Source organism: Gastrolobium bilobum, unplaced genomic scaffold (assembly GCF_033153095.1).
Source record: "Gastrolobium bilobum isolate Gb01-03AN ecotype WA unplaced genomic scaffold, APGP_CSIRO_Gbil_v1 utg3931, whole genome shotgun sequence".
Lineage (NCBI taxonomy): Eukaryota > Viridiplantae > Streptophyta > Magnoliopsida > Fabales > Fabaceae > Gastrolobium > Gastrolobium bilobum.
In genome coordinates, this window is record NW_026896354.1 from 126,776 (window position 1) to 197,094 (window position 70,319).

Sequence of the window (70,319 nt, forward strand, 5' to 3'; positions counted from 1 at the left end):
TCCTTTAGATGATAACAAGAAAAGAGAGAGAAATGTACCTTAGGGTTGGAAACTCAGACTCCGCTGAGGACTCAGCTGTGTCTTGCCTAGCACCAGAGTCTCTTATATTTTGAGGGTACGATGTCAGTGGTTGTGTTTGTAGTGGTGTAAAAACAGGTGCAGATTGCTCAGACCTCTGAGGGAACACTGCCCCAGCACGCTGACACAAACATATCCTTTATAGAATTAAAGAAATAGACAAAAAAAATTAAAAAGGTTTATGCAAGTATTCTGAGTGTAACCATTCGTACTCGAAACCCATACAAGCAATATCATGAGAGTATTATGTCCAAAAGAAAAGTGTGAAATACTTTTCTTATGAATTGCTTCCCTTCCTGCTCACAATAGTAAGTGGAGAGGAAATACTTGGTAAAAAACCTCAACGCAAATAACTTGGTAAACATACCAACAGTTCCTGGTATGCAGCATAATACTGTGGATATCTTGCCCTTGGTCCTCCGAAAGCTTCTTGCCAAGTATCTATAAGAATCAGTATCTTCTCTCTGACATGAGAATCAGGCTACAATTGGCATGAAAAATATTATAAACATATTCTACAAGATGAAAGCAGGTATAAAATTGGAAGGCTAAGAAAACATTTAAGAAATATGAATACCTTCTTCTTTACTATTTTCACCATCTCATGAAGAACATCTCTCTCTGCAACATGCAAGTGAACGATGTCCCCACAATTCTTTATGATTGTCTCCAGCAGCTAGAATATGGCAGACCAATAGAAAACCAAATGAGCTTTTCTAATTGTTCAAGATGAAATAGACACATTATATCCAGACAAGTGAGAATCCTTCCTATCTGAACAAACCTAATTTGAACAGCTATAAGGTATTCCCAAAAGAAACCCTAACTAGGGCAATCTGAACGAAGCACAACAACTGAATTATGGAACATTCAATTTCCATATATAACACACTGCTATTCGTTTGACACCAAACTAGTATAGTGAAAAGACTTTTATATCAAACATCAAAAGGAAATGACATACAAAAGAAACTATCTACAAAGCCTCTCGTAATGCATGTTACAACAAACAGTGACCAGCTGACATTAGGAGATTTTTAATTGATTGCCACTCAAATATAACAAAATGACTCAACTGCCCTACAACTAAACCACCTAGAGCCTGTGAATTGTAATGGAAGCCAATATTTCAGATGTTTTTTATAATGAAATCCACAAACACCATTTTGTATCCTTATGAAAATCCCCTATAAATCAATCCTTTAGAAACATTCACCTCAAAACAATTCCCAAACATCATAAAGCAATATAAGCAAACAATGACAGCAAAAATGCACATGCTACAAGAAATCCCCTCATGAAGGACAAAGGGAATTAATTATAATAAAATGTTGAGTTGATGTTTGGGCTGTTTTAGATTACTACTTTTCATGGCACTGTAGCATACTAGCAAGGTTGCTGTAGCAGGGTTATTTTGTATCTTATTTATGTCTTGTAAAGAAAAGAGGGCAAACCTGGAGTAGTGGTAAAACTTCTCCTTTTGTGACTGAAAGGTCACAAGTTCGAATCCGGGAAACGACCTCTTTGTAAATATGCAAAGGTAAAACTGTGTATAAGGATAGCCCTCACCCCAATCCTTGCTTGTCGGGGTTTAATGGGGAGTATTTTTTATGTTAGTCTTCCAGAAACAGGTTTTTCTAAGGGTTAGGATCCATTATTGTAGAATATGTAGAATATTCTAGATAGTATTTATTGATGTAGTTGGTATTTGTATATTTAGTTGGTAGTTGTATATTTATTGATGTAGTTGGTAGTTGTATATTTATTAAAGTAGTTGAGGTAGTTGGATGTACTCAATATAAAAAGGACCCATTAGGTCTCTCAATGAATCAAGAAAGTATTATTCAGATAAAACACTTCTTCCACTTTTTCTTTTCTTCATGGTATCAAGAGCTGGTTATATTCCAGTCTCTTCCCCGTTCTGATTTATTTTTAAGTCATTTTCCTATTCCTTTTTTTTTCGTTTTAGCCACTGCCCAAGCCAGAATCCTTACCTAGACACCTCCAACCACGAAACCAAGGCCACCATTAGGTTCAGAACAAGATTCTGAGCCAGCCCACAGAAGACCCGTAGCAGTACTGTTCATTACTGTAGCAGTACTGTTCATTACTGTAGCAATTACTGTTTCACTGTAGCCAAGATTGCTCTCATTCATTGATTTTTGCGAGCAACCCTCTTCCTGTTTTGAGGGTCAAAATCGTATTTGGAGGAACTTTTTTCTGGGTACCTGTTGTTAGAAAACCATGGACGTTGAAAATTTTGAAAATTCGTCTTTTCAGAAATTGATGTCTCAACCTGCTGAGGCAACTAGTCATGTTGCTCAAAAAGGTATGGCATTCCATGTTGAACGTAGTAATCGTTGGATCCTTGATTCAGGGGCCTCTGATCACATGACAGGTAATGCATCCTTATTTTTCTCCTATACCCCTTACTATCACCCGTCACGAATAAGAACAGCTGATGGGAATTTCTCCACTATTGCGGGAAAGGGATCCATTAAACTTTCTGAGCATATTATTTTGAACTCAGTACTTCATGTTCCCTCTCTTACTTGTAATCTCATCTCTATTAGCAAACTTACTGCTGAGTTGCATTGTGTTGCTAAGTTCTCTGCAAATGCTTGTATCTTTCAAGAACAGGACTCGGGGATGATAATTGGCAGTGCTAGAGAGGAAGAAGGGCTATACTATTTTACAGATGTTCATTGTGAAAAGAGGATTTTTTCGAACCACTCTCTATGTTTATCAGATGACTGTAATGATGTTTTGTTATGGCATCGTAGGTTGGGACACCCAAATTTTGTTTATCTCCAGAAGTTATTGCCGAACTTATTTATCAATAAAAAGTCAAGTTCCCTTCTTTGTGATATTTGTCAGCTTGCAAAGCAATCTCGTGTCACTTATTCTCCTAAGAAATATCATGAATCTTCTCCCTTTACATTGATTCATAGTGATATTTGGGGACCTGCTCGTGAAAAAAATGTCTCGGGTGCTCGTTGGTTTATTACTTTCATTGATGATCATTCTAGGGTATGTTGGGTATATCTCTTAAAAGATAAGTCTGAGGCAGCATCCACTTTTAAAAACTTTCATGCTATGATTCAAACTCAATTTCAGACTTCTATCAAAATTCTGCGAACAGACAATGGTACTGAATATTTTAATTCAGTTCTTGGAGATTATTAGATAAGTAGTGGTTTACTTTCTGCTATTGTACACATGCATGTATCTGATCCTCATCTCCCTTTCTGTTTTAGCTTTCTGTTATACGGTTTGTTTGTTAGAACTGACTCACTTGTTGAGTCAGCATTCTCACACTCTATATATTAATAGAGTGTAGCATTTTGTAAGGTGTGATCTTCATAATAAAGATTCAGATCCAAATACTCTCTCTCTCTCTCTCATCAATGGTGTCTCTCAAGAATTCTATTATGGTATCAGAGCTCTCATCTTGAGGGCCTGATCCATCATCGTTCTTCACTATGTCTTCCGCATCCAACTCTGAAGATAGTGCTACAGCTGGTAACAGTGCTCCAGCATCCTTGAAGTCGAACAGAGAAGCAACGTCAATGGAAAATTGTGCTCCTCTTCTCTTCAATCATCAAGTTACGGTGAAGCTTACAGATGACAATTATCTACTCTGGAATCAGATAGTTGAACCGATTATAACATCGCATCAACTTCATCGTCACCTTGTGAATCCAAAAATTCCTATTCAATATGAGTCTGAAGAAGATCGTTTGAATGAGATTCAGAATCCAGCGTATATTCAATGGCTCACACAAGACTCTATGCTTTTATCTTGGCTCTTGTCCACTATCTCTGAATCTGTTTTGAACGAGATACTAGGAGTACAGTATGCTCACGAAGCTTGGGATAAGATCCACAAGCTTTTTCATGGAGTCATGAAGTCCAGATCTCGTCATTTACGTTCAGAACTCAGATCTATAAAGAAAGGAACTAGAACTGCCAAAGAGTACTTGTCTCGCATCAAAAGCCTCTGTGATTCTCTCAAAGCCATAGGAAATCCAGTTACAAACGAAGATAGAACTGATTACATACTGGAAGGACTTCCAGTTGAATACAACGCGTTTGTGACTACTGTTCATGGAAGAGAAAATCCTTATTCGATTGAAGATCTAGCCATTGAGTTAATGACGCATGAACAGATGCTGTTAACGCAGAATGAGTCTCTTCTTGCTTCAGTCACTGTGAATGTTGCTCAAAAACAGAGTAACACGCCTGGTTCTACTCCTCTGTTTGCCCTTGTTTTTGCAACTCAGGAACAGAGCACTGGTCAGACCTCTGTACAGAGGGAAGGTGATGATTCTCTTCGTTCTAATGTTTCATATAGAGGACGCGGACGCTATAATAGCAGAGCTAACAGAGGTAGAGGGCGCGGAAGCAGACAAAACGTGTATTGTCAGTTGTGTCACAAGAATGGTCATGACGTGAAGAGTTGCTGGCATCGTTTTGATGAAGACTTTGTGCCCACTCTTCCTTCTCCAGAAACTCCATCAAATGGACCATACTTTGCTCAGAGACAGCCTCTACAGACTCAACAAAGGTCGTATCAGTATGTTAGGCCTTCTCCTCAGGTTATGATTGCTGCACAACCTGGTTTGCTTCCAACTCCGTCTTCTGCTCCAGCTCTTGAGTGGTTCCCAGATTCAGGTGCCTCTCATCATGTGACTTCGAGTCCTCTGAACTTACTACAGAGCCAACAATTGAGTGGTTCAGATCAGGTCATCATTGGGAATGGGCAAGGTTTGGCTATTCAAGCTGTTGGTTCCACAAAATTTATTTCACCTTATGATTCTCACAGATGCTTACATCTCAAAAATCTATTACTTGTTCCCTCTATCATGAAAAATCTTATGAGTGTTAGTCAATTTGCTAAAGATAACTCTGTCTTTTTTGAGTTTCATCCAAGTGTTTGCTTTGTAAAATCGCAGGACACTCATGACATTCTTCTTCGTGGAATACTTGGCAATGATGGTCTTTATCGTTTTTCAGACATTTCCCTTGCTTTGAGTCAAGCTCATTCTCTCAAGTCTTCTTCCAGTCCTTCAACTGAAAGCTTTAACCACTGTACTTTTGTTGAAAGTGATAATAAAGCTGTTGATCAGCCTTGTAGTGTTAGTCAAGCAAGTCCTTCAATTGCTAATACAGATAATATTCCTCACTGTAATTTTGTTGAGAGTGAAAATCGAGCTGTTGATCAGCCTTACACTGTTAGTCAAACTTGTGTACCTTCAAATTCTACATACTCTCTATGGCACTGTCGTTTGGGGCACCCCAATCATGTAACCTTGACAAAAGTGCTTAACTCTTGTAATATTTCAATTTCTAATAAAAATGTTAGTGATTTTTGCTCTTCATGCTGTATTGGAAAAGCACATAGGCTTCCTTCCTCCTCATCACAAACTGTGTATGACACACCTTTTGCTCTTGTCTATAGTGACTTATGGGGACCAGCTCCTTTTAAATCTACCTTGGGATACACTTACTATATTTCTTTTGTAGATGCTCACACCAGATACACTTGGATTTATCTGTTAAAACAAAAATCTGATGCTCTTTCCATTTTCAAACAGTTTCATTCCTTGATAACAACTCAATTTCAACTTCCCATTAAAGCCTTACAAACTGATTGGGGTGGGGAATTTAGACCTTTCACTGATTATCTCAAACACCATGGCATCATTCACAGACTTGCTTGCCCTCACACCCATCATCAAAATGGTGTTGTAGAGCGCAAACATCGTCATATTGTTGAGCTAGGTTTAACCTTGTTGTCTCATGCCTCCCTACCATTATCCTTGTGGGATTATGCCTTTCTTTCAGTTGTGTTTGTTATCAATAGGCTTCCAACAGCATCCTTAAATTTTGCTGTTCCTTATACCAAGTTGTATCATCATAATCCAGATTATCAGTTTCTTTAAGTGTTCGGATGTGCTTGTTTTCCATTTCTTAGACCTTATAATCGTCATAAACTTGAGTTTCGTTCACAAGAGTGTGTATTCCTGGGTTATTCCACAAGTCATAAAGGATATGTTTGTTTAAATAAAGATGGCCGAACCTATATTTCAAAGGATGTTCTTTTCAATGAATATAGGTTTCCTTATGCTCTTTGGACTAACACTACAGCTGATCCTTCCCCTACTATTCCAGTTTCTGCTCAAATACCTTTAATGTCTCCATTGATGTCAGAGTCTTTTTCTTCACCAGTTTCTTCTTCCCAGCAATCTCCCCAGCCATCTTCTAAGTCCAGTTCACATATTTCTTCTTCTCCCTGTACAGCTTCTGTATCATCATTGCCATCCTCTGTTCCTGCGTCACATAGTAGTGTTCCTGCAACTCCAATGCAGTCCTCTAATTCCTCTTCTACAGCATCTAACCCACTGTCATTATCTCCTACTTCTGAGTCTTCTCCCTCCTCAGGTTCTGAGTATTTCCCCTCTTCTTCTCTAAGGGAATCCTCTCCTCCTCATTCTATTATGACTAGATCCAAATCTCTAGCCAGATCTACTGCTCTTCTTGCTTATACAGAACCTTCTACTGTGAAGCAAGCTTTAGCCAGTCCACATTGGGTTGATGCCATGAAGGCTGAATACAATGCACTTATGAATAACAATACATGGACTCTTGTTTCTTTGCCCTCTAACAGGAAGTCAATTGGTTGCAAGTGGGTCTTTAAAGTTAAAGAAAATCCTGATGGCACAGTGAACAAGTATAAGGCAAGGTTAGTGGCAAAGGGGTTTCATCAACAAGAAGGTTTTGACTACAATGAAACCTTCTCACCAGTTGTCAAACCTGTTACCATTCGGATCATGCTTACTCTTGCACTTACTCACTCTTGGTCACTTAGGCAACTTGATATCAATAATGCCTTCCTCAATGGTGATTTGCTAGAGGATGTGTACATGAGTCAGCCCCCTGGTTTTGAGAATTCAGATAAGAACCTTGTGTGCAAGCTCAACAAGGCTTTGTATGGGCTTAAGCAAGCCCCTAGAGCATGGTTTGATAAATTGAAAGGTGCTTTGATGCTGTTTGGCTTCAAGTCCAGCTGCTGTGACCCTTCCTTATTCATCTCCAAGACTTCTTCTCGCTGCACTTATATCCTTGTGTATGTGGATGACATAATAGTCACTGGTACTGATGCTGCCTACATTCAATTTTTGATTACTCAGCTTCATTCTCAATTTGCTCTCAAAGACCTTGGCACCTTGGATTTCTTTCTTGGAATTGAAGTAAAGCCTCATGGTTCTGGTGGTTTGATTCTGTCACAAGGCAAATACATTCGAGATTTACTTACTCGAGCTGCCATGTTTGATGCAAAAGGCATCTCCTCTCCCATGCCCACTAGCTGTAAGCTCACACGATTTGGCTCTAATTATTTCTCTGATCCTCATCTCTACAGGTCGATTGTGGGTGCACTTCAATATGCCACCATAACCCGTCCAGAAATCAGCTATGCGGTCAATAAGGTCTGCCAATTCATGGGGCAGCCACTAGATGATCATTGGAAAATAGTTAAAAGAATTCTCAGATATTTAAAAGGAACTGTTACATATGGTCTTGTGCTTCAAAGGGCTGTTCCTCAACATCCTCTCTCTATTACAGCATTTTGTGATGCTGACTGGGCTAGTGACCCTGATGATAGGAGGTCTACATCTGGTGCTGCTCTCTTCTTGGGTCCTAACCTCATTTCTTGGTGGTCCAAGAAACAAACCTTGGTAGCACGCTCAACAACTGAAGCTGAGTATCGAAGTTTAGCTCTTACTTGTGCTTAAATTTTGTGGGTTCAATCCCTCCTTCGTGAGTTACAGGTTCCCTATGTTACTCCACGCATTTTCTGTGATAACTTGAGCACTGTTGCCCTCTCTCATAATCCTGTTTTGCATGCTCGAACTAAGCATATGGAATTGGATATCTTCTTTGTTCGAGAACGTGTGCTTGCTCGTGAGCTTGTTGTCTCGCACATTCCAGCTTCAGATCAACTGGCAGATACTCTGACTAAGGCTCTTTCCCCTGGACGTTTTGCTGAGTTAAGAACCAAACTCAGGGTTCTTGATTCCCTGCCTCAAGATCCCTGAGTTTGCGGGGGTGTATTAGATAAGTAGTGGTTTACTTTCTGCTATTGTACACATGCATATATCTGATCCTCATCTCCCTTTCTGTTTTAGCTTTCTGTTATACGGTTTGTTTGTTAGAACTGACTCACTTGCTGAGTCAGCATTCTCACACTCTATATATTAATAGAGTGTAGCATTTTGTAAGGTGTGATCTTCATAATAAAGATTCAGATCCAAATAATCTCTCTCTCTCTCTCATCAATGGTGTCTCTCAAGAATTCTATTAGAGATTACCTAAACCAGCATGGAATTATTCATCAAAGTTCTTGTCCTAACACCCCTCAACAAAATGGGGTGGCTGAAAGGAAAAATAGACATCTAATTGAAGTTGCTCGAGCTCTTTTATTCACGGTGCATGTCCCTAAATATCTGTGGTGGGAAGCCGTCTTGACAGCCTGTTATCTCATTAATCGGATGCCTTCTCGAGTACTAAATTTTCATTCTCCTTTATCCTGTCTTACTAAATCTTTTCCCTCTTTCAGTGCTCTTTCTTCTCTTCCTCCCAAAATATTTGGTTGTGTGGTTTTTGTGCATATTCCTCCACATCAAAGGTCCAAACTTGACCCTAAATCCATCAGATGTGTCTTCATAGGATATTCCCCTAATCAAAAAGGTTATAAGTGTTACTCACCTTCTCTCCGTAAGGTTTTTGTTTCCATGGATGTTACCTTTTATGAGACACAATCCTTTTTTTCCCCGACTTCTCTTCAGGAGGAGTCTATTGGTATTGGTATGGATGAAGATAAGCCTGGGAAACCAAATGATGTTGTTGTCTTACCTTGGCCTTTGGAAACAGGTGGAGTTATTGGGAAGGAAACAGGGGGAGCAACTATACCTGAATCTAATGATCCTCCTTGTGATCCTCCTGGTAAATGGGAAAAATTTTACAGCAGGCGCAAAACACATGAAGATACTCTAGACTGCCAAGATCCTGACTCGAGTCCTTGTTCCAGCAACCCACTTGAATGTACTAGTACACCCAACGTTGATATGCCTATTGCTCTTCGGAAAGGTACTAGATCTTGCACTGCTCATCCTATTTCCCATTATATCTCATATGAAAAGTTGTCTCCAGGTTTTCGTGCTTTCAACACTATGTTAGATAGTACCAGGATACCCAAAAATATCCAAGAAGCACTTGATGACCCAAAATGGAGGAATGCAGTATTAGAAGAAATGGATGCTCTTACAAAAAATGGAACATGGGAGTTTGTGACATTACCTAAAGGAAAGAAAACTGTTGGTTGCAAGTGGGTGTTCACAATAAAATTCAATGCAGACAATAGCATCAATAGGTATAAGGCCAGATTAGTTGCTAAGGGATTTACTCAGACTCATGGGATAGATTATCAGGAGACATTTGCTCCTGTTGCCAAACTTAACACTATCCGCGTTCTGCTATCTCTTGCCGCCAACCTTGATTGGCCATTGCAACAGTTAGATGTTAAGAATGCCTTCTTGAATGGTGATCTCCATGAGGAAGTTTACATGGATCCACCTCCTGGTTTTGAAAAAGGGGATGGTTCTGTGTGCAAGTTGCAGAAGTCTCTCTATGGACTTAAACAATCTCCCAGAGAATGGTTTGGGAAATTTACTCAAGCTGTTAAGGGAAGAGGGTTCACCCAAGCTCAGACTGATCACACTTTATTTTTTAAACACTCCGACAAAGGAAGAATTGCTATTCTGATCGTTTATGTTGATGACATAATTGTCACTGGTAATGATAGCGAGGAGATAACTTCTTTAAAAAAATATTTAGCTGACCAGTTTGAACTAAAAGATCTTGGATCTCTCAAATATTTCCTTGGCATGGAAATTGCTCGGAGTAAGGAAGGAATTTCTTTAACTCAGAAAAAATACATTCTAGACCTGTTGCAAGAAACAGGTATGCTTGGGTGCAAGCCGGCAGAGACTCCAATTGAAGCTAATATCAAGATGGGAGTTGAGGACGGGGAAGATGTTGATAGGGAGCAGTACCAGAGACTAGTGGGAAAATTAATCTATTTGTCTCACACTCGTCCTGATATTGCTTTTGTTGTGAGCATGGTTAGTCAATTCATGCATTCTCCTAAGGAAAAACACCTTAGTGCTGTTTATAGAATTCTCAAATACCACAAAAATACCCCTGGTCGAGGAATTTTCTTTAAAAAGGGGCACAAAAGGATGATTGAAATCTATACAGATGCAGACTGGGCTGGCTCTGCAATGGACCGAAGATCTACTTCAGGATATTGTACTTATGTATGGGGAAACCTTGTGACCTGGAGAAGTAAGAAACAAACTGTTGTTGCAAGAAGCAGTGCAGAAGCGGAATTTCGGGCTCTAGCCCATGGTATTTGTGAAGGAATTTGGTTACAAAGGCTTCTGGAGGAGTTGAAGATCTCTTATTCCCTACCTATCAGATTATATTGTGATAATAAGGTTGCTGTCAGCATTGCTCAAAATCCTGTTCATCATGACAGAACAAAACATGTGGAAGTTGATCGTCACTTTATCAAAGAGAAATTAGAAGACGGTAGTGTATGCTTGACATATATACCTACCAAGGAACAGACGGCGGATATCCTCACCAAAGGATTACTTAAGCCGACCTTTGAGAATTTGATCAGCAAGTTGGGAATGATCAATATATATCTCCCAACTTGAGGGGGAGTGTAGAATATGTAGAATATTCTAGATAGTATTTATTGATGTAGTTGGTAGTTGTATATTTAGTTGGTAGTTGTATATTTATTGATGTAGTTGGTGGTTGTATATTTATTAAAGTAGTTGAGGTAGTTGGATGTACTCAATATAAAAAGGACCCATTAGGTCTCTCAATGAATCAAGAAAGTATTATTCAGATAAAATACTTCTTCCACTTCTTCTTTTCTTCAATTATAAATTAGGGTTTTTATGCTATATGGGGTTAATGAAGGGGGATGTTCAGACTTTTCTTAATTTTTCTTCTACTTTCTCTGGTTTCTTACCAAAAGACATTCTTCCTTGGATGTGTTTCAAATCCTTTCCCATCCTTTTCTCTCCCTATTTTTCTCAAGTCCTACAAATTTAACCCTAGGGAATTATCATACATCATTAACCCATCATTAGAAAATGACAGTAAAAAGGACATTGGAGTTTGTGAGTGAAGAAGAATGTGTGACACAGAGAACTCGCCTATTAAGAGGATGCCTTTCAGATTAGTAAAATCCAATCCCATAAAGACATATCCTGAAGTTAATACTAACTCTTTCTTTCCAAGATGAAAACAACATACGTAAGATATAGAACAATGTTATTTGAACTTTGAGAATTCTTCATTCTATAAGTAAACATCAAAAGAGTGAACTACGTAAAATTCCATTGTATCATTCCCAATAGTCAATAGATAACAAAAGCTTCCACCAGTTATTTATCAATTCAACATGAAAAATGTGGATCCAAGGAATCCAACTAGTTGAAAGTTTCCTTCTATACTAAGTTTAACAGGGTTTTAATTGTCTGCTCTCTCTGCTTATGGTTGTTTTAAAAAAATGTCCATTTCAGACAAAGAGAGATAAACATCAAACGGATGAGTAGAAGAATGAGGTCAAAATGTAATCTGAAAAAGTAAATCAAGAAAAGATGCATAAATCCAAAAGCAGCTTGGACAGTGTTAAGATCTGAGTTGAAAAAGTATATAATAAAGTATCTGAGCTTACAGTTAGAGCAAGAAGTTGAACTTTTGAATTTTTACTTCCAATCCGCTTCTTTATACCTTTAACAACATCCTTTGCTTGCCTGATAAATCATAACCAAACTGAGTTCTTAAACCAAGAAGCAAACTAAAAAATTATACATAAAAATCCAGTTAAACATTGATATCCATAAAAAGAAAAAGAAAATTTCAGCTCCAAACTGTATAGACTCAGAAGTGTATAGAAACATAAATATGTATAAATTGAGATATGCTACCCTTTTAACCCATTAGCAGAAGATAAAAATAACTCATAATCAAAGTAAAAACATAATAAATATTATATTCAGATATACGATTTCCAAATTTTGAAACATAAACTTTTTCTTTCTTTTTATTTGGGTTCATTAACTGCGAACCCGAACTAATTTGGGATATAAATGATACTAATGTTGAAACGAATGGGAAGAAAGACGAAACTACTAGTTTTGTAGTTTCTAGAAGGTTTATAATGTCCTATAGGAGGGAACTGTCAACTGATTGACAAGAAGCAAATTAGACATCACGCAGCATATGCAGGAGCAAGTACATCACACAAATTTGCAGAATTCATAATAATTATCTATTTTCCCTTGATCAAATTAATCTATGGAACAATAGCACACAATCCTAAGAATAATTTTTGGATAAAAACAATCTCAATCACCAAGTCAAAAAGTAAATGCCCAGGTCCAACCTCTGGCTGGAATCCAAAATTTCTTATCCCAAGTTTTTGCTGTTCCATTGGTGTTTAGACAATGCAAAAGTGAAATCACAACCATCATGATCATGAAACAAATAAGTGCAAAAGAGAAATAGTAGGAAAGACCAAACTTCAACACTAATTCCACTCTATAACTCCACTCCATAACTAGGCTATCAGAGAAATAGTAGGAAAGAGCAATCTTCACTCATCGACACTAATTCCACACTATAATTTGACCATCAGAATTCATTCAAAACAGAAAATCAAAGTAATCTCAATCATTTTTGTTTATAATTCTGCCATAAAATATATATATATAAAAAAAAGTACTATTCGATCAAAACACAACGAAGAAGAATAAAATTGAGCATAAAAAACAGTGTTCTCAATAGGTAGGAAAAGGAAGCGAAAATCCGATTCTAGGCTTACCCAGGGTCACGATTGAGTATGTCACAGATCTCGAGGTTCAAGGCCCAATCAGGGCCTATGAGCATGTCGCTCGTGGCACGTTCCACCAAGGCGTTCACCATCGCTGCTCTCCGGCGACGAGAGGATCGATACTTTTCCGGTGCGATCGAAGAACAATTCCGGCGATACCACACGGATATAAGTAACCGCCCCTGTCTCTCTCTCTCTCTCTCTCTCCCTATTCCTCCAACGCTGCTGAATTCCGTTGAGGAAAGGTAGGGGCAGAATTGGAATTGAGAAAAAAATCGAAGACCAATAATAACAATGCACGTGTTGGTGTTGAGGTGTGCTTCGCCCTCATCCAGCGCCGCCGACCAAGTTTAATCAAAGGGGTGCATTTTCATGCTCCATATAATAATAGCTTCCTCCTTCAGACGTTCAGTAAAAATATATCAACTAATCTTTTCTTTTCTTTTTTAAATAATAATCAAACACTTGTTAAATTTTTTTATTTTTTTTTCAATTATCAATCAATGCATAATTAAAAATTATAAAATAAACCTATTACAAGACTTGGTTGCATATTATGGAAAAAAATATTTATCATTTTAAATGACACAAAGTTATGTTATTTAAAACGACAAACACTAAATCTTATGTTCCCAAGCTTAAATAAAAATTGATTTAAAATTTTGAGATATAAAATAAATCTAATTTACAAAAATGTTCTTACCTGGAATGGTCGGAGCTTGATTTGATCAACAATGGCTGAATCTTGAGACTAAGGTGAAGCAGAGATCACAATTTAAAAGATGTGAATGTGGAGAGTGGTTCCTCTATTTACGTAGACATCACAGAGATTACCATTATCATGATTGTAGGAGCTAATTTGAGAATCTTCCCATGATTTGAGGGATCTTATCAAGTTGTTATTCGTTCGAATGAAGTAAGACTCAATAAATTGGGTCAGATGTGGACTCAATAAGAGAATCTAAAAGGAATCAGACTGAGTATGTGATCTAAATTTTGATATTTATGAAAAAAAAATTATTCGGATAAATTTTGGTTTATTCCAAAAATTAATCTTTCAATGTTAGGAATAAAGTTTCTAAAAAAAGATAGCAATTCTAACGGCAATCAAAAAAAAATAAAAATATGACAATAGAGTTGTTTTTATTTAAATTAAAAGTTTAGAAGGGAGAAGATGGTGCTTTTCCAGAGCTAAAGAATCATCTAAGTACCACATCAATTATAGAAAAATAGAGTGATGATGAAATTTGCTTTTTTATAATCATGTAAATTATTGTTACCTACTACTCAATAATGCATCAGAAATATGCCTTGTCAGATTGAAATAACTGCTAAAATTGTTATTCAAAAAAAAACTGCTAAATTTGAAATAACAATAAAGGCTATATTAAAAAATAAATAATAAAACTTTATCAAAAAAAAAAATACTGTATGATTAAGCCAACAGTCAGGATTAAGAAGTGGGAAGAAAACAAATACTATCACCTTTTTCAAAGTAAAATGACATAGGTAATATCCATCGACCACAGCCAAGAGTATATTCTCTGCTTGTTTTGATTAAAATGAAGCAGGAAACTTTTGTACTGGTATGATTATATTAAAATTTTAACTCGTCAAAATTGTTTTATCCAATAAAATTTAATGCCTTTTGCATGTGGTAATTGTTATATGGGTTAAAGTTTTCTTATGTTGTAGGATAGTAGGAGAGAAAAAAAGTAGAAAGAAGTTAAATGTGGGTCTCATCTTTTATATTAAAAAAAAAAAAACTAATTGGCACAGAAAATAAATTTGTGTAGGAAAAGATGTTACTCTCACGTAGTATGAGAGTATTATTTCCCTTGTTATATACGCTAAACTGATCCCAAAAAAAAAAGAGCCACCAAAAAAACTGATCCACAGAAACTACACGAGAAATTCAGATCAAGTGCACAAAAAAAATAAGGTATATAAAAGTAAACATGTTATAATATATAATATTTCAATCTTATTATAATATTTTTTTAAATAATTTAGATAAATTTACCTTAGAGTGTGTAGATAACTTGTAATGATAAAAAATGCTTAAAATATCAATACTTCAAATATCAATACTTCATAAAACAATTGCCAAATTTATGACCCCGTCAATAAAAATTTCAGTCTCTGTAATAGTTGCATTGGAGGCTCCACCATGTCGCTATTGCCATCGTCATTTTGCCGTCCACGCATGAAGATAACCAGCCGGCAAAAGGAAAGGACGCCGCCACTTGAATTGTTAGGGATTTTTTTTTGTTGATTTACAAATTGCGCGCTTTGTCATATATAGTAACTGAATGAGACAACGGAAGGGCATTGGTTTGATAACCTCTTTGGAATTAAGATATTTCAATATTACTTGTAACCATAAAAATATATATATATTTCAATATTATTAACTGTACAACCAATGAGAAGCAGTTACTGGCACGGTCTTCAAAGATCATACCCATGCCCAAATTTATATGTTTGGAGCTCCATCATAAGATATATTGAAAGAAATTTTTCCTCAATAAGGAACAGGTATGCCAATAGTTGGAAGGGCGGATTTCATGTCCTCAACAATTAGATTCAAGAGAGCCTGGGTTATAGGTCCTTCATTGCCTACAAGAAATGAATAACAAAATCAAATCAACTCGTAGAAAGGGAAGAATATTCAATCTACTAATGTCTATACACCACAAGAAATGCACAATGAAAAAAAAAAAAAAAAAACTCAAATTATGAAAAGCATAAGCAACGTCAAATTTAACAATGATTAATATATGACATGTCTAAAGGCCACAACCAAACAATAAAACAAGAGTATTATTGGTAAAAGTTTTAGCCTCAAATGACTAAGAACCGCATGTATAAAATTTGTTGCAGATACAATACAACCTTTAATGACAGTAACCAAAATAACAACACTGCAAGAGGATTTTGTAGCATGATCAAACTATCAACACGACCCCAAATAAGGACAATTGACAGGTGGTCCCTTAAACTAGCAGGGAAAGGGTCCATGCTTCCTTGAAGTTATCACTTCCATAGAAAGCAAAATCCTGCACTTACCATTATTATCAGTAGCTAACAAAACCAGCAGTAAAAAGAAAAACATCTGGTTTAAAGATATTAACAGGCAAGTATATATGCTTTATTATGATAGTTTTTTAAGAACCACAACAACAAGCCACAGAAAGAACATCGTACATCCAAGCTTATTATAAGCTGCGCCTATTCATTTAGTCAAAACAAGTCTTATATATCACATATTGATCCACATATAACAAATTGAAATGCTTAGAATGTATATATTAATCTAAGTAAGTACTAACCATCTCCAATGATCTGCTCATCCCACTGCACTACAGGGCGAACAAGAATTCCACTGCCAAGAAGCATCATTTCATTTGCTTTCTTCCCTTCTTTCACGGTCACGTTTTTCATCCTTATCCCCTGAAGCTTACCCTCCCTCACCAAACACTCAGCAAGGGTTAAAACTCTCTTGGCTGTGCATCCACTTAGAATTTTGTCACATTGAGGCATTATAAGTTCATTCTCTTCACTGACAAAAGCCAAGTTCATACTAGGCCCTTCAGCAACAAACCCATCACTATCAAGCCAAATGCCTGCAAAAGCACCAACTTCTTCAGCTTCCATCTTTGAGAGCACATTTGGAAGGTAATTCACACTTTTAATGGCTGCAAACTGGGGAGGTTTAATGGGAACAGATGAAGTCACCACTTTAACTCCTCTGATATTAAGCAGTGACAGATCCTGTATTACAATTGCATAAAGAGCCGATTGGTGGCAGCTAGATAGCTCAAAATCTCCAGGTCCTGCTGAGAGCCAATATCTTAGCGATCCATTTCTACACTTGGAAGCACTTACAGTTTGTATGAGTATTCTTCGTATGCTTCCACGATCAAATGGAGGATTTATTTTAGCCATGGATGCTGACCTTAGAAAGCGATCAAGGTGTTGATCTAGATCGTAGAGGTATCTATAATGCATAAAATTCATCACTTGACTGCTTAAAAAGTAGACAGGAAAAGAACATAGATAAATAAGAGACTTTATAGTATGTCATAAATAAGCGTATTTCATAACTTTGATGAGTACACAAATCATTAATGACCCTTCATCTAACCAGTTCAACTTTTGAGTTAGATTTTCAATTTTTCATTGACATGGTGAGGGAGGGTAAGCTTAGGGGTGTCAAGGATAAAACTATCTTGACCACTTGGTAATTCTTTCCCACGCCCAAGGGATCCCCTGAAGCATTTGGGATAGTTGGGGGGTTTTATATGTAACATCTTTGTTAAGTAGTAATTCTTGGGGGTTTTATATCCAACACCTTGTTTATTTAGTAATAATTCTTCGTCCCTTCTCGGGGGCGTGGGGATGGATGTGCACAATGGAGTTAGTTTTTGTTAACTTGAAAAATTAACCAGTATGTGCTTAGGAGTTAGGACCTAAACCATATATTCTTATGTGCAAGATTGGATTCAAGAATATGTCATATTTCAGAACTAATTAATGGCATATATAGTAGATCAACAGACTCACTATGTGAAATCTACATAAAAAAAAAAAAAAATGAGAGATCCTCTTTTAACTTCAAAATGGGATCAAACTGAACTTCTCATGTTCACTCCAGAATAAAAAAATAGTCTTTGTTATGAGGAGGAAATCACTAACCCGTCCATTATTGCTGTAGTATCAAAGACACCATGGCCTCTATGGACCATGTGGTCATCCATGGGGATAACCATAGCAGCTGGGTCTGTTGTTATCCCACAAAAAATGCTAGAATACATGGCAAGATATTGCTGCTTCCCCTTTAGCTTTTCTCTGAATGATTTTAGCTTTTCAATGGCCTTATAAATGAAAAAAAAAATGAAAGAAACCATTAGCAACCTTGGACTATGGAGCTAATCAAAATTGTCAATGCGAAATGTAAAATGTTGAAGGCAAAAGAAAATATTAGACCTCGGAGCAAGACAGCAATGGAACATCAGATATTTCAGTTTTAGAATCTGCAACATCAAAGCATCCCATTAAAAGCATGTCAGTTGAATATTGAAGCATATCTGTTAGTACATAATGAAGCCAACAGCAGATACATGAGAAAACTTACAAACCAAGTGTCCAGAATGAGCGCAATTTGTCGCAGCCTTCATTTTTATCATGAAGCCACGTTGAAGAAAGCGGTGATCAAGTATCAGGAACGAAAGATTTTGCAGACTTGCATTTGGAGCTAGAGGGTGATTTTAATCGACCACATTTTCGGGTGACGCTGGTTTTGTTACGCGGGTTGGGAAATAATATTAAAGCGTTTAATAATAGAAGAGTAAGGTGACGGTTTTTGTTTTTAATTATGGGATTATATTTTATCTTGCAACAATAGATATTTATCTCATGTTCCACTCATAATTTCATGTGGGTCCCATTGCATAGAAAAAAAGAAAAAAAAATTAAAATGAAACTCGTATCTTTTTTAGTGTGTAAAAGAGATTTGTTGTCTTATGTGACATGACATTAATATTTCCCTACGGATAAGAGTGAAGGCATGTCCTTTCAGACCACAATTCGAAGGCTATGGTTTCGGGAGCCGTGGAGTGGTATGTTGACTTGTTATCCTAGTAGTCTATGAACCACAATATTTCAAAATATTTTAAGTATCGTGTCTTATATTTTTTGACACTCTGACACTTCTTGATACTCTAATACTCGTTGTAAATATTAAAAAAAGGTTCAAAGATTACATTGTGTTTCATTTTGAATTCTAACTATTAGATTCGTTGAATTACAATTGAGTTTAATATAAACATTTGGAATATCTTATGTTCCTTTGCAAAATTGATGAGTATTATAAATTTAGCTTTATTTTTTTTTAAATTATTGAATATTAAATATAATAAATACTACATAAATTAAAAATAATATATAATATCAAAACGTATCCTAACTATCGAAAATTAATTTTTTTTAAAATTAACATGTGAAGTGTCATATCATATCGTATCGCGTGTCCCACAATGTTATTAAAACCGGCCCGGTCATTAACCCGGTCGAAGTACTGGGTCACTGGTTCAACCAGTGGGTTTCTGGTTCAACCGCAAGACCCGGTAATTATATGCAATTTTATAATTTATATTAAAAAATTATAACATACTCAAGTATCTAAAAAAATTAATAAATATTTCAAATATTTTAATACAAAAAATAATAAATCACATATTATTATCAAATAAAAAATCAAACAAAATTATAATGATCGTGATACTAGACTTTAGGTTCATAAAACGACATTTCTAACTATAAATTAATTCAAATTTTTATGCATAGTACATAATTGAGATAATATTAGTGTTGTAAGTACATAACATATGTAAGTCAATAAGAAAAAAATATTCAAATATATTATGATTTTTTTTGAAAAAAATAAAAATTTGGATTTATTTTTTTTTGGAACCGGGCCGGGTCACCAGTTAACCGACCAGGTCACCGATTTTATGAAAATCGGCCGAATCGGACCGGGTCGCACCGGTTCTGATGCATGGCCTGTCCGTTGCTTCAATCAAACCGATTATATGACCGATTTACTGGTTCCAGGGTTGACCCGGCCGCATCGTTCCGATTTTAATAAGTATGGTTTCCCATCTCAATGTCACATAGCTACTAATAAAGAACACTGGCAAGTGGCAAGTGTAGATTAAAATAAATGAATATAGATAATGATAGACGTTCGAAATTCAATTCTTAGTATCAAGCACATGAATTAACTTGTATAGGTTGTTATAGCTTTAATAAGTGGTGTGAGTTCAAGTTTATTTATAGTTGTATTAAAATTTTGGGTAAAGTGTTTATTTTTTAAAATGATATAATTTGTGTCATTTCACTCTCACAAATAAGTGAGACTTATACCTTTATTTTTATTTTTGTCCACTCTCTTTCTCTCATGATCTATCTTTTTTTCTCACTTAAAATGACACAACTTTATATTCTTTAAATGACAAATATTTTTCCCTAAAATTTTAATGAAAAGAGTTTTGTTGCTACTCCTTGAATAATTAATGAGCTGTTAGAGAACTTAAAAAAAGTATAAAGATAATTTCACATCAATTAGAAATGAGTTACATAAAATGTGTTTAGTTACTTAAAATTTTGGATTTAAATGTAGGAAAAAAGGTGTGTCATTTTAAATGATACACTTCACATCTTTAAAACTTTTTTCTCTCGCTCTCTCCCGTGATTTATCTTCTTCTCTCACTTAAAATGATATAATTTTATATCTTTTAGAATGATACATATTTTTTCCTAGTTGGAATTACTTAATCCGCCTTGTTCATAGTTGTTAAAATCTCGATTTATCACGACGATCTTACGTTTTTTAGATTTTTTTTCATCAAAACAATTTTACCAATATTCCAAACGTTTTTACGTTTTTATGATTTTTTACGATTTTTTGCGTTATGATTTTACGATTTACGATTTTTTAGTCCCCTTTTAATTTTACTTAAAATCTCAATTTTAACAACATTGACCTTATTGATAACCTCGGTGTTTAGGCCCCTATATGTGCTAACAATGGCTGTATTAAGTTCAAAAGATTTTGAAATGTTTTTATGCATGTTTCATGGACATTGATTCTTACTTTTTATCATTTTCCATTAAAATATGTATATTTTTTCAAATAAATTATTTAAATGTCACATTTAAAAAAAATTGTTAAAATGTTACGTTATAGATTCCACTGTTAGTTTTAAGAGGTCTAGTTTGGAACAATAACTAAAGTGTCATATTTTTTATAATTTTTTATTTAAATGCCACAGGAACAATATTTTTATCAGACTATCACGAGTCGAAGTTCGCTACGACTGGTAGCGAACTTGGTTAGGCCACGTGGCACGTTCCCATTAGCATATAGGGTACCAAGTTCACTCGCTACCGGTGGTAGCGAACTTGGTCCAGTCAATTTTTTCTGCGAAAATGTGTCACATGTCACGAAATCATAAGCTAACCAAGTTTACTACTAGAAAGAACTTCGATGCGTGGCAATTAAGTCAAAAAATACTATCTGCGTGGTGTTTGAATAAAAAATTATGGCACCTTGGTTACTATTCCATCAAGTTTACCATGCGTCGCGTGAGAACCTTCCATAAAAAATCAACAACTATTTTGGGTCAAAAAAATTAAAATATTATTATTTTAATAAATAATTACGAATATATAGCTATTTTGAAACTATTTATGAATCTATTGCACTCATTCACGTCCAAATTGGGCATAATCATACAAGCCTAAGGGGGTGTATTGGATTAGCATTTTAAAAGACTTTTTGAGATAAAAAAATTCTTATAGATTTTGAAATACTATTTAGAATTGGAGAGACTTTAAAGACTTTTTTTATAATCAAGATTTCATAAGATTTGATTTTAAAGGAGTTTAATAGAGTTTATAATATTTGAAAGGACAATATGATTTTATAAGATTTTAAATAATCATATGAATTTTTAACAAACGTTCAAAATTACAAGAGTCAATCCAAAAAAAAAGTAACAAAGAAATGCAATTAAATTAATAAAAAAAAGTAAAACCTAATATAATTTGTAACAAACATTCAAAATTACTAAACAACAGCTTTTCACATATCTAAAGTTATACTAGTCCTCCATGCATTAACATTTTCTCGTTTCTGCTCTTGAGTTTGACCAATAGATTAAAAATTATCTTCTTCATTTGTTATCAAAGTTATGAATATATGATTATAAGACTCAATTTTTTTTAATTATTAAAATAATTCTAAATTTGCATATAGAACCTAAAGTTCCTGATAAAATTTTGTTTGAAATTTTTTGCATTTGATCTTAAAAACCTTAGGGTTTTTGTTCTACGCTATGAGAGTTTTCTAACCATATATCATATGCATATTTTCATTGAATATTCTAAAAAAATTTCGAATCTGAATTATTGAATTTTATTACATGAAAGTTTAGAAAATTTCTCAAATTTTTTATACATTAAAACCTTAAATTTCTTTGGGGCTTATGAAAAACAAGTTTTAGTTATCTATGGACACAAAAATTGTTTGAAATCGTTTTCTATAGTGAAGAAATTTCATTCATGAATGTATTGTTACGAAATATATGGTTCATATTATGAAAGTTTTAATCTTTTTTTAAACTGATAGTGTTTCATTGATGTAAAATGGAAATTGGATTGAGAGTTTTGGTTTCCATACTATTTTTTCACTGTTTTAAGTTGTTTTTAATACATAAAACACACATTTTTGTTACAAGAAAAACTGTGACCCGTAGCTTGAAAAATCACTTTCTAAACTTCCAAAATTTCTTAAAAATGGCTTAAAAATATGTTATTTTTGAGATAGATTATTTTAAAATCTCGTTCATTTATTGTTTTGGGTTGTTTTGTGAAGAAAATCGCTCAAAAATATGCTTTTTTTAAGTTTTAACGAAGCTCCCCTGGCGGAAACCGATTTCGAGCGGGTCAACCTGTCAAAGGAAGAATAAAAAACTACAATAGAGAAATCTCAAGAAATCCTATGGTTATGATAAGATTGTGAGAGACGCATCCTATTTATATTTCTTATTAAAAAGTCTCAGGAAATCCACGCCAATAGAAAATCCATTAAAATCGTTAGATTTTTGAATACCACAAGATTATTTTTTCATTGTTTAAAATCTTGATTGAATACCAACGGGTTTGGACGGACTATAAAATAATCTTTTAAAATCTCAATTGAATACCACGTGACTTTTTTTCAATCAATTAAAATCCTAATCGAATACCAATGAATTTTTTTGTCCAAAAATAATCCATTAAAATCCTTTGAAATTCCAATCCAATACACCCCCTAAGTTAGGCGTGACTCATGAGGCATTACCGCCCAAATTAGGCGTGAGTCCTATAGTATTGACACGTGGCACAAAAAATTAATAATTTAATCATAAAATTTCGGAAGGTCATAACTTTTAACTCCAATATCTGAATCAGGTAAAAAAAATTGATTCCACATAACTTTTCAATATCTACGCAATGACATCTCATTTGGCATATTTTATCTCTCACAGACACACTTTGAATTTGCAACAATGATACTATAAGAGCGTTTAAATCGAGAAGCCTCATAGTTCTTTCTGAATCAACACCAAACGCAATCTCTTGCTTACTAGAACCTCTGTATCCCTATTCTATGGATTATATTCTTATCACTGTGAATTGAGACTTTATCTTGTAATTCGTGGTCTGAAATTAAAAATGGCACTAAAGTGGATTAGTCCATCTTTAAATAAGGATACTTAATGTCATAGTAAAATATATACTTTCTATCGAGTGTTTGAAAAAAAAAAGTGTATGATATTATGAGTAAAGCACAATATAAAAATGCAAGAGAGATTAGTGAGAATATAATGTTCTTTAAGTTGCATTAAAAAATGCTTCTTCTTTTTTTGGTAATCCTTGGACTCGCACCCGAACTCTGGATTAGTCATATAGGCGGCTCAAAGAGTCGAAACTCGTGGGAATACCGGGGGTTCTGATTCGCCTCAAAGAGGTAATCAGGATCAGTTTCCAAAAAAAAAAAAAATGCTTCTTCTTTTTTTGGTAATCTGCTTTAAAAAATGCTTTAATAAGAGGGTTTGAGGTGAATTATACTATTATAAACACCGAAGAATGCATTATTACAAATATATATAGCACCTCAAATCCCCTCTTATCATGTTTCAGAGCATAAAGTCCACCGGAAGAATTTAGGAGTCCCATGAAAAATCTGTAATTGGATGCCTTTTTGGCATATTTTATCTTTGTGAATAATGTTATTTAATTTTTTACTTATCAACATTAACAAATAATTCTTCGAAAATCTTTTAGTGCGTAGATATCAAAAAATTATGTGGAATAAAAAAAATTGATTTGGACTTCCGAGCCAAAAAAATCACATGTTAATTTTTGTTTAAATGGGATCACATTATATTATATTATTATTTTTTCAAAAACCTTTTTTAAAAACTGCATATCAATTTGGACACGAATGATTGCAATAAATTTTTAAATAATTTTAAAATAATTATATATTCATAATTATTTATTAAAACAGTAATATTCTTTTTTTATTTTTTGCCACTATAAGTTTTTTGCATGTGTGACAAACAGTCCGTATATACTATATACAGTTAGGTTACTTGATCATATTTGTTTGACCGTGTCGTGTGAGTAGATCCGCGATATTTTATTAATTTTTTAATAAACGTAACATTTAAATAATTTATTTGAAAAAACATAACAATTTCGTCTTTGTATTAAAAAAAAATTGGAACGGCCGGGTATGTTAGCTTTTGAGAAAAAATTTCAAATAGTCGCAATTGTAGAATTCAACGTTTAACGAAAAAGTCACGCGAACCTAAAAAAGGTAAGATAAAAACAGAAGCATTATGAGTATTATTAAATTGGTTTAATATTTTTCAAACAAATGAGATTTAAATGACTAAAGTATCATTGAATAATTTAAAAAAAAAAATGGCTTTAAGTCTTTCCTGTTATACAAAAAACTTTGGATATCCTGTTGATAGAAAAAAAAAATTGTGTTAAAAAAAAAACATTGACACAGTTTTTAATGTGTATGCATGAGGCAATTAGTTTCTTCCCCAACGACAAAAAGAAACTAATTGGCCTTAAAAAATATTATTAATATACTCTTAACACGGAATTTGTGCATAGGATTTTAATATAATAACATAAATATTATGGGTATGTTTTTTTACAGTAAATACAGATAAATTATTTAAATTCAACTCAAAATGATATTGTTTGAAGCGAAATTCAAGATATTTTTATAGTTTTAATTTATTTCAAGGTTAATATAATCTTTATCATTATAATTTTAATCTTTCAATAAAAAAAATATATCATTTTGAGAGTAAATACAGATAATTTATCTATAATTACTAGAGAAATATTTTTTCATCTTTATAAATTATAGTGCATGTAAATTCTTATACTTATTAAACTTCACTTATGAATGGCGACTGAATTGATTAGTTTTTTAGTTTTTTCTAATAACTACTAAAAGTTTTGTTTCAGGAATACTGAAAAATTATTACTTTAAACTTTTATCGACTCAAAATCCCTTCTTCTATTTAAGTTCATGAGTAACTCTCTTTAATATGCCATGCTGATAATGTTCATAACAAAGTTTAATAATAAAACTTTAGCAACAGGACAATAGTGGAAGGGTTTTAGCATATTGTAATAGGGATTTATATATTTTATTAAAAAACTCTTTAAAAATCATTCAAGGTTTCTCTTTGTTTTGTTATTGTCCTTTATTTTATTTTATTTTTGTAGGCCTTTTTCCCCTTTAATTTTTCTCCTCTTCAGCCTTCTCTTCCCCTAAATAATTTTCTTATTCTCTATGTTGTATGTGTTAGAAATATTATCTGTAAATATTTGTTTTCTTATTTCAATAGAATTTGATTTAGATTTTGGGTTCTCTTTTAAGTCCATTAGGGTTTCCATATATTATACATTTTTGTATCAGTTCAATACACAATACAATATTTATGTTTCCATATTCTCAAGTTAGTGCACAACTTGTGTTCTGGGAAACCTCGCTTCCGCAGAAAAATCTTGTCGTACGTCATTTTGGCAAGTCATACTTGTTGTGCATCGTATTAGAAACCCACTTTTAGTACCTAACCCTCATTTGGTCACTATCGCCTATCTTCAACCTCAGATTGTCGAAAAAACATTGTCAACCATTGTTCATCCTCGAAATCATCGTTCACCACTATTTGTCGCCGCCGAAGCACTATTCTGGCGAGTTTTGCGACAAATAGCTTCGCGACCAGGACTGGCTCGAGGAGGCTACCTCGTCTGTCCAAGTCGCGCAGTCACCGAGTAGCCATGCCTCACCATGCACTGGTGGAAGATTCCGGCAACAACACCACTTTTTCGGCACGTGAGCAGTCGTCTGGCCGCCATTTTGGGCCGGACCACCGCTATCTTGCTTGCCTTCTCATATTCTTTCCAAATATGGTCTCCATTCTTTTTGGTCCCATCCATTAGGAAGATTTCAGTGAAAAACTCATTTTTAGACACTTTTTGTGACGTTTACGCGCGATTTCTTGCTTCCTTGTTATTCTTTATTCGTCTCTTTTATTTTTGCAGGTTCTTACATCTAAGATGTGATAGAGGGCTTAAGTAATATGATCAAAAACACTTCTTGCTATCTCCGATACTATCCCATCCATTACAATGATGAAACTAAACAGATCTACTACTTACAAGACTTGGTCTACCTCTGTTAAGATCTGGTTTACTGGTCAGGGACACGGGAAACATCTCATGGCCAAGTTTGCTGATATTTCCAAGAATTAAAAATCTGATTGGGAAAAAGATTGATACTCAACTCTTGAGTATCATTTGACAATCCATTGATTATAGATATTGTTATCCCCTTTGAGACTTGCTATGACGTATGAGAGGAAGCCAAAAGCCTATACACCAACGACATTCAACAAATTTATTATTTCTCAGATAATGGAATTGCTGTAGAAAATTAGAATTCAAACATGTTTCCGTTTTTACTTCCTATTAATTAGGATTGATTAGGATTGATTATGATTGATTAGGATTGATTATGATTGATTAGAATTAATTGTGATTAGGATTGTGATAGGATTGATTAGTCATCGCTTAGTCATTCTTAGCGATTCTTTCTTGTATAAATACTCACTCATGTAATTTATTCAATATGAAATATACAAAAACTTCTTTTCAATATGGTATCAGAGCGGGTTCGTTCCTACCCTAATTCAAATCTGAAATAACCATCCAAACACTTCCATCACCGTCAAACACCTCCTAAACACCTCCTTGAATCTGTCCAACACAGAAACCTAGTTTACTGACCTCCGATCAAGAAAGTGAGGTGACCATTCGACTCAGAAGGATCCGACGAGTCGACCGCCGCTGGACCCATCGCCGTCAGCCGCTGCACGCGCCACCACGCGCCGTCACACGCGCGTCCAGTCTCCGGCGCGTGAGCTCCACGCGTCGCCTTCCAGACGTATTTTTCCATCGCGACTTGCACAGACCTTCTCCCCGGCTTCTCCCCTTCCTGTTCCAGAGGTCAGATCAAAAGTTTACAAAACTTGATTTTTCATCAACGGTCAACCCTTCTCTTTTTATTCATGGCTTCCTCAAAACACTCTTCCGCCTCCTCATCTGCCCCAAATTCTCAGTCCTCTGGAGACAACTTAGGTTTGCAGATCACCAATCACCGGTTGAACGGTAAGAATTTTCTGCAATGGTTTCAATCGGTTAAGTTGGTCATCCGGGCAAAGGGTAAGATGGGCTATCTTGAGGGAAAAATTAAGAAACCTACTGAGAATTCTCCTGATTATGACGATTGGGAGATTAATAATTCCTTGGTCATGGCTTGGCTGACTAATTCCATGGAACCACAGATTGGCCAAACCTATCTGTTCTTTGATACTGCCAAGGAAATTTGGGATGCTGTTCAACAAAATTACTCTGATCTGGAGAATACCTCTCAAGTTTTTGAACTGAGAAATAAGTTGAGAGACTTTCGTCAAAGGGGTATGACTGTTACTGAATATTTTACTGCACTAACGAATTTATGGCAGGAATTGGATCTTTATTATGCATCTGATCTTAAGGGATTGGAAGCTAATACCCAATTTAGAAAACACTTGGAGAAGAAAAGACTGTATGATTTCCTTGCCGGACTCAACCGAGATCTTGATGAGGTTCGTGGTCGAATATTGGGGCAGCGACCGTTACCTTCACTTGCTGACGCCTTTGCTGAAGTTCGTCGAGAAGCCAGTAGACGGAGAGTTATGCTGGGAGAAAAGGAGTCGCTTGATAAGTCTGATGATATGTCTGCATTAGCTGCCAACCGTACCATTGACCGTTCCTCCGGAGAATCAAAACGGGATGGTCGTCCATTGTGCACCCACTGCAATAAAATTGGTCATACCCGTGAGAAATGTTGGGAAATCCACGGGAAACCTGCAAATTGGAAGCCCAAAGGACAAAATAAAGGTCGTGCATATCAGGTCTCTACTGATGACAAGGTTGATGAGCCTCATGCATCCTCTGACTCTGATGGTGTCTTTCTTAGCAAGACTCAGTTTGAACAACTTCAGAGACTTTTGACTCAACCTCCTAAGGCCACTAGTCATGTGGTCCAGCAAGGTACAGCTTTCCATGTTGATAGTCAAAATCATTGGATCCTTGATTCTGGAGCCTCTGATCATATGACAGGTAATCTTGGCTTGTTTTGTTCATACACTCCATATTCTGAACCTTCTCGGGTCAAGATCGCCGATGGCAGTTTTTCCCAGATTGCAGGACACGGAACCATTAAACTTTCTGAGCTGGTTACTTTGACATCAGTTCTTTATGTTCCTTCTCTGACTTGTAATCTCATTTCCATTAGCAAGCTCACCTCTGAGTTGCATTGCTTTGCTAAATTCTTTCCACATGGTTGTGTTTTTCAGGAACAGGACTCGGAGAGGATGATTGGCAGTGCTAGAGAGGATGGTGGACTTTACTACTTTGAGGAGGATGTGACTCATGAAGCTGTTTTCGTAGAAAAAAACTCTATGTTTCCTTTTGATTCATGTAATGATGTTATGTTGTGGCATCGTAGGCTAGGCCATCCAAATTTTATTTATCTTCAGAAGTTGTTGCCAAACTTATTTATTAATAAAAGTCCAAGTTTGTTTTCTTGTGATATTTGTCAACTTGCCAAGCATACTCGTGCTCATTATCCTTCTAAAGTTCACCATGACTCTTCCCCATTTTCCTTAATTCATAGCGACATATGGGGTCCAGCCCGTGTTAAAAATATTTCAGGTACTCGATGGTTCATTACCTTCATTGATGACCATTCTCGAGTTTGTTGGGTGTATCTTCTAAAGGATAAGTCCGATGCTGCATCCGTGTTTAAAAAATTTCATGCCATGGTTCAAACCCAATTCCAAGTTGCTATACAAATTCTTCGTACAGATAATGGCAAAGAGTATTTTAACTCTATTCTTGGAGAATACCTTTCCCAACATGGCATCCTTCACCAAAGCTCGTGTCCTGACACACCCCAACAAAACGGAGTTGCGGAAAGAAAAAACCGACATCTCCTTGAAGTTGCTCGTGCTCTTATGTTTACCACGAGTGTTCCTAAATATCTTTGGGGAGAGGCAGTTCTCACTGCCTCGTATCTGATAAATCGAATGCCATCTCGCATTCTGAAATTTCAGTCTCCTCTTTCTAGTCTTGTTTGTATCTTCCCTTCCTTCCGAGGTGTCTCCTCCTTACCTCTCAAGTTATTTGGTTGTGTTGTATTTGTCCATATTCCCTCCCATCAACGGTCTAAGCTTGATCCTAAGTCTCTCCAGTGTGTCTTTATTGGTTATTCTCCTACTCAACGTGGCTATAAGTGTTATTCACCCTCTCTTCGTAAGGTCTTTGTCTCTATGGATGTCACTTTTTCTGAGAATGACCCTTTCTTCCCCTCGACTTCTCTTCAGGGGGAGTCTATAGGAGTAGATGAAGATCAGTCATGGGAACCTATTAATGCCACAGTATTACCTCTACTTTTGGAAACAGGGGGAGCTACAGAATCCTCACCATCAGAAGCCTCCTCAAAATGGGGACAAGTTTATAGCAAGCGAAAGCCTCCTCAAAGTGTGAATAACCCAGAGCCTCTACACTGCCAGGATTCTGAACCATGTTCTAGTTCCAGCACCCCAATACTTGAGTGTCATGGTGAAAATGATCTACACTTGCCCATTGCTCTCAGAAAAGGTACTCGATCTTGTACTACTCATCCTATTTCTAATCATATTTCATATGGAAAGTTGTCCCCAGGGTTTCGTGCTTTCAATACTATGTTGGATAGTACAAAGATACCGAGAAATATACATGAGGCTCTCAATGATAAAAAATGGAGGGATGCTGTCTTTGAAGAAATGAATGCTTTAGAAAGAAATGGAACTTGGGAGATAGTGACCCTACCCAAAGGAAAAAAAGCAGTAGGATGCAAATGGGTGTTTACAATAAAATTCAATGCAGATAATAGCATCAACAGATACAAGGCAAGATTGGTTGCAAAGGGTTTCACTCAGACTCACGGGATAGATTATCATGAGACTTTTGCTCCGGTTGCTAAAGTCAATACCATCCGAGTTCTCTTATCTCTTGCTGCCAATCTAGATTGGCCTCTGCAACAGTTAGATGTGAAGAATGCATTCCTAAATGGTGACTTACATGAAGAAGTCTATATGGATCCTCCACCTGGTTTTGAAAAGGGAAATGGATCAGTGTGTAAACTAAAAAAGTCTCTATATGGATTGAAACAGTCTCCCAGAGAATGGTTCGACAAATTCACACAAGCAGTCAAAAGAAGAGGCTTCATTCAAGCACAGACTGATCATACTCTCTTCCACAAACACTCTAAGGATGGTAAAATTGCTATTCTTATTGTATATGTAGATGATATAATTCTTACAGGTGATGACATTGAGGAATTGAACACCTTGAAGAAATTTCTAGCAGCTCAATTTGAACTCAAAGACCTTGGCACTCTCAAATATTTCCTTGGTATGGAAGTTGCTAGGAGCAAAACAGGCATCACTTTAACACAAAAGAAATATGTTCTAGATCTTTTGTTGGAAACAGGAATGTTAGGGTGTAAACCTGCTGAGACACCTGTGGAACCTAATACCAAGTTAGATATTGAAGATGGGAATGAGGTGGATAAAGAACAATATCAGCAATTGGTTGGTAAACTAATCTACTTATCTCATACGCGTCCTGACATTGCCTTTGCGGTGAGTATGATTAGTCAATTCATGCACTCACCCAAGGAGAAACATCTTAGTGCAGTCTATAGGGTGCTTAGATACCTCAAGAATACTCCAGGAAGAGGATTATTCTTTAAAAAGGGGTATAAAAGGACAATTGAAATCTACACTGATGCAGATTGGGCAGGCTCATCAGTAGACAGGAGATCTACCTCAGGCTATTGCACCTATGTGTGGGGAAATCTTGTTACTTGGAGAAGCAAAAAGCAAACAGTGGTTGCAAGAAGTAGTGCTGAAGCAGAATTTCGAGCTTTAGCTCATGGAGTTTGTAAAGGAATCTGGTTGAGAAGACTTCTTCAAGAGTTGAAGATTTCATATTCCTTACCAATAAAACTATATTGTGACAACAAGGTAGCTGTTAGCATTGCTCAAAATCCTGTGCATCATGATCGAACAAAGCACGTGGAAGTTGATCGTCACTTCATCAAAGAAAAATTAGATGATGGAAGTGTGCGTTTGATATATGTTCCAACCAAAGAGCAAACGGCAGATGTCCTTACCAAGGGCCTACACCGTCCAGCATTCGAAGACTTGATTGGCAAGTTGAGAATGATCAATATTTACCTCCCAACTTGAGGGGGAGTGTAGAAAATTAGAATTCAAACATGTTTCCGTTTTTATTTCCTATTAATTAGGATTGATTAGGATTGATTGTGATTGATTAGAATTAATTGTGATTAGGATTGTGATAGGATTGATTAGTCATCGCTTAGTCATTCTTAGCGATTCTTTCTTGTATAAATACTCACTCATGTAATTTATTCAATATGAAATATACAAAAACTTCTTTTCAATAATAATACATATTTGCTATGCATGAGTGGCTAGATCTCAATTTTGCTTTTGGTGACTAGGCAGGCTAAATAATGTTTACATCACCATAATTATGCTTCTATTTTGTAAGAGTCTACATTAGTTTAAAATAATGCATATTTTGTTATCAAAAAAAAAAAAATAATGCATATTTTGAGGATGCTTATATTTTTTCATGTGACATCTCATTAATTATTGATTCTAAAAAAATCAGTTGTCTTTTGAATTTCAGAATGAAAAAATAAATTATTGAGAGGAAATCACAAAACTAGATAAATGGGATATGAAATTTGGGACATTTTATGCCTGTTTGGGAGAAGGGGAAAGTAAGGTAATGGTGGGAAGGAAACCTGTTTATCATTAGTAAGCTTTTGCTTTGGTTTCTCTCCTTTGTCCCTTTTCTCTCTTTCCCTGTCTCCCTTAGGGAAGAACAGTGAGGAATATTTATTCTGTTGGAGTATCATAAAGTGTTGCGTGTATAATTTTTCTTGGCTTTTGCAGGCCATTGCTGTAGCTGCATGCATTCCGGACTCATGGCCTGTTCTCATCCTTGCACCATCTTCGTTACGCTTGCAGTGGGCTTCAGTAAGGGTTGTATTTCTACATTTTTCATCCTTTTATGGAACACATATGGTAACATATATGTTTTTTTTTTTTTTTTTTTTTTAATTTAGATGATTCAACAATGGCTGAATATTCCTTCATCAGATATTCTTGTATGTTATCCGTGATCCCTTTATTGAATTTTCTTTATTGTTGATTTGATTCCCTTTTGGTTTGTATAGAAAACTTTAGAAGATTCTATTGGTTGCTTTAGGTTTTCCTTCTTTGAAGTATGTCACTTATTTCATATTATGAATCCTCTTATAATAACTAATTATCTTGAGTAGATTGTCTTATCTCAAAGTGGTGGATCAAACCGAGGAGGTTTCAATATAGTATCTTCAAGTGCCAAAAGCAGCATTCACCTGGATGGACTATTCAACATCATCTCATATGATTTGGTGCCAAAGCTACAGAATATGCTTATAGCATCCAACTTTAAGGTTAGTGACATCCAGTTATTTAATTTTTCTGACTTTCATAGTGGTTCCTATTCCTGTGTCCTGATCTTAACCATATGTCAGTATTTGCTTTTGGTCATTCCTCAGAGGCACACTGAGCACAATGAATGAATTCATGTATATATTGTGATCAAAGTGTTGAAATACATGAAATTTAATAAAGTACTTCATGTTTGTAAATTGTAAGACTAAGGCTCATGATGATCAACAGTGCATTATGCTAGGCTGTTAAAAGGTGTGTTCCTTGAAAAATGAGTTGTATGCAACATTTGCTATTTCCCCCTTCTTTTGGGTCTTTTAGCAATGATGTCTATTAGTCTTTGATCATTAAATGAAAATGACTTTCCTTATCCACACAAATCAAAATTATCTGATAATGATTGCAATGCATGATATCATTAGTTTCAGGTTGCATGTGAATTTCTGAGTATCTAGCAGCTATCGAATCTATTATCTTCCAAAAATAAAAAGTATTATAGAAATTATTTTTTTCTTTTGGTTTCCATCATGGTCTCCAAAAATTGAAAACGGTTTGGGCAAGTGGCCAAGTAACATTCACTTTTGTCATTTTAATTACTGTATTATTATTGGGTTATGTAATGTACGATCAGTGCTTTTCCTGAAGCAATGACTGGGTCAGCATGTACCTGTGTCCATGGTAGATATGGTTCCAGTTATTGCTGATACATCATAGTCTTAGCTGTAAACCATTTTTATTCAGGTTGTGATTGCAGATGAATCACATTTTCTGAAAAATGCTCAGGCAAAGAGGACAACTGCTTCTCTTCCAGTTATAAAGGTATTCACTCTTGAAAGCCACAATCACATGCATGCTTCTGGTCTGGTATACTTACTTCTAAAGTAAGTTCATGTTTAATGAACATAGAAAGCTTATAAGGAAAAGATAAAATGTGAAGAGAGAGAATTAAAAATAAAAACATATTTAAACAAAAAAAAAGTAAGAAAAAATAAAGTCCGTGGCATGTACAAAGGATTTAGTTGAGTTTCCGTAGAGACTGCTAGCTGCAGAGCAATCTCTCTTTATCCAATAATGTCATGTTTTCTTTCACTCAAAAACTAAAAGTGTGTGGCAATGTCAGAAAGCTAAATATGCAATATTGCTTAGTGGAACTCCTGCTTTGTCCCGACCTATTGAACTATTCAAGCAGGTAACTTCTTTATGTCTATTTAAGTGTAATACCTCATTAACGTTTGACATTGTTGGAATCTACATTTTGATAATCTGTTTGAAATTGTGCTCTAGCTGGAAGCTTTGTATCCTGATGTATTTAGGAATGTACATGAATATGGTAACCGGTATTGCAAGGGTGTAAGTCATCTCTTCTTCCCTACAGATAGTATTCTTTTAATTAGCCAGTTTTCCTTTTGCTGTTAATGGATGAGTATTCCAGCCTTTCATTATTAGCTGGACCTTCCAGGGAATTTTCGGAGCTTATCAAGGTGCAAGTAACCATGAAGAATTGCACAATTTGATGAAGGCAACGGTGATGATTCGCAGACTTAAAAAGGATGTTCTTTCTGAACTTCCTGTAAAGCGTAGGCAACAAGTGTGTACATTTATAGTCATTTCTTCTCTACAATCTGTTTAATTGTGCACATTTTTTGACAGTGTTTGTTTCAATGTATGAATGTACACAGCTTGTTGATGGGACTTTATAATTAAAAATTATATTTGTTTTCTAATTGATTCTCAGGTCTTCCTAGAATTGGCTGACAAGGACATGAAGCAAATTAATGCTTTATTTCGTGAGGTAATTCAACATATATGTTGTACTTCTTGAGACATGGATAGTATCATTTAGTTTTGTTAAGTTTTAACTCAAGCTAGGTATGGAATGCAATTGCTACATGTCTTTGAAATATTCTTTAGCTTATTTTATGGGATATAACATTATTTTGATTCACGTTATATAGGATTATTGAATTTCAAACAAGTAAATTGACTTCCTTTGTCTGGACGGTTAGATGGCTGTTCATATTATGAGTATTTTATTTTTCTTTCTTTTACTTCTGAAATTGGTTGGAAATTTGCTCTGCAATTTTTATCTAGAACTGTGGTGGTAAATTTTTTACCAAATCTGTCACTTTACTTGGAAATGGTAATATTTGCATATTGCATATGCAGTTTGAGGTGGTAAAAGCCTACCAATATTGACTTTTGTTTTACAGTTGGAGATGGTAAAAGCCAAAATTAAGGCATCTAATTCAAAAGAGGAGGCTGAATCACTCAAATTTACTCAAAAGAATCTTATTAACAAGGTATGGATGGAAGGAGCTGTGCACAGAATTTTGGATTGCACAATTTGTTTGAGAAATTGTTAGTATTTCTAAGAACTAGAATAGGTTTATAGTTTACTGCAACGCCTGTTCATGCTCCTCTGTGTATGGGAAGTTTAAATTATCATGACTGTTATGTCATTGAACACTGAATCTTGATTCATTCAATTCCAGATATATACTGATTCTGCAGAAGCCAAGATTCCATCTGTTCTTGATTATGTTGGAACTGTCATTGAGGTACTCCTGTGATCTAACTCTTTAGAGTAATTGAAGATTAATACTTTCAACTGCTGCAACCATATGCACTAAAAGAATGTTAAGATCTGTCTTCAGCTTTTCACTCATCTCTTCTTTTTGATTGTGATTGCATGTATGCATGTTTATTTCATTGAATACTATTCAACATGTTTAATGTTGGTGAGAATTGCTTTTATTGAAAATGATGCCCCTTAATGCTGACTGTAAGTTGAATGAATTGATTGAATATTGTAGTAGAATTTCTGATAGTACACTGACCAAGTATTTATGTAGCTTCCATATCCAGTTAACTCATAGTTTTAACTTTTAACCTGATAGAACTGGCTCAGAATATAGGAAAAGAAATACAAATTTTATTGAAATGATCCCTCAATCCTAAATCTGTTACCCTTTTATTTGGAAATGCCTCTCCAATCTATTAACCCAACCATAGGCATCATCCCCTTGGAATTGGGAAATCTCCAACCTTCTCCATCATTCCGTACCTTGCCCATTCTTCGGTGCATCTACGGACCCACTTTCTCCACCTTTGTTTCCTGGAGTACCAGTGCATGCTCCTTATGCTGGAGCTCTCCTCGTGGCTCGTGTGATCCTCTCCAACAGTTCTTTGATCTTCTTGAGTCATGGCTTCTTTTAGGTCCTTGCGTGAGTCTTGCAGTTCCCTCCCTCTTGCAACTCATTGCCACTCCACTTTCATTTCCTGTCTCCCTGCTTTGAACCCTTTCTCCAAAGAGTCGAGTCTGGCTTCCATTCTCACAAACCAGCAAGAACTCCCTGGATTTTCGGGAGAGCTGATGCCATTTAATAATAATGGTTCAAAATATAGCAAAAGTAATACAAATTTTATTGAAATAATCTCTGAATCTCTAATCTGTATCAAAGAGTACTAAAGGTTGCTTTTGTCTAAAATATGTTTTCACACCATTGATTTTGGGTGTCAATTCTCAAATATAATGCTGCAGAAAATGGCAATTTATGGCGCTTTCTCGTGCCTGCCACAGTAGCTATTGATGTCATGGGTTGACTGATCAAATTGGTGACCATACCACACATTAATTATATAACAGATTAAAAGTGAACAGATGGTTGTTGAGTTGATTAGTTTATCTTGTGCTATCCCCCTAGTCACCTCAAATTAAATGGTACAGTAAATCGCTGTATATTCTTAATTAAAAAAGTATAGTTGCATCTTCAATTTTGTCATCTTGCTTCTTGTGATTTAATTTGGGCTGTTGTCCATCATCGCATGCGGTAACGCTAGATGTTTCATGATTGTTGCAGGCAGGTTGCAAGTTTCTTATATTCGCACATCATCAGCCAATGATAGATTCGATACATGAGTTTCTTCTTGTAAGGCCACTTAAATTTTACGCATCTTATCATGGAATGATAAACGCTTATAAGAACTGTTCAAAATTTCCAGAAGAAAAAAGTGGGTTGCATCCGGATTGATGGAAGTACACCCGCTGCCTCAAGGCAACAATTGGTTACAGAGTTTCAGGAAAAAGATGCTATTAAGGCAGCAGTGGTATGGTAATTTCATTCATGTATATTTCCTTGTATTTATTTTTCTGTTTTCTCTGTTGGGCTTTTTGTTAGTTTGGACTATGGTTCTGGTGTATGTGGTAATTGTTGTAGAACAATTCCATATCGGTTCCAGTTCAAATGCTGGTATTACAGGAAATATGGTTCAATTTTGAGATATGTTTTCCTGTTCACATGTTGTCTTACAGCTATCTATTAAAGCTGGAGGAGTTGGGTTAACTCTAACTGCTGCCAGCACAGTCATCTTTGCAGAATTATCTTGGACCCCAGGTGACCTAATTCAGGCTGAAGACCGTGTTCATAGAATTGGCCAGGTATTCTCAGACTTGGGTGCTAAGTGGAAAGAGAAAGAAAAAGAGAGATCTAAAATAGCTTTGTAGTTCAAAAGTTAGTGATAACTGTAAAAGAGTACTAGCATGGTAACATTATGAAATTGTTGCAATCTCCAAACAAATTGCGATATATTATCTCTGTAATGAAACGATGTGCCATTGCGAAGCTTATTTTGATTGAGTAACAAAGGACAATCTCTGCTCTTATTTTCAGGTGTCTTCAGTAAATATATACTACTTGCTGGCAAATGACACAGTTGATGACATCATATGGTAGGTTGTGTTTTTCTGCAATCCTCTGAGGCTTGGTAGTTGGTATTGACTTGATGTCTTTGATGCATTGATGATCTTCTAATTTTTCACTTCCTAGGGACGTAGTGCAAAGCAAACTGGAGAATTTGGGGCAGGTACATCTCTTTGATTTTCGGAAACTCTCATATGTAGTGCAAAATGAAAGGAATTGTAGATTCAGTTTTCATATGGTAAAATGAGATGGAGGTCCAATTCTGATTTATATTTCTGCCTTTTAGAGAAGATTTATACTCAAGGAGTTTTTATTAGTTTGGATTGATGTTTTTAAGAAGCATTCTAAATTTTTGTTGTTGAAAAATCAGATGTTAGATGGCCATGAGAACACCTTAGATGTCTCTGCTAGTCTGCCAAGGAATAGCCCTGCAAAGCAGAGAACTCTTGACCAGTTTGTTAGAAGATGTGATAACATGGATGGGTCGGAACAACAGTCCAACCCCAAACGTCCTCGGAAATGACCCTAAAGTTCTGTGAAATGGTAAGTAAATTCATTACTGCACATACATGCATGACTGCTGGCAGTGTAATTGGGATTGGGTCTTAAAATGCTGTGAGCATGTTGACCTCTACTTGGAGAAGATGTAGAATGTTGCAGCAATATCATTGTCCAAAAGTTTCCCTGTAATATTTCTTTGGAATTTTAACAGCAGGTGCGCAAAATGGAGAATAATTGCATGTTGCCACTCTTTTGCTCACTCCCACGACAAGTGCTTCTAAAGCAGGGGCTGTAGCTAAAATCTATTAACAGAAGATCATATAAAATAGGTTGTCAGCACTGCTGAGAACTCTAAACTATGCTGCTGGTGCCGGACCGGACGAGGTGACCGGTTCTTTGAAATATGCATGGGATGAAAATTTTGTGTTTCCTTTGCTCGTTCTCCCTTAACCTTTTGTCCCCTTCAGTTGTTTGAGGGACTTGTACAGAGTACATTATCGTATGAATGTAACTTGTATATTGCTTTACTCAATACAAATTTTAAGATTGCTGCCCGTGTACGCAATTTAATTATCTAGCTCTTTTAGAGAGGGACTGGTGTATTTCGCTTTTTAGGAATACAATTATTTTTGAAGGAATATAAGCCCTACTGAGCACATAACTGAAACTGGTATTCGGTAAAAACACTTGAGAATCTTACGAGTTTCATCACTTCGACGTAACATTATTCACTTAAAATAACCAGATTCGATTGTATACTAATCACATTAAAATTAATCACTTAAAAATTCAAGATAAGGAAGGTTTTGTTGTTCATTCCCAACGGTTATTTATAATAAAATTAGAGAGTCTCTGCCAACTTCGATCATCAATTCAAACTCAAATTATTCAGTTATTTAGAAACGAAACAGTGTAACTAAAATGCAGGTAATAATATGATCACAATAAAGGAATCTGAAAGAGGCTTAAAGCTAAATTGTCCCCGTAGACTTGGGGATACCTAATTGCCACCAGAGTATTGTATCATGTAAAACAAGTGGAATGACACTCCCAATAAACAAGGAAATGAAATTTCATAATAGCTAATGTTTATACAATATGAACAGCTTTAAAGAAGTATTTGACAATGATATTCCTCCGCTCTACTGGCTGACACATACAATTACAAATAGCACAGTAGCCCGTCAATTAGCTGCTGCTGCTGCTGCCGCTGCCACTGCCACCCCCATATCGTTCTGATTCTCCCCTAAAAACCTAGCCACAATAGCATCTACATCCTCCAAACCAACCCCAATGCAGAGAGGGTTAGCTGGAATCTTAACAGAATCATTAAGGCCCTCATCTAGGCTAGGATCAACAGAATTCTGAATTCTGACATTAGGAGCAGTTTTGCACTTGCCCATGCACTTACATCCAACAACAGCACCACCTTGAAATCCAACCACCCTCTCAAATTCTTGCAACAATGCAGCAGCTCCAGATCTTTTGCATTTGCCACCCATGCAGACCTCAATCCTCTTTTGAGTTGAAGTGGTAACCAAAGTACCCTCAATTTTAAAGCCAGCACTAACGCTCCCAACACAGGTATCATTTCTAGAACACAATTCCATGGCATGATCCTCAGCAGGAGTGGTCTGGGGCATGAAGGCCGGTGGGGAGAGCACGTTAACCTGCATAGCAGGTGGCTGCAATTCGGCAACACCAGCCCTGAAGCTGTTCATGTTAACCACCTCACCACACTCTCTGTCACTGTCACTTGATTCAGACGATGAAGATGAAGACGGTTCAGATTCACAAGTTTTCATCTTGGAGGCTTTCAGTTTGGCCTTTTTCTCTTGTTTCCTTTTCCTCTTCAATTCCTTCTCCTCTGCCCTTATTTTTTCTAGCTCTTTCATTTTCAGTAATACCTCGCCACCATCCTGCATCATGCAATTAAACAACAAACTTCAATTTCTTTGTGGCAAAAATACATCAATCATCATCATCAATATTAAGCATCCACACAAGCAGAAATTACAATATAACAAGTAACAAATCGCATAAATGAAATAGAAATTCAGTATAGTGAAAACACAATTGGCAGCAACCAAGATTACCGAAGTGAGGTTTCCCTGAAGATCATTCAATAGAGCGCGTTTGTCGGAATCCAAAGCAAACCCTAATTCAGGAAACAAGGTCAAGCCGTTAGACAAACCCTTCAGCAATTTCAACTTTTTCTTTGTGGTTATAACATCTGATCCCTTTTTCGTCCCCTGATAGTACCGCAAATGCCCCTCGTCACAGAAACCAGAATCCATCACCATTCTCACTCTGGGCCTCGCCAAAACTCCTCGCGGAACCGCGCCACAAGAGCGGGGGATATGGGTCCCAGCTCCGGTGACCTGACGGAGAACGGTGCCGGAAACCTCCATGGGTGACGACTGTGAAACTCTTTCGAAATCGTAAAGCGCTTTCTTTTTGTTTTGTTTTGTTTCCTTCTTCTGTTGGTAGGTTCCTATCTGAGAATTTCAATGTATCAATCATGTTTTTAAATTTGGATTTCGTGGCCGTTTCTGATTGGTCTTTAATGACGTGGCCTTTGGCGCGTGACCCTTTTTAGTTTTCCACGCTTTGCCTTCTTCCAACGCACGAATTAGCTTGATATCTGCCGTTCGATAAGTCATGGTTCATCCGACGATGAAAACGTAGGCCAAGTGGCTACACGTGTGGAGTCACGTGTTAAGGATTTTGTTGACGTGTGTCGTTTCAGAAAACACGTGTGAGGTTTGTTGGACTCAAAGGACACTAGTCCTGAGTCCTGACCAAACCTTTTTCCTCTTTGAAACCCACCGTTTTCTCTGTTGCTATTTTTTTTAATTTCTCCCCCCGATAATCCTATAGGTTTTTTTATGAACTAATTCGGAGTTCCGATCGATTTAGGATTTAATTATTTTTTTTTGGAAATATTCTAATCGGTTCATTGCTTTGTAACTAATCCAATTCGGGGCGGGTCCAGGATTAAAGCTTTAAACCCCTCCCAAAGGTGATATTGGAGAGATTCGAACACATGCTCTCACCCCACCTGCTTAGCTCTCATGCGCCAACTGAGCTACAATATTTGGTTAGGATTAAGATTTTAAACCCTTCCCAGAGATAATACGGAAAAGGATCGAACGCATACTCTCACACTCCACCTGTTCAACTCAAATATGTCAACTAAGCTATTATCATTTGATTCTCTATTACTAATTTTGTAATCATATTATCTCACCTAACTATCATTATTATTTTTTTTTTTTATCTTAATCATCAATGAACTATCGTTTATTATTTAAATTAGTGAGTCTCATATGATGTGAGACTAAGACCTTTCAAAAAATAAAATAAAAAAATGCAAAAGCCATAAACGAAAACTACTTAAATAATAAATAGTGCTGGATGAGTGTTTGCTGCATGAAAAATTATGTGTGTAAATATCGTTTCTCAAAAACATATACTATGTGCTTAGAAGCCAAGCATTATTTGAAGGGCAAACCATTAAGCCAAGCAAAGCAAAACACAATACTGATAATTAAAGTAATAACAAGCAAAAACATGTTGTATGAACCAGTTTTACTTGTAGAATTACATATCATAAATTTCAATTTTAATTTTTGAGAAAAATTTAAACAAGAAAGTTTTTACATTTATGGTATGTTTCATATGATATGGGGTTACAAATGAAGGTAAAACTTTTATGAACCAGTTTTACTTGTAGAATTGTATTAAAAAAAATCATCCATAAAATTTTCACTCACACCAACAGATCCTCGATAAAATTTAATATTTTAACAGCTGTATCTTAATATAAGAAAGATTATTTAAAAAAATATCAGACATGAGAGTTTTACTGGCACAAAACAAGATTAACTTCACCTTCTTGAGTAAAGAACCAAATTGCCTATATGACGTAGTAGAAAACGCTTCAGAATGTTTTTGACAAGCACTACACATTGAACATGAATGTTACATTATTAAAGTAACCTAGCAAACGTTAACTATATTCACCTACACACGGCAAAGCTGCTTCTTCATGTTCTTTGTTACAGCATTATAGAGAACTAACTAAAAAAAAAAATTCACTTTTGAAATTAAATAACTCTGAGCTGAAGATACTATTCCTAGGTTGTGAAAATTTGATAGCAGATTAGCCATTTGACTTATTTATGGAGTGTTCTTTCTTCAGAATCTCTTGATGTTCCTACAGATTCCTTCTGAGGGGTTCTAAATGTTCTTGCAAGCATTGACCATTGGAGATAAGAAAAAGAATAATGAATGTTTAATAGCCAGTTTTTTGTAACCATTAGCAGCAGCACAAGGAATGAGTGGCTTCTCATGATGATGGTATGCCAGCTAAAAGTTCTCGAGACCCTGGTAGGTGTCCTGGTACTCGTTGCCTTATCTCTTCAAAAGCACACAACGTTTCTGAGTCCAAACCTCCAGCAAACTACAACAAATAACACATACCAAAGTAAGACTGGCAGTGATAAATAATGAAATTTTGGCATATAGTTTAGGGCTTCAATTTATGATCTTTTCTAAACTCTTAATGAAATATATCTGAATATTTACAAGCTACAGATTTACAGCCTTTACAGTTGCAGGAAAAATCAAAACTGATGACAAAAAGTCTGCAGAAATTTGCTAAAAAAATTACCTGATGAGCCCGATATGCAAAATGCACGCCCTGAAGCAGAAGGGAATCTTGACTAGATTCTCTGTCTGAATTCCGAATGGATTCAAGCTCCATTGTCACTCTTTTCATATACATCTTGACAAGAGTCATGGAAGCCTGCTTTATCTGCATAGCATAGATGGTACATTACTCATCAACTCGAGTTCAAAAAACCACAAAGTTTACTATGTTTAGTCATTGTTCTGATTTCAGAGTAAAAGCATAAGAAATGAAACCTTGCTCATCATTCCTGAATCAAGCATCCAAGCAGTTGGAATGTTGTACATTTGATATGAGCGTATGACAGAATTTCGCAGCTTGATTAGCTTCTGTATGCTCCTCTCAGACCTATCACAATGAGATGAAGTGAGAGACAGAATTAGCATTCCCCCACCTGTAAACCTGCCATATCCGTAATGAATAAATAGGAACATTATCTCGGTATACAAATCTTACTTGTCTAATAGGCTAGCCATCTTTTTCAAAGCAGCTCCGCATGGAATGTCAGGGTCATCCTTGTAGGAGGAAATCTCTTGTTCTAACATTTTAAGCTCGCGATACTCAACTGCAGCCTCTCGCATTGCATCAGCTTTCTTCTCAGGCCACTTAAAATGCTTCAAGACAGCACGCTCATCAGCCTGCAGAATACAGGTTCGGAGCTAGTAAGAAACCAGGTATTATTTATGTTGTACCAGCTGACCACAACATCACATAACACCCAAATATTTTTATGAATCTTGTAGTAATGTCTCATATACTGAAGAAACTTCGTTACATGTACACTGTTAAAAACTATGCACTTTTATATAATATCATAAAATTCATTACCTACCAGCTTTTCTCGAAAGGGCATAGATCATTTACTAAGGTTAAACTAAATGCATTGGTAAAATTCAAATGAACAGAAAAGTATGGAAAGACATTACTAGTTTGGAGGGGTGGCATTAAATGCCAAATCAGTGACCCTAGCCAATCAACAAACTTACCAATGACGATAGTTCACCATCAAGCCAATCAACAAACTTTAGGACCTCTTCAATATCCATGTAGGCTGCATCTACCACCTTTTTTATAAGGTCATTAATGAAATCTCCTTTCGTTTCAATGTCTGCCCTTATCTGGAAAGGATGGTCAGTCATTACTCATTAATTAATAGAACATATTTTAAAGTTAAAAACACAACTGAATGACAAACACAATGCTTACTGCTAAAAGATGAGCTGAACGGTTTTGAATTTCTCCTACAATGCTACTGTGTGCACCAATAGCTAATGGTTTCTGATAATTCACAGATCCTTTTGAGTCTTTCTTTCCATCTAGATTCTTTAAGGAGTGAAATAGAAAGGCAATTGCAGGGGCCTTTTGGGTGTTAGATAATTTTGATAACGGCCGAGACGGTATTGGTGGCGGTGGAGGTGGCGGGGGAGGTGCCAGCAGGCACGGGTTGGGTGGAGATTTTCTTTCTATACTCGGAGTTCCAGGAATGGTATGACTTGGTGTTGGAGCTGGAATTGATGATTTAACAAAAATTACTTCTGAAATAGCTTCCTTTTTTGCTTTAGACCGTTCCAATTTGTCAGCAATGAGTTTCTGTATGTCTTTAAATTTGGGACTCTGGTGTTCTCCAATTGACTGCTTTAATCCAAGTAAAAAGTCAGATTCATTTCCAACGCAGCATAAAACAGATATTTGATCACATTTTTGTACCAACGTAAAATTTAACACCATGGAAAGTTCAATCAAATAGTGATTGATGACTCTAATAAATGAATTAGCTGCACTTGAAATTAAAAATAGAATAAGAAAAACAACAATTAATTGTAAGGACATATAAAGTTCAAATATAACAAACCCATTAAAATTCTCACCTTTCCACTGCTGCCAACGGCTGATGTCTTAGCTTCAGCAGCAGCAAGATCCTCAGAGAGCTTTCTGTTCTGAGACCCAAGTTCCACATTCAAGCTCTTAACTTTATCCAATTCAGCCTTCAATGTCAGCACCTCAGACTGCAAATTCTTGATCAAATTCTCACTCACCTCAAGCTTCTCCTGCAAATCCTTCTTCTTCTTCTTCCCATCAGGGTCATCTTCACTCCTCCTTAAACCAAAATCCCCAACCTTTCTCCCTGGCCGAGTAACAACAACCTTAGCCTCTTCAAATTCCCTACCCTTTTGAGACCCCACAACCTCTTCATTTGATTTAGGATTGTTCAGCACAAGACCCCTTTTGGCCTTTGAGATTTTCTTCAAGTCTGGGGGCACTGATTTAGCTCTTGATGATGATATGGATACCCTATTGAGAACCTCTGGTGGTGTCTTTGGAGACTCTATGGCCTTAGAAGAAGCTCTGAGGCGGCGTGGTGGTACACACGGCTTTAACACACTACTTGGTGGGGTTAGTGGTGGTGGTGGTGGACCTGGTGGTGGCGGTGGCGTTTTTTGCTTCATTGTTCCTATTTCAAAATGGGGTCTGAAAGAGGAGAAAAGATCAAAGAATAACAGAAGAAAAGTACGAAAAAGCAGAGACCTTTGTGTTTGTGAAATGTAAAATAGTGTTGTTTTTTAACATGAGGAGTAAGCAGAAAAAGACAGAAACTTTATGCGACACCCGTGTGTAGATGGATCAATGAGACAATCAAGGATAGTACGGGGTCGCCATAGATGAAAACATTGAACCTAAGTGACCCACAAGTAAAACCATGTAATAAAGGAAAGAGCTTTTGGTTCTTCATCAGATTTTCTCTAAAAGAAAGTGACACAAAGTGAATGGAGGACACCATGACCCATAATGTACAGTAAGATGCTGCTAGAAGAAAGGCCAGAAATTTCAACTTTTTCTTGTCTTGTTCTATGTGGCGCATGTTCCCAATCATAGTTTTAGTGTTCTTGTTACGTTATGTTTATGGGTTTTATAAGAGTTATGTTGTAAGAAAAGTGATTGTGTTATGTTATAGAGATTCGTTATGTCGAAGTTTTTTTTTTTTTTTGCTGCGGGTCCCACAAAATGTTGTGTGTGTAGGAAAATTTTTGTGGTCGTGTTAAATGATAGATGATAAACCTTATGTTTATTTATTTATTTGGACAGTTAATTGCAGTTCTTGCACTTGGATAGCATATTTGACTATTTTGTGTGTGTAGGATTAGTTTTCACTTTCATTAAATAGGAGCTTATTATTTTGGCAAAAGAAGGATTGTATTTCTTTTTCTCACTTCATAACAAGACCATAGATTTTGACATAAATTTCTTTCTCTCTCTGAAAAGTTATGACTTTCTTGTATATACCCACTAAAAAATCTAACTTGTACATTTTTATTTTATTTTATGGGATTATCCTTTCGTTTTAATATGTATCTCGTATTGTAGTACAGCAATTCGCAGTTGTATCAATGGTCCAATAGGCTGCATAGAGACAAAAAATATACTTATGATAATTGTAATATAAATTATATAATGACTAAAGTGGTCGTGCGTAAGAAGAGGCAGTGTCTTTTAGTGCAAATGGAGAGAGATTTTCAATTATTGGCCCCTCAACAGGCAATTCGATGTGAAATTCAGGATTACATCGTATTCATTTTTAAATCAAGGACCCACATATATTATTTTAAGAGTATGATAATTACGTATATACAATATTTTACAAATTTTATACAAAACCTATCACCACTTACCTTTTTCACTTTCTTACTTTTTTCCCCCTCACATCTATTTGTTCCTATTTCTCTCCTGTTAGGTTTATTTATTTCAAATATATATGAAGTTGTGTCTTCTAAGGTGAAATTGTTAGTGGTGTCATGTTTCAACAAATAGATGGTCTTCCAATGATAGATTGGTTTGGTGAGTTTTCTATGGCGGGTAACCGTTAAACAAAGTATGATTGTTTTCAAGACATGTTTGATTACAGTTCTTGTCTTATATTGTAGCTTAAAGAACAAGTATAAACAGCCTCATTGATTGGTGTCCCCTTCTATATATGTTGCTGAGAAAAACATGGTTCTTGCATCAGCAATACATTTTCCAAATGATTTCATTACTTAAGCAAGAACCAAATTCATTTTATCTTTAAAATATATGGGGGAAAAATGCTTTGATTAAGGCTGAAGACAACAGAATGTCTAGAAATGCCCTATTAGGATATGGATCCTTAGGCCTTAAACGTCAAAATCAAATTTATAGAGGTCAGTTTCTGTCGCATTCTTTTCCTTATCTTTGATGGATAATTACCATTTCTATGGAGCATGAACCACATATTGAAGCAAAGATCATTACAAAACAACAGAAATTTAAGATATTTTAAGAGATTTGTTGGTGGAAATTTAAGCACAAACTGACATATATTATGGTATATAGGTTGGATAAATTAAGGAAAATAATTATCTCATGTTGTGAGATAATTATCTCATGTAATAGAGATAAGATAACGAGGTTCACTATTTTTTTTTTCATTTTTTTAAAAGTAGTTGATCACATTATTTTATTTCTGTTACATGAAGTAATTATAAATAGATTCCATAAATTAATGTGAAAAATAGAGGACAAATGTGCATCCCAAAGGTTCATGGGTCCATATATATAAAGCTAGGCAATGCAAGCTAGCAAATCCATCCAAAAAAGCAGCCACGCAAATCTAAGTAATACCTAGGATCAAGTCTTTTCGAAGTGCAGCACTTTATAAAGAAAATCCACTCACAAAAAGATTCAATCTCCACTCTCATCGGCCCCATCAACTATTATTGAGTATATATATATTATTATTATTATGTTATTACTAATTAATTTTATTATTAGATTGATTATATTGATCTAACGGTTATAATTATTTTTATTTTTGTATGATCATAATTTTTCAAATTTAATATTTTATATTTATTTACATCCATCTTTGTATGATTATGATTTCTTATATTTAATACTTTTATTTTAAATATGGAAAATCATAACCATACAAAGTTGAAAATAAATATAATTGTTGGATCAACATAATCGATTTAACGGTGAGATTGATTGATAGTAACACAACTTGGTTGTTACCATATCATTTTCCACACACATATATATATATATATTTATATGGGGTTAAAATTTTGAGAAATTTTTTTCTTTCTTCTATTGACCCTTTAAACTTTGTGCCTTGTTTTTTTTCTTAAAACAGTGGGCCCTATCCCTCTTTTCTCTGCACAAAAATGAAAATCTCTCTTGTAAAACGAGAGATATAAATAAAGTCACACATACATATATGAGATTTAAGAGATTTAAAGGGTGTTTGATTGGGGAGTTTTAATTTTTTTGTTTGGAAAAATTCACGTAAGATTCAAAGAAGATTATGTTTAATAGGGATTTGTAAAAAAATTGCATAGGTTCTTATTTGCATAGGAATCCGATATTATATGTAAAATTGAGTTAAGATTACCACTTCAGAATATTATCCAGAGTGATATTTTGATTTAGAAAAACAAAATTTTGAGGAGCAAAAATTTAGATACAAATATTCTTAAAATAACGTGTCAAAGTTTGATAGGCAAGAGTTATTTTAGCAATTTCAATTTTTTTTTCAGTAATATTTTATCTTCGATCAAATATAGATTCAGAAAATTTAAATTAATTTTTTCAATAATATTTCAATCTATCAAATAATTTTTTTTTAATTTTTTCGAAAAAAAAAAAACTTACTTTCCTATCATGTTGTAATTATAATTGGCTCGTAATTTTTTTTTTCTTTTTTACGAAAAAGGTACCTAAAGAATCTCGTATCGTCAACATGTGAGATTTTTCTTTAATTGACGTACGAGATTCGTCGTGTACCGTAAACATCGGGGATTCACCATATGAGTATTGAGTAAGTATGCTTTGCTTAAAAAGAAAATGAAAGTCAGATAATCTCAATATTTTGCATAAAAAGACACAAAACAAAGTGGGTGTCAATGTCATGTGTCATAGTCACCAATTCCTTACTTAACGCTGTAAAAGCAGATAAAGAAGTATGTTTCTTCATTGGTTTAACAAAAAGGCTCATCATCAGGAATATATACTCAGATAAACATAGATGTGTTTTAGACTTCAGTGAAAGAGTTCATGAATTAAAAGTTGGACTTAAATACGTACTTTAAATATACGTGCCACGGTGCCAAAGCATCTAGAATTATCCTAATATGATGGAAATTTATGGGAAATTTGTTTTTTGAAAATATGATGGAATTTTTTTTTCCTGTACAAATTATTAAAAAGTATTTGATAGGCCAAATTTTTTTCGATAATATTAAATTAATTTTACTAATTTTGTGTTAATTTTCTAATCATATGAAAAAAAATAATTCCACCATTTCAATGGTAATTTTTTTCAACCATTTTATATAGAAAAGCAAACGACGGAAAAAAAATTTCTCAATCATATTTTTATTTCACCATCTTTCAAATATAGGCAAATAATTTTCTCTTCCTCAATTTTTTAGGAATTTTTTTTTTCACCTCTTACCAAATGTCTCCAAGCATAAAAAGCTGGGCTTGTACAGTGTACTTTGTACTGTTCTCTTGACAAGCAGACATTGATCCCATAACAAGAGCTCGGAAAAGGAGGGAGGAACAATAGAAAGGAGAATTAACAAATTACTTCTTACTTATGAAGTTAGACATGCATGTGAAGGTTCATATGTATAGTGGTATGAATGTCAAAATGGTTTGATTAATTTGTTATATTTGTAGCAGATAGGGACTACTCGGATGGGTTAGCAATGAAAGTTTGCCAAGCTTAATGTAAATGCCAAAGATCATTTTATATAGATTTTTTCATCAAATACTTCGCTTATAACCCGTGAACACTCATGAAGGAAATATGTCTGCATTTTGCAGCACCACATCTACATGTGACAGTACGTGACTGTGCATGAAGGTGAGAGAGAAAAGAGTAATAGCTACACCTGCTAGATTTTAGAGCCACCGCATATTACTCAAACTTCAATGCAGTCCCTTGGTTCCACGTAATCCATAAGGGCAAATGCAAACATCATCTTTACAGAATCACATGTTTGCCTCGCTTTGAGACATTAGGACCACCTTGAACTTATTTCTTTGTTTTAAGTTCCATAGTTGATCAATATTTTGTATTTTGTGCAGATTTCCCATCAGTTTTAGTTGATAGTATGTACTTAAGGCTAGATTACCTATTTGTTCATCAATTTTCAACTTTCAAAATGCTTCCTTAATTATAATGTCACCTCTTGTCAAGTTTGCTGATGGAAGTTGTCAACAAGAGTCAAAACACAACTATTTTTCTCTTAAAATCAAGATAACATAAATATAGCTTATTTATGAAGGGAATTTGAGACTGCAGCTTTCACTATTTGAGAGGGATCAAATTAAACTAGTCAACTAACCAAACCAAGTATATATATATATATATATATATATATATATATATATATATCACAAATAAATAAGTAATAAAGAAGTTAAAGATGTTTAAATTTAAGGGAAAAGTAATTTAGTTAATGCAGTGTTTAAATTATTTCTTGCAAAAGCTAAACAATTAACCAAGTACCTGCCAAAGAACTTCCTGTATATTTCACTGTAATATTGCTGTATTTAAGCCTTAATAGCCCTTCCCATGGTCCTGACAGCTAAATCTCCTTGATGTCATTATCTAGATAGAAATATGAAGATGTATCAGTTGAATTAATGTAGGAAATGAATAGCTGTATGCATGTGTTATGACAAAACTGTATCTGGTGAATGACTCAAACATGCACAAAAAGAGAAACCCGGTGGGGGAGGAAGGTACCTTGGTTTTCAGCAATTAGTCCCACCATTCACCAAGGAATTGAGGAGGGTACTTGTCTTATAATTGATCTTGATTATGAGAAAGAGCTGGAAATGTAAGAAAGAGAGAAAGGCTATGGGGGAGAATAAGGAGTGATAGGGGGGTTGGGTATGTATGTAGGTAATAGGTAACTCCCTTTGAAGGAATACTTAAAATATAAGAAAAAAAAACTCTATGCTTTCACTGGTTTGTTGTGACTTCACGTCACATGATGTGTCATTTGTTAATGAGGTTGGAACTTGATGAATATGAATGGTATTTTTAATCTTTGAAATCCCTTGTCTTTTCTAACTTAGCTCTTGAATACACGTGCTTATATTCTATCCCCTGTTGGAAATAGAGGTTTGAAACACAAAATTAACCCATTTTCTGGTTGGTATGTCGTACTAATTAGAAGTATCTTAAGATGGGAGACATCGTTGAGGTCTTTATCAAAAACTAGTTGTTAATTTCTTAACAAACTTTCAAGTATATCCCTTTTATTCCAAATTATCTGTCTCTTTCCAAATACATATATATAATGACACTTTGAACTATTTATCTTTAATGACCGTTAATGTAAGTATAATAACAACAACTACTTCTGCATTAATTATTGTATGCAATGTTTGTACTTTGTAGTGTATGTCTTGTTGGAAGCATGAAATGTTGGTGCAGCAGGCATATCTCAATCATATTGCTACACGATCCCGTGAATAATGCAAGTGTATAGCTAAAAATGGGTGTCCAATTTTTGTACTCAGTTTAGGAACTTAATGGTTCCTCACTCTGAAAGTTATTCACTTTTATAGTCTTTTTCACTCCACACTCTTCTTTTTAAATATACTTCTACCATGTTGGTACCTAAAGCAAAAGCTTAGGCCTTCAGCCTTTGATATGAGTTGTGCACAACCTAGAGGCATGGCAGGTGAACATTCGAAAATTTTCCAATTTTGTTGATTTCAATTGATGAAAATATACTTTATTTGCAAATAAAGCGAGCAAAGATGAACATGACATAAAGATAAAAGAGGTTACGGACCAGTGTTGGGCCTTGCATTTTCTCATGCAAATTGTAGAGTTTAAGCTAAGCAGTTGACCTAATTTAGTGAATCAAGCTTTTTTAGTTACACATTGATGCTACTAGTGGTTGATTTGACGATCAACATATGGACCCATGTCAATTTCTATATATGATAATTGTTGTGAACAAGTGAAAAAATTATCTTTATTTAAAAAAAAAAAATCACAGACCAAATATAAAGAAGTGTAATTATAGATTTAAAATGAAGATATGCAATTAGTATTTTTATTTGAAAAAATGGTCCACTAATGGATATTTATTTAATTTCACAATTTGTGGTTTAGGTAAATAATTGTTGTCTGCAGCTTTAAGGAAGAGATACTGATAAGTGGGTTTGAGGTGTGAATCATGAAAAGCCATCAGGTGCTTACACCACTAACCCACTATAATGATAAAAGGAGTAAAATACACTTGCAGGTTTCCTAATAACAACAAACATAATCTTATGGTGGGATCCTTAACACACATCCAAAAAGAGTGGTTGTGCAAGTTTGAGGTGGTGGGGTTGGGATGTGATCAAACAGTGACAAGGCCCACCCTTATTGCTTTGTGGCAATTCAGATTCTTTCTCCATTCTCTATTACTATTAGAGTCCATTCTTCCTTTATATATGCCATTTGGTTTTGTGGCCTCTGCATTTGCTTTTGCAAAGATTAAAAAAATAAAATGAAAATTGTAACAGAATTGAGTGTTATCTGATGACTTGGTATAATATATACAAAATAAAATATAAATAGCGTATGGATTATTTTGCAATTTTTTGTTGTTGAGATATATAAAATCCACATTTGTATGTGCAACCAATGTGGGATTATATATCTCAACACTTTTGTGTAGAGATGGATGGAAGTTATGTATCTGTTGAGGGGGACTTTCATATTCTAAGCCACCAACCATGTATATATTTTTAGTATTAAGTTGCAACTTGTGCGTCCCTCAATTAATTTACTTTTTGTCTACAATGCTGGATTAAAAAATTCATATACAAAATTTGACCTCAAATTTGACAATAATGTCATAATTATTATTCAAACTATATCCATGAGCCTATTATTCATACATTACATACGGAATTTGATTGCATGTGTACATTATAAAGAGCACAAACATGCGTTGATTCTTGTAGGCCTATCTGCCTAGCTGAAAACATGAATAGAAACTACAAAAGATGCAGATCTTTGGAGAGGAATTACCCATCAAATTTTCTAGATTGATAGAATATAGAAAATCCTGGAAAATTCCAAAAAAGGCACAAATGCTTACACAGTTATCAGAAAAACTTAAATATTGATTTTTTTTTATCAAAAAAATATTTCTGCAAATAAGTTATCTGCATTTACTTCCAAAACGAAGTCGTTTTGGAATCGAAAGTATAAAATTTTTAATTATAAATACTATAATAATCCTGAAATAAATTAAAATTACAAAAACACCATGATTTTCGTCCCAAAACGACGTCGTATTGGACTTACTGCAGATAACTTATCTGCAGTAACTACAGAAAAAGCGAACCTTTTTTTATTTATAAATCACAACTATCCTCCATGGAAGACAATTTTATTCGAGTTGGGATTATTCACATTATGATGAAGCTTGCTCTCCAAAAGGAGATTTTTTGCATATACAAGAAGTTAAATTCAAGATATTTTTCAAGTGGAATCAAGCATGTACCAATTGAACCAACCTCTTTATTATATATATATATATATTTTTTTTTAGTCGAATGAAATATCGATTCCATGCAGTCAATTTTGGGCTGGGCTGGGCTGGGCTGGCTGGGCCCGGATACTTTTATTTTCTTGTATTGGAATATTAGGTTCGTTTGAGATACTTAATTTCCTCACTGAATAGCATTATTAGATCTAAACATAGATTGGGCTTTGTGAGTTTCCCACCTTTGAATGAAAGCAAGCATCTGTTTGGGCCTAAGCCCGTTCGTTGTACCTGTTAAAAATTGATCCCAACGAAACGAAAATGATAGGGCTCGAGGCCCAACTTGTTTCTCTTTAATATCATGCATGAGCATGACTAATGGCTGATGGTAACACAGACATGCCATTGGATATGTACAAATGTAATTGGAAGCTGCTGTTACCTGTTAGTTCATCAGATTCAGAGGCAAGTGTTTCATTTGCTCAATCTCTCTATCCTTTAGTATAGCATCATATTAATGTTACATGCTGAGCTCATAATTTCCAATTTAATTAGCATTTTTTTGCTTACTGCAATTGTAATTTCATTTATCACGCTGGTTACAATCATAGGTTTAGGTATTTGTGGGTGTTATTTCTACCGTAGGAACTACGTTAATGGGAAAAAATTGTGTAACCTAGACACCCATTAAAAAAGAAAAAGACTTTTATAAGATGCACTTAATTTTAAAGAGAAACAAGTAAGAATGATTATAACTTAAGAATGATACATCCTTATTTTTTAAATAATGATACCTTAAAACGAGATTAAGAAACCATAAGAGGAAACGAGGTAAAAGGGACTAGGATTAAGAAGCACTTGTGTGCAGTGCTATTAAGGAAGCATATGTACCACCCTTATTGAGCAGAGTGTCATGCTTTCCTTTCTCTGCAATGACTCCATTTTTAACCACAGCTATTAAATCTGCACCCTTTATGGTGGATAACCTGTGGGCCACCACAATTGTGGTTCTGTCCACCCTTACATGGTCAAGTGCATCTTGAACCACTTTTTCAGACTCAGCATCAAGTGCACTTGTGGCTTCATCTAGTAGTAAAATCATTGGACTCTTCACTATTGCTCTTGCTATTGCCACTCGCTGTTTCTGACCTCCAGATAGTTGAATCCCTCTCTCCCCTACAACTGTATCATAGCCCTGCATATGTTTTTTATTTTATTTTATTTTTTTCTAGAATTCAGAACCTTATGCATATGGATATGTTGTTTCAATAACTTGTTAAGATACATTCTTGTTGCACAAGTCTTAAGAACAGATTCAGCTCATTGAATACTGTGTATAGTTTAGTTTACCTGCTGCAAACTGCTAATGAACTTGTGGGCATTTGCCAGTTCTGCTGAAGCTATAATTTCAGCTTCAGTTGCATCACCACCCTTTCCATATGCAATATTGGCTCGGATTGTGTCATTAAACAACACGGGCTCCTGGCTTACCAGGCCCATCTGCTGCCTAAACCATTTGAGTTGTAGCTTTTGGATTTTTGTTCCATCCAGTGTAATCTGACCTGAATCTGGATCATAAAATCTTTGCAACAATGAGATCACTGTTGACTTCCCACTTCCACTTTCTCCTACTAGGGCAACTGTCTGATTTTCATGAGGATAATCAAACTCTTAGATTCTCCCTTATTGGAATTAAGCATCAAAACAGTGTATCAGTTGGTCAGTTACCTTTCCTGAATGAATTGTCAAGGAAAGATCTCTGAATATGTGAACATTAGGCCTGGTTGGATACTTGAAAGTGACATGGTGGAACTCAATCTCTCCCTTCACATCTTGCAATGTCATTCCGGACTCATCACTGGGATCTATTTTTGATTTCTGATCAAGAATGGCAAATATAGAAGCTGCAGAACTTTTTGCTTTGTTCACGCCTGGGGCTGTGAAGGCAGATTGAGATATTGCTACAGCTGCCATTGTGAGAACAAAAAAGACCTGAAAATTAGGAAATGACATGTTTAATGGTAGAAGAATGTGAAGACGTTTTAAATTCTCTTTGTTGTTTTATCTTTTAAAAATCTTTGAAATCTATATGATAAATTTGCTTATGCTTTGTCAATAACAACTAAGATGAGTCAAAAAAGCTTTATATCTGACATGGTGATCAAGTTAGGACAATAACTTACACGGAAAACATCTGACACTGATGATTTGCCATCCTTAACAAGCCTGGCTCCGGCATAAAAACTGCACGCATAGACAGAGAACAGAAAGAACAGTGATAACCCGAAACCAGTTCCGCTGACTAAACCTTGCCTTATACCTGTCTGGATTGGTCCTAAACATTTCTTCTGGTATAATTCCATCACCTTCTCTTCAGCACAGAAAGCCGCAACTGTTCTGATATTCCCTACTGCATCATTTGCTACTTCACTTGCTTCCTCATATAGTTTCTGTGGAACATATAGAGGCATAGAGCACAGTAACATTGGTCAAAGGGATATTAGTACTACTTGAATATAGAAGCAAAGATGTACTAACTAATTAAATACAGAGACAAAGATGTAGTTTATCCTCTTTGAGTATATGCAGAAAAAGTAATGTCACATAAACAACCTTAATATATACAAAAATCCATCCCTTCCCCTAGATTTAACTTTGGATCTGACCACAGTCAGACCAAAACTTTTCTGCAAAATCCACAAGCAATCAAATTGCACAGTGATTGTCCTTTCTTGTCTCTCTAAATGTTATTCATGTAGCATTTTTCAAACAGAAAAGGGCATAGATATTGATATGATTACTTCCATTCAGTTTATATTTACATCCAAAGTTTCCCCTCACCCTTTTCTCACTATGCCTGAAATTTAGATATTTTCATGTAGTTTCAAACTAGTAATCGATGGTTTGATGTCAGTAAAGCACAAACCTTTGCATCTGTGCTGAATCCTTGCATGGACCTGACTTGCACATGTCCATTAACTAGTAGTAGAGGTAGCAAAACAAGAACGATGAGAGAAAGCTGCCAGTTTGCCTCAAAGGAAATTACCAAGGCTGTAATTGCTGTAGCCATATCTTGAACCAGCAAACCAAGTGCATCCCCAACCAAAGCTCGAATTGAAGCAGCATCAGTTGACAACCTTGCTCCGAGTGCTCCACTTGAATGCTCGGCTTGATCAAACCAGCCTACTTCCATGTGAATTATTTTCTCAAAACACATTAGCCGGATCCTTTTTATCAACTTAGAACCAGCTACAGCAAAAAAGTAGGACCTCAATGGATGAAATAAGAAGGCAGCCACGCTAAGGACAAAAAATATTAATGCCCAAAACTTTGAGTCTTTACGGAGTTCATCTGCAGGCTCAAAGAAAGTATTTATCATGCTGGAGACTAGAAGCCCCAGAATGGGTAGTATTGCCCCAGATACCGCTGCTGCTAGAGTCCCTATGAGTAACACTGGGATTTCAGGCTTGTTAAGACAAGCAATGCGGAGAAATGGGACTTCTGAAGGTGTATGGGATGCTGCTGAAGGAAGAACTTCAGGACCTCCCTCTGATGTCTCCAAGAGACCAAGTGTGGTAGGCATAGCAGCACTTGATACTCTGAATGATTGGCGACTGCTGTTTCCAGATCCAGATGAGTCCCGGCTTAAAGACCGAGGGAAAGAAAACTGTTGGCTTGATTGTCTTCCTGAATCTACCAAGTTTTCTAGCCTGCCTGAGTCATTTGCAACGTGCTGTTCTGATTCCCTTTTGATCTCTTGCAATCTAATGAGCTGGCTAAAAACTCCATCAGGGTCTTTAGTGAGCTCAGCATGTGTACCTAATCAGTTAAAGAGATAAGAATGCAGCAATGCATATGTCAAGGAAAAATGAAGATGTGTGTGTGAATGTGTTTCCATACTGAGTCTCATTTCTGTGCCAACATAGTATGTCTACCTTTTTCTACTACTTTTCCTTGCTGAATAACGGCAATGATATCAGCATTCCTTATTGTGCTTAGCCGGTGGGCTACAACCACAGTTGTTCGGTTTGTCATAATTCTGTCTAGTGTCTCTTGTACAACTCTTTCAGATTCTGCATCAAGGGCACTTGTAGCTTCATCAAGGAGGAGAATTCTTGGGTCTTTCAGAATTGCCCTTGCTATAGCAATTCTTTGCTTTTGACCCCCAGAAAGTTGAGTTCCATGCTCGCCAACCATCGTGTCAAGTCCCTAAATTCATAATTTTACAAAACTAATGAGGTAAAAGGGCCATTTAGTGAACACATACATACATGTAAAATAGTCTTCCGCATTGTGGAATTTGAAACTGATATTGTTGAAAAAGCTAAAGAACACTTCAAGTTTCAAAATATGATTGAAGAATTGAGATAGAGCTCACATGGGGAAATTTATCTATGAATTTAACAGCATTAGCAAGTTCTGCTGCAGCTCTGATTTCTTCATCTGTTGCCGCATCCTTACCATAGCCAATATTCTCTTTAATGCTACAAGTAAAGAGAACCGGTTCCTGGCTGACAAGGCCTATTTTCTGTCTGATCCATTTCAGTTGAAATTCTCTGAGGTTGATACCATCAATGAGAACTTCACCAGCCTGTGGATCATAAAACCTCTCTATCAAACTAACAATTGTGGATTTCCCACTCCCACTTTGCCCAACCAAAGCTACAGTACTGCCACTTAATATTGAAAGAGAAAATCCATTGAATATCAGTTCATCTGGTCTTGAAGGATAACTAAAGCAAACCTCCCTAAGTTCTATATCTCCAGAAATATCATCAAACTGCCTACCAGCAGTGTCATAGGCATCAATATCTGGCTGCCTTTTTATTGTTTCAAACATTTTAAAAGAAGCAGCTTGTCCCGCAGCAAATGCGGTTAAGCTTGGAGTTGCCTGCCCCAGAGACCTGCATATAAAATTAGTCCAGAAATGTGACATGTATCTAATTTTCTTCCAAAGCTTGGGAGGGAGGGTTGTAAGATATGGACTGATGCAACTAAAATATATATAGATGGTAAAGCAGGAACTAACTTACATGGAGCCAGTCAGTACTGCAAAAAATATACTCATGACTTCACCTCCTGTATAACCTTTCTCTAGTACCATCTTCCCTCCAAACCATACAGCCAAAGCATAACTGCTGTAAGCAATTAAACGAAATGAACCAAGGCCTAAACCAACAGCCAAGCCCTCTTGCACTCCAGCCATGTAAGCTTTGGTCAAGGATTGATTATATTGAGCTATAGCTTGCTTCTCTCCGGTAAATGATGCAACCTGCATTGGATGAATGAATGTGTATCCTTTTTATGCTACTCAAGAGCAACATGAAAAGAAAAACAATGAAAAGTTGTTTAAGAAAATTGGCATACAGTTCGAATTGAACCAATTGTCCGCTCTACTATAGTTGCTGCTTCAGAATAAGCTGCTTGTCCACGGGATGCCATCTTTGCAAAAGCAAAGCTCATAATGGAACCGGAGAGGACAAGAAGCGGAAGAGAAGATAGAAGGACAAGGGATAGAAGCCAACCCTTGATGAATGCTATGACAAAACCTCCTAAAAAACATGCCACATGCTGTATGAATTTTCCTACCTGTAATATCACTCAAAAAGGAGAAAGAACAAGTCAAGTTTAAATATCATAGCTTGATGAAATGGTGATGGTTTTTGGGACTTGTAAAGTGATCCATTATTACCTTCTCTCCCATGGCATCTTGAATTAGAACTGTATCACCTGACATCCTTCCAACAACCTCACCACTGTTCGTTTCCTTGTCAAAGAAGCTGACATCTTGCCTCAAAATTGCTTTGAGGTATAAGCCTCTTATTCTTGCAGATTGTCTTTCTCCGGTGATCACCCAGCAAGCCACCTCTGGAAGATTGCATGTATGAGTAACTCTTGTTATATTAATTAAGCTGAAGCTAAATTATATTTTTAGTTATGCAGTAAGCATAATCAGCAGAGAATTTGGTGTGCTTACGCAAAAAGGCTGCAATAAAGGCACCTGCACCCGTGATTGCAAACTTCAGAGACACCTGAGCATAAAATGAGCCATGATGATGCGTTATGACATTGAAACTTCGATTCTTAATGAAGGGGGTGTGCTAGTCGTTACCTTGGAAACTTCATGAACTACTTGTTTAGTGTTAACATTTCCTCCAAAAGCATCAATTGCATCTCCAATAATTATAGTCATTAAAGGCAAAGAAATTCCATTCCCAATAGCACTTATTGTCCCAACAAACATCAGTAGATAATCCCAAGAGTCTGCAAATGAGAAGAGCTTATAAAATGGTACTGTTTTTTTGCTTTCGTCCTTCACCTTGTTCTTCTTGGAACCAGCCATTTCTTGGGTATTTTCAGGACCAAGAACTGGTGGATGACTTGTTGATCCTGTCATCTCAGTTGAAGTAATATCTCCATCCAAGCTGGCTTCGGCCACCATTTTCCCTAAGGAAAATCTCTGTTGTAATTCTTTAGATGTCAAAAACTATGTGAATTGGAAACTAGTTGACTTAACCAAATTCAACAATAGAGAGGAATGGACATTGAAGACTAACAGAAAAAGCTAGATAGCATAAGGTAAACTGGCCAAACAAACATGAGTGATCAAATCACATTCAAAACCAAAACAGATATTAAAGAAAAGCAAAGGATTTCCTTGTTCATGAGTTCTTGTCATTGTTATTTCTAAAAAAAGGTAAAAGCCAAATACGAACCTTTGTGCAAACTTGAGGTAGAAGTGCTTACAGTTCCCGCCTTCTCAGAATGATGGCAAAGTAGCACTAAAAAGCAACAGGAGAATGAAGGAAAACTCTGATTGATGGAAACCAGTTGGCAGTAGCCTACTACTGCAAGCTAACTTGGGTTGTCTTTAAATCACAAGATAAAGCAAAAGAACAGAACAGAATTAGATGCCCATTACCAAAACAAACAATTTATGTACGGTTTAAATGCAACATGGAACAACAAGAGCTCTTTTATATGAAAAATTCTTATCTATGTGGAGAGTACTACACTCAATCCACCAAAAACATAACACTTATAGTCATATTTGAATTAAGTAGATGGCTGGATTCTTAAGCATGCTGACAAAGGTTTCATTCTTGGTTAAGTGTATGAAAAAAGCTTTGTTGGTAGAAACAAAATCTACTTTGGTGATCTTTACGCTTCGAAATAATTAGTCATCGGCCGGGGATAACTTGAGAAAACTCAAAATAATATATAGTTGTCCATTAAAAAAATATACTATATAATTTAAACAGTAGTATTATTCTATACTATCTAAGAAATTTTCCTCTCATTTGCACCTTATTGGTTATTGGTCTCGTGGGTTAGTGAAGCAGGTTTACTTCCCGGCACGATTCTCTTTTCAAGTACTTCAATATAGTTAAATAAGTGTAATGTTGAACGTGGAAGTTGAAGCTCTAAGTCCTTAATTCAAAAATCAGCTATTTAATTTTGATGTTTTCTAAATATTTTGAGTCTAAACAAATGAATATTTCAATCAATTTGAACTTATATATATATATATATATATATATATATATATATATATATGATTATTAATAAAAAAAATTACTTGCTTTATATCTCTATTATTAATAAAAAAAATTACTTGCTTTATATCTCTGCACCACTGACTATTTGAAATGCTTACTTTTACTTTTGATCTTCAAGACATATATCACAATGCTACATGAGTCTGCAGAAAAAATTTATTAAAACAAAGCTCATCAATCACAAAATTAGAACTCTATTACCATTAGGGTTTATTGTCTCTCAAGTTGTAGGAAATTAAATTATCTCCTACACATACATAAAAGTACGTGGGACTTATATTTTCTTTTTCTTCTCTTCATATGATGTTACATGAGTCCTACACACTTTTATATGTGTGTAGAGATAAAATTATCTCCTATAACATGAAAAACATCAAACATTTACCATTATTATAGCTGCTTAGGTTGAAGGTTGGTAACGTGAGAAACATTTTCTTTTTCTCTCTTCAACCGTAAATAAACTTTGCATAACATGTAAAATTCGATCTTGCAATGAAATCCAAAAGTCTTTGTTGACCTCTTTGCTAATATGTATTTTTTCCTGTGACTTTTTTTTCCCTTCTCTTTTTTAATTTCTCTAAATGTTACTAAGAAATCTACATAACTACATATGCAAATCTAAGAAGAAGACTTTTGAAGTTTAACCTCCATTGCCTCGATGCCCATTTGTTTATGATGAGGTCAATAATTGAATAACGTTCCATGGAATGGACAAACTCATTATTGGTTGAACTATATAGTTTTACTTCCGTTGTTTTTATTTTTGTTCTCTACTGAGTTGACTCTCAAGAAACTTGGGGACCGCATGATGTTTGCTACATAGAATAATCTCTATGATGTCTTTTTTCAAATAGCATTATGTAATAATAAGAGGATCACAATTTTCCAGATCGTACATGCATGCATATAAAAAAGAGGAGAAAAACTTTGGCAAACCAAAAGCACCGAGTTCGGTGCTCTCTTTTATAAAAAAGAAAAAAAAAAATTAAGACTTAAAAGAGAAATATAAAAAAAAATTGGGTTAAAAGCGCAAATTTTCTCATAAAAGAGATTTATAATCTTTGATCTGAACTAATATAATATTATTTTAAAGGGTACGACAGCTACGGCTAGCATATTTAAAGTAAGAAGCTCACAAATAAAAAACGCAAGAACTATGCAATAAAATTATACAATGTGACAACTAAGACTTCTATATTAGTCGAAATTATGATGGACGGAGGTGTGCTGCGCAAGCAGTGACGAAAGAGTTGTAGAGAGGAATAGATCCTCTCGTGTTAAAATTTCACATAATTTAGTTATATGAAATTTTTGTATTTATTTTTCTCTTCACGTACATTAAATAAGTAAGGTCTAATATTATTATTAATGAAGAAAGAGATAACATAAAAAATTTATATGATCAACTTATCTAAAATTTTAACATGAGATGATTCACTTCTGTTGTAAAGGTTGTCCTTTAACTTGGATACATAATAGTTTATGGAGAAAGTTATACGTAATTGATTGAAATAAAAGTTATTTTAGCATCTAGTGTATATATTCAAGAATAAAATCATTATATGGTTAGATATCTTAATTAGAAAATGAATATATCATTATAAACTGAATGTGGTCCCAAATGAAGCTAAATCAAATTTAATAAAATCATTATATGGTTTGATATCTTAATTAGAAAATGAATAGGTCGTTATTATAAACTGAATGTGGTCCCAAATGAAGCTAAATCAAATTTAAATTTAATCTATATATTAGTAGGATTCTCTCACAATTCAAGTAAAAAACAATCATCATCTCCTGTCCAATTTCACATTTTCTAAAAATTTAAGTATACATCTCTAATATTAACTACAGTCTACAGATTAATGAAAAGTATTAGCCACGTTTAGGTTTTGTTTAATACACCAGCAAGAATTTTTTTTAGGCCAATATTAATGCAAAACGGTAATTTAATTACACCTCTCTTGTTTTTTTTTTTTTTTTGGGTTTTCCTCATAATCTGATTTTCCGTTTTCCTTGATCAGCCAGGTATGTAATTGCGGAATTCGATATGGAATGAGATCGAAGGGAACACTCATTTAACCTATTTTTCATGAGTTCTTTTAGTGCATCTCACTTGGTTGTGATAATGTGTGGTCAATTATCATCTCCAACTCCAACCACTTTAGCATTGTCTCTGTTGTCTTCATCTATATGGTGCTTCCCAGTTACAGCTAAGGATTAAGATCTTTTTCAGTCTTTAAGAACAACACATTCGTGAAAATTTTGAGATTTAGAACCAATTCAGGAATCAATTTGAACAGGGGGGAATTGGTACGACTTGATATTTGCTTATATATATATATATATATATATATATATATATGTGTGTGTGAAATACATAATTATAAAGGATAGCTATAACCTTCAAAGCACGGACACGGCGTTTGAAAAAAAAATTGCGGTCAACTCTTGGACACGTTTTTTTTCTTTTTTAAATCTTAACTTTATTTTGTTAACTAAATATAAAAGAAATAATTTATAAATTAATTTTTTTCTATTATGAAATTTGACATGAAAATTTAAAAGTACGAAAAATTATTTATATTTATATTTATGTTATGAAATTTAAATATTTGATTGGTTATATGATTTATTATGGACTCTTATATGTATTAAATATAAATTATATTATATATATTAAAATTTTTATTTAATATCAAAACGTGTCCCCACGTGTCGAAATATGACATTTTTTAGAATTAACGTGTCGGCGTGTCGTGTCGTGTCCGTGCATCATTGGCTATAACCTTATCTAAAGTGGTATAAAAATATTTTTTCTTATATATATATATATATATATTTTGATACATGAGGAAGTACTAGAACACACGCTACCTAACACAACTACTCACACCTCTTCCCGGCGCTAGATTAATCCTAATGGCTTATATATAAGTAAAGAACCTTGGGATACACCACCCCAAAAGCTAGCTCAAAGGGTGGGAGTGCCCAAGGCCTTATAAAGGCCACATTAGTTGCACATACAACTAATGTGAGACTATATATCTCAACACGCCCCCTCACACAAGAGCCCTTTGGGCTTGAAGCGTGGATTATGCACAAGCCTAATTTTTGGTTTACCTTTTTGTGCTTTTTGTTTTAATTCCACTTTAAAGTAGGGGACGGTGAGGCTCTAATACCATGTAAAGAACCTTGGGATACACCACCCCAAAAGCTAGCTCCAAGGGTGGGAGTGCCCAAGATCTTATAAACTTCATATTAGTTGCACATACAGCCAATGTGGGACTATATATCTCAACATGCCCCCTCACACGAGAGTCCATTGGGCTTGAAGAGTGGACAATGCAACAGGCCCAACATACCTGTGCTAAGAAACGCCACAAGAGAAAGTGAGGGACTGCGAGGCTCTGATACCATGTTGAGATATATAATCCCACATTGGTTGTATGTGCAACTAATGTGAAGTTTATAAGGTCTTGGGCACTCCTACCCTTGGAGCTAGCTTTTGGAGTGGTGTATCAGAAGTTTCTTTACAATATATATTTTTTTTAATATCACTTTTACACTACTTCAGTTCCTACACAAGCTCTCTGCGCAAGATTTTGATGCAAAAAAGTGATGCAAATGATACTGATATATAAGAATCATTTCTTGAATCAAAAAGAGAAGCAAAAAAGGAAACATTTTTTTCTTTGAAGAAAGAACATTACATATTACATAGGAAACTAAAGAAACAAACTCACTACTACTACTACTTTCAAGAAAAAACATTACATATTACCCGCTACATAGAGGGAGTGGTATTTAAACTTGACCAATCATTGAGAAGGAAAAAAGAATCCTTAGCAACTGATTTTACTTGGACAAAAGGAGTCTAAGATGAAGAAGCACTCGTGTGCAATGCTACTAAGGAAGCGTAGTTACCTCCCTTATTAAGTAATGCTTCATGCTTTCCCTTCTCTGCTATGACCCCATTCTTAACTACTGCAATTAAATCTGCACCCTTAATAGTGGATAACCTATGTGCCACTACTATTGTGGTTCTATCAACCATAACTCGGTCAAGTGCATCCTGAACCACTTTTTCAGACTCAGCATCAAGTGCACTAGTGGCTTCATCTAGTAGTAATATCTTTGGATTCTTCACTATGGCTCGTGCAATTGCCACCCGCTGCTTCTGTCCCCCAGAGAGTTGAACTCCTCTCTCCCCTACTATTGTGTCATAACCCTGCATATATAATATAATGTTCTCAGCAATTCAGACCTATATATATATATATATATATATATATATATATATATATATATATATATATGTTCATAATGGTGTTTAAATGACTTGTACTAATTCAGAATTTTAAAGAAACAATAGTTACACCAGTTTTTTTAAGAGATATTGAGTTGATAGGACACTGTGCAATTTACCTTCTGCAAACTACTAATGAATTTGTGGGCATTTGCCAGTTCAGCTGCAGCTATAATTTCTGCCTCAGTTGCATCCCCTCCCTTTCCATAAGCAATATTGGCTCGGATGGTGTCATTAAACAGCACAGGCTCTTGGCTTACCAGGCCCATTTGTTGTCTTAACCATTTAACTTGTAGCATTTTGATTTCTTTTCCATCCAGTGTAATGTGACCTGAATCTGGGTCATAAAATCTTTGTAGTAATGAGATCACTGTTGATTTTCCACTTCCACTTTCTCCAACCAATGCAACTGTCTGATTTTTATCAGTATAATCAATCTGTTAGTTACTTGCTTTCGGCATAAAAATTTTGAGCAGTCTAATGGACTTGCAGATTAGAAAATTACCTTGCCACTATGAATGGTCAAGCAAAGATCTCTGAATATTTGAACATCAGGTCTGGTAGGATACTTGAAACTGACATGTTTCAACTCAATTTCTCCCTTGACTGCTTCCAATGTCATTCCAGAGTCATCACTGGGGTCTATTTGTGACTTCCTATCAAGAATAGCAAATATGGAAGCAGCAGCACTTTTTGCTTTAGTTGAATCAGGGACCAAAGAGCCAGATTGCGAGACTCCGATAGCTGCCATGCTGAGAGCAAAAAAGACCTGCAAATCAGGAAACAAAATCATCAATGCTATAAAAATTGGGCCACCCTATCTTGGTGATTAATAACTCAGCAATAACTGTAACAATAAGAAGAGAAAAGTGATAGAATGTGTGACATGGCACGGAGAACAAGTTAGGAGAGTAACTTACACGGAAAACATCTGAGAATGTTGATTTGCCATCCTCTACAAGTCGAGCTCCTGCATAAAAACTGCATGCATAAACAGCATACAGCGTGAAGAATGAAAACCCAAAACCAATTCCACTTATTATCCCTCGCCTTATGCCTGTTTTAATTGGTCCTTCACATTTTTCCTGGTATAATTCCATCACCTTCTGTTCAGCACAGAAAGAAGCAACTGTTCTTATACTCCCTACAGCATCATTCGCCACTTGACTTGCTTCCTCATACAATTTCTGTTAGGCAAATAGAATATCAGTCAGTATTCATATCATAACATATATTTAAGTCAAAAATGTGTTCAGAGCACATGCTTGTAACACTGTTGATCAATGCTCATAAAGTAATTTTTCATCTCTTCTATAAGTATGATGCCAAAAATGTACAAAGAAATGGATGTGATTACTGTTATCCAGATTAATCATTCCACATCCCCTCAAGTTGAAAACACAGATATTTTCATATTCATTCACAATATAATTTGTTGCTTAATGGAAATGAAGAACAAACCTTTGCATCTGCACTGAATCCTTTCAAGAACTTGAATTGCACATATCCATTTAGTCCTAATAGAGGCACCAAAGCAAGGATTATAAAAGCAAGCTGCCAACTCGCTTCAAAAGCAATTACCAAGCCAGCTATTGCTGTAGCACTATTTTGAACCAGCAAACCAAGTGCATCCCCAACCAAAGATCGAACAGAAGCTGCATCAGTTGAGAGCCTTGCTCCTAGTGCTCCACTTGAATGCTCAGCCTCATCAAACCAACTTACTTCCATGTGAACTACTTTCTCAAAACACATTTTCCTGATCCTTTTGATCAACTTACCACCAGCAACACCAAAAAAGTAGAATCTACATGGAAAAATGAGTAATGATACCACACCAAGAGCAACAAATACTAATGACCAAACTTTTGAATCTTTACGAAGTTTATCAGCTGGCTCATAGAAAATAGTTATCATTTTGGAAAGCAAGAGCCCAAAAGTGGGCATTATTACTCCATGTATCACTGCAGCTATAGTCCCTATCAGTAAGACTGGAATCTCAGGCTTGTTTAAATAAGCTAGGCGAGAAAGTGGCACTTCTGGTGGTGGTGGTAAAGAATCTGTTGAAGGAGGAGCTTCAAGTCCTCCACCCGCAGGTTCCAAGAGGCCTACTGATGTGGGTACACCAAATGATGCTGAGAATGAGTGATGACCACTGTTTCCAACTCCAGATGACCCTTGACTTAAAGATCGTAAGAAAGAATGTCTTTGACTTGATATTCTTCCGGAATGAACTATACTTTCTGGCTTGTCTTTGTCATATGCAACATTCTTTTCTGACCCCTTAATTTCTTGCAGTCTAATGAGCTGACTATAGGCTCCATCAGGATCCTTGGTGAGTTCAGCATGTGAACCTGATCAATTGAAAAATATAAGAATGCAACAAGGAATATAAACATTTGGGCTTCATGAAAGTTCTAAGAATTTTGAGTCATGGAGAAATTAGATTTCTATTACAACATAATATGTCTACCTCTTTCAACTATTTTTCCTTGATGAATAACAGCAATGGTATCAGCATTCCTTATAGTACTTAAGCGGTGGGCTACAATGACAGTTGTTCGGTTGATCATTATTCTGTCCAATGCCTCCTGTACAATTCTCTCAGATTCAGCATCAAGGGCGCTTGTAGCCTCATCAAGAAGTAGAATTCTTGGATCTTTCAAAATCGCTCTTGCTATTGCTATTCTCTGCTTTTGACCCCCAGAGAGCTGAGTTCCATGCTCACCAACCATTGTGTCTAGACCCTAAGTTCATAATTCATAATTAAACAAAATTATTGAGGTAAAAGGGCCATTCAATATAAAGATAGAAGTAAGAAAAAAAAAATTCTTTTGTCATATGCAGTATGCAGATAAAGATAATCCTGACAAAGGAAAAGAACATTCCAAAACTGCTAAGCACTATGCAGTTTCAACATTTAAATTAAGATTTGAGAGTTCACCTGAGGAAGTTTATCTATAAATTTGGCAGCATTAGCAAGTTCTGATGCAGCTCTGATTTCTTCATCGGTTGCACCATCCTTGCCATAGGCAATATTCTCTTTAATGCTACAAGTAAAGAGTACTGGTTCCTGGCTAACTAGGCCTATTTTCTGTCTGATCCATTTCAGTTGAAATTCTTGGAGGTTGATACCGTCAATGAGAACTTCACCAGCCTGTGGATCATAAAACCTCTCTATCAAACTAACAACTGTTGATTTCCCACTCCCACTTTGCCCTACCAAAGCTGCAGTAGTTCCACTTGGTATTGAAAGAGAAAATCCATTGAATATCATTTCATCTGGTCTTGTAGGATAACTAAAGCAAACCTCCCTAAGATCTATATCTCCACGAATGTCATCAAGTTGCCGACCAGTAGCATCATAAGAATCAATTTCTGGCTTCCTTTTAATTGTTTCAAACATCTTAAAGGCTGCAGCTTGTCCTGCAGCAAAAGCACTCAAGCTTGGAGATGCCTGCCCAAGAGACCTGGGATTGGAAATATAGTTAGCCATGACCAACCACACAATATATGTTCATATCTTCCTGAGTTACAGAATCATGTTTGGAAATTATAGGCTCATATTAAGAAAGAAAAAAAGAGACATGTTCACAACTTACATGGAGCCAGTCAAAACAGCAAAAATTACAGTCACAACCTCCCCTCCTGTATATCCTTTCTCTATTATCATTTTCCCACCAAACCATACAGCCAAACCATAAGTGGAGATAACAACAAAAAAGAGTGAACCAAACCCCAAACCAGAAGCTACTGCCTCTTGCACTCCAGTCTTGTAAGCTTGGATTAAGGACTGATCATATTTAGCTATAGCTTGCTTCTCCCCAGTGAATGATGCAACCTGCATTGGAGAAATAGAAGTCATTTATATATATTCAGCAATGACACAATAAAAAAAAAAAGAAAAAAGAGTCAGGAGTTGTTTTTAGCCAGTGTGCATACAGTTCGGATAGAACCTATTGTCTGCTCTACTATACTTGCTGCTTTAGAATAAGCTGTTTGTCCACTGGATGATGTTTTTGCAATAACCGTGCTCATCATAGCACCAGACAAGACAATAAGTGGAATACATGATAGCATGACAACTGTTAGAAGCCATCCCCTGAAGAATGCTATTACAAAACCTCCGAAGAAAGTTGCTATTAACTGTATGAACTGTCCCACCTGAAACGAAAATTGGAAGGAAACAAATATTTGGTTGTTAAGAGGAAAACAGAATGGTGATGACTTAATTTAAGAGTTGTATGGTGGTTCTAGTTCATTAATACCTTCTCACCCATGGCATCTTGAATAAGAACAGTATCACCTGACATTCTTCCAACAACCTCTCCAGTATTAGTTTCCTTATCAAAGAAACTAACATCTTGCCTTAGAATTGTTTGAAGGTATAAGCCTCTTATTCTTGCAGCCTGTCTCTCCCCAGTGATCATCCAGCAAGTCAACTCTAGTATATAGCAAACAGGGTTTCTTTTTGAGTCATAATGAGCCAAAATAATTAGTTAGATTGTAAGAACTAACACAGAATCCGATGTACTTACGCAAAAGTGAAGCAACAAAGGTACCCGCAGCCAAGTACACAAATTTCAGAGACACCTGAACACAGTAATTCATTATGAAGTGTTAGGTTGGAGAATTTTACGTTCTAAAAGTTCACTTCAAACTAATATTCGTGTGGCAAACAGGTGCCATGAAGGGTATTGCATACTAGAACAAAAGCTCCTCTCAAGCTTCACCAATTTCCACCTTAGATATTTCACAAATATGGATCTGTAGTAAAAGAGATTAGTTAGAAAAATACCTTGGAAACCTCATCCACAACTTCTTTTGAGTTTGTGGATCCTCCAAATGCATTGATCATATTTCCAAATATTAAAGTCATTAAGGGCATGGAGATTCCATTCCCAATAGCACCCACTGTCCCCACAGACATCAGCAAATAATCCAAAGGATCAGCAAATGAGAAAAGCTTGTGCAACGGTACTGTCTTTTTTGTTTCATCTTTGGACTTGCTCTTCTTTGAATCTTTCTGGCTATCAAGATCTACAACTGGTTCAAGACTTGCTATATCTTCATTTATAACAATATCCCCAGCCATTTCCTTTGAGGAAAACTTCTTAACCTCACAAACCCCTTTACCAATCACTGCAAATTTCGTAAACAGCTGCAGGAAAAGCATTAAAGGTTCAAGTAAGTAACAGGTAACAAGATAGTGCT

At 35.5% G+C, this 70,319-nt stretch overlaps 7 protein-coding genes across 10 annotated transcripts in view; 1 reads left to right on the forward strand and 6 right to left on the reverse strand.

The window, feature by feature from the left end:
- LOC133299274 (TOM1-like protein 9) overlaps positions 1 to 13,896 on the reverse strand; it is a 17,581-nt gene extending 3,685 nt beyond the window's left edge. For both annotated transcript variants that reach the window (XM_061498713.1, XM_061498714.1), the window contains exons 1-6: positions 13,758 to 13,896; positions 13,046 to 13,452; positions 11,897 to 11,975; positions 656 to 754; positions 446 to 559; positions 39 to 199 (exon numbers count right to left, since the gene is read on the reverse strand). In XM_061498713.1, the coding sequence (XP_061354697.1) occupies positions 39 to 199; positions 446 to 559; positions 656 to 754; positions 11,897 to 11,975; positions 13,046 to 13,146 (554 nt within the window). In that variant the 5' untranslated portion in view covers positions 13,147 to 13,452; positions 13,758 to 13,896. The remainder of the gene's footprint in view (positions 1 to 38; positions 200 to 445; positions 560 to 655; positions 755 to 11,896; positions 11,976 to 13,045; positions 13,453 to 13,757) is intronic.
- A 1,580-nt stretch (positions 13,897 to 15,476) lies between these two features.
- On the reverse strand, positions 15,477 to 17,916 carry LOC133299285 (D-amino-acid transaminase, chloroplastic-like). The gene is made up of 3 exons (XM_061498729.1): positions 17,753 to 17,916; positions 16,387 to 17,054; positions 15,477 to 15,673 (listed from the first exon to the last, which is right to left on the reverse strand). Exons 1-3 carry the CDS (start codon positions 17,869 to 17,871, stop codon positions 15,579 to 15,581), a joined length of 882 nt encoding a protein of 293 aa, XP_061354713.1. The 5' UTR covers positions 17,872 to 17,916; the 3' UTR covers positions 15,477 to 15,578.
- A 9,351-nt stretch (positions 17,917 to 27,267) lies between these two features.
- Positions 27,268 to 38,573, forward strand: LOC133299272 (uncharacterized). The gene is made up of 18 exons (XM_061498709.1): positions 27,268 to 28,269; positions 32,278 to 32,361; positions 32,451 to 32,492; positions 32,667 to 32,822; positions 33,562 to 33,639; positions 33,941 to 34,009; positions 34,105 to 34,170; positions 34,280 to 34,408; positions 34,556 to 34,612; positions 35,031 to 35,120; positions 35,313 to 35,378; positions 36,681 to 36,749; positions 36,823 to 36,927; positions 37,133 to 37,258; positions 37,491 to 37,549; positions 37,647 to 37,683; positions 37,891 to 38,063; positions 38,233 to 38,573. Exons 1-17 carry the CDS (start codon positions 27,268 to 27,270, stop codon positions 38,041 to 38,043), a joined length of 2,388 nt encoding a protein of 795 aa, XP_061354693.1. The 3' UTR covers positions 38,044 to 38,063; positions 38,233 to 38,573.
- Positions 38,574 to 38,955: 382 nt separating this feature from the next.
- On the reverse strand, positions 38,956 to 40,520 carry LOC133299276 (diacylglycerol O-acyltransferase 3-1). The gene is made up of 2 exons (XM_061498717.1): positions 40,118 to 40,520; positions 38,956 to 39,940 (listed from the first exon to the last, which is right to left on the reverse strand). Exons 1-2 carry the CDS (start codon positions 40,430 to 40,432, stop codon positions 39,206 to 39,208), a joined length of 1,050 nt encoding a protein of 349 aa, XP_061354701.1. The 5' UTR covers positions 40,433 to 40,520; the 3' UTR covers positions 38,956 to 39,205.
- A 1,226-nt stretch (positions 40,521 to 41,746) lies between these two features.
- On the reverse strand, positions 41,747 to 45,508 carry LOC133299283 (INCREASED PETAL GROWTH ANISOTROPY 1-like protein 1). 2 transcript variants are annotated; one of them, XM_061498727.1, is made up of 7 exons: positions 44,583 to 45,508; positions 43,921 to 44,346; positions 43,701 to 43,832; positions 43,171 to 43,352; positions 42,951 to 43,062; positions 42,697 to 42,840; positions 41,747 to 42,486 (listed from the first exon to the last, which is right to left on the reverse strand). In XM_061498727.1, exons 1-7 carry the CDS (start codon positions 45,159 to 45,161, stop codon positions 42,373 to 42,375), a joined length of 1,689 nt encoding a protein of 562 aa, XP_061354711.1. In that variant the 5' UTR covers positions 45,162 to 45,508; the 3' UTR covers positions 41,747 to 42,372. The 2 variants fall into 2 exon arrangements, with proteins under 2 accessions (XP_061354711.1, XP_061354710.1); XM_061498726.1 differs by having other exon boundaries at positions 43,921 to 44,349.
- An 8,579-nt stretch (positions 45,509 to 54,087) lies between these two features.
- LOC133299269 (ABC transporter B family member 4-like) lies at positions 54,088 to 60,054 on the reverse strand. Of its 2 annotated transcripts, XM_061498707.1 has the most exons (13): positions 59,957 to 60,054; positions 59,353 to 59,687; positions 59,218 to 59,272; positions 58,933 to 59,108; positions 58,608 to 58,829; positions 58,274 to 58,512; positions 57,619 to 58,144; positions 57,176 to 57,449; positions 56,167 to 57,059; positions 55,424 to 55,690; positions 54,969 to 55,232; positions 54,591 to 54,884; positions 54,088 to 54,435 (listed from the first exon to the last, which is right to left on the reverse strand). In XM_061498707.1, the coding sequence occupies exons 2-13, from the start codon at positions 59,680 to 59,682 to the stop codon at positions 54,088 to 54,090; spliced, it is 3,888 nt and encodes a 1,295-aa protein (XP_061354691.1). In that variant the 5' UTR covers positions 59,683 to 59,687; positions 59,957 to 60,054. The 2 variants fall into 2 exon arrangements, with proteins under 2 accessions (XP_061354691.1, XP_061354692.1); XM_061498708.1 differs by lacking the exon at positions 59,957 to 60,054 and having other exon boundaries at positions 59,362 to 59,596.
- A 4,545-nt stretch (positions 60,055 to 64,599) lies between these two features.
- LOC133299287 (ABC transporter B family member 11-like) overlaps positions 64,600 to 70,319 on the reverse strand; it is a 6,076-nt gene continuing 356 nt past the window's right edge. Inside the window, exons 2-13 of the mRNA XM_061498731.1 lie at positions 69,904 to 70,266; positions 69,644 to 69,698; positions 69,374 to 69,549; positions 69,048 to 69,269; positions 68,708 to 68,946; positions 68,050 to 68,575; positions 67,579 to 67,852; positions 66,570 to 67,459; positions 66,029 to 66,295; positions 65,614 to 65,877; positions 65,228 to 65,521; positions 64,600 to 65,030 (exon numbers count right to left, since the gene is read on the reverse strand). Coding sequence (XP_061354715.1) covers positions 64,677 to 65,030; positions 65,228 to 65,521; positions 65,614 to 65,877; positions 66,029 to 66,295; positions 66,570 to 67,459; positions 67,579 to 67,852; positions 68,050 to 68,575; positions 68,708 to 68,946; positions 69,048 to 69,269; positions 69,374 to 69,549; positions 69,644 to 69,698; positions 69,904 to 70,200 — 3,858 coding nt within the window. The 5' untranslated portion in view covers positions 70,201 to 70,266 and the 3' untranslated portion in view covers positions 64,600 to 64,676. The remainder of the gene's footprint in view (positions 65,031 to 65,227; positions 65,522 to 65,613; positions 65,878 to 66,028; positions 66,296 to 66,569; positions 67,460 to 67,578; positions 67,853 to 68,049; positions 68,576 to 68,707; positions 68,947 to 69,047; positions 69,270 to 69,373; positions 69,550 to 69,643; positions 69,699 to 69,903; positions 70,267 to 70,319) is intronic.

Coding starts and splice junctions, on each gene's coding strand:
- LOC133299272 (XM_061498709.1), top strand. CDS start 27,268: ATGGCTTCCTCAAAACACTCTTCCGCCTCCTCATCTGCCCCAAATTCT. Junction 35,121..35,312: donor AAAAGAATCTTATTAACAAG/GTATGGATGGAA, acceptor ATTCAATTCCAG/ATATATACTGATTCTGCAGA. Junction 36,928..37,132: donor ATGCTATTAAGGCAGCAGTG/GTATGGTAATTT, acceptor GTTGTCTTACAG/CTATCTATTAAAGCTGGAGG.
- LOC133299276 (XM_061498717.1), bottom strand. CDS start 40,432: ATGGAGGTTTCCGGCACCGTTCTCCGTCAGGTCACCGGAGCTGGGACC. Junction 39,941..40,117: donor TTCAGGGAAACCTCACTTCG/GTAATCTTGGTT, acceptor TGCATGATGCAG/GATGGTGGCGAGGTATTACT.
- LOC133299285 (XM_061498729.1), bottom strand. CDS start 17,871: ATGTATTCTAGCATTTTTTGTGGGATAACAACAGACCCAGCTGCTATG. Junction 17,055..17,752: donor ACTACAGCAATAATGGACGG/GTTAGTGATTTC, acceptor TATGCATTATAG/ATACCTCTACGATCTAGATC. Junction 15,674..16,386: donor TGAGCAGATCATTGGAGATG/GTTAGTACTTAC, acceptor CATTTCTTGTAG/GCAATGAAGGACCTATAACC.
- LOC133299269 (XM_061498707.1), bottom strand. CDS start 59,682: ATGGTGGCCGAAGCCAGCTTGGATGGAGATATTACTTCAACTGAGATG. Junction 59,109..59,217: donor CTTTATTGCAGCCTTTTTGC/GTAAGCACACCA, acceptor GCAATCTTCCAG/AGGTGGCTTGCTGGGTGATC. Junction 54,885..54,968: donor TGACAATTCATTCAGGAAAG/GTAACTGACCAA, acceptor CATGAAAATCAG/ACAGTTGCCCTAGTAGGAGA.
- LOC133299283 (XM_061498726.1), bottom strand. CDS start 45,161: ATGAAGCAAAAAACGCCACCGCCACCACCAGGTCCACCACCACCACCA. Junction 43,063..43,170: donor ATGGCTAGCCTATTAGACAA/GTAAGATTTGTA, acceptor TCATTGTGATAG/GTCTGAGAGGAGCATACAGA. Junction 42,487..42,696: donor TTGCATATCGGGCTCATCAG/GTAATTTTTTTA, acceptor TATTTGTTGTAG/TTTGCTGGAGGTTTGGACTC.